Below are 72,089 nucleotides of genomic sequence, written 5' to 3' on the forward strand. Positions count from 1 at the left end.
ATATCATGTATATCGCTGTTCGAAATTCATAAATCGGTTGAAAGAAAAAACAAACCCAGGTTATTTACTAAACCTGACGGAAATGCATCACATATAAGAGGAGAACTACGACTAAGACAAGTCCATACATTCATGTACGTATTATATCTTTTATAAGCAGTGAAATGTTTGATTGATTTTTGTCAACTAATAAATAAATACACTTAACTTTATGTCCTAATCATTATTAGATGTTGTTTAAATATGGCGACGATCTGCAACAATATTCTGTTATATTACCATTATTATGGAAAATCCATAATTTCAAAGGTTTCAATTTGTATACACATACACACATTTTTGTTTACAGGAAGGGGCAAAGTATGACACACGGTGTTCTAGTCCTGGTATAGTGTTCTTAGTGTACGCACAGTTGGCGAAGGACTTTGGCTGGGGTACTTACAAATCTGTATTCATGATTTATGATAAAGCTCTTGTTTTAGTTTTATTGTAAGTATTTGTCGCAGTAGATACGCCCTGGATATAAATATATTTCAAATAAATTTTCTGTTTTAAATATATGTAATACAAGGGATTGCTGTCTCGTGAATATCCTCATTTGTCTAAATCATTAAAAAATAATGTCCTGGCTCTTGTTACATGTAGTCACTGCTAGTGGTTGAATATAGAAAATTACATTAAAAACAAAATATTCTGTTTTGACTATGAAGGTAAACAATGAATTGGTTTGATACTAAAACAAATTCATGATGTGTCAAGCCGTTGACGAAAAAAATCAAATAGCATAAAAACATACCCCCCTTGAAGTTTAATATATTATTTGGTTCTTCTTTTTATTCTCCATATATAATAAACTTACTTTCAAACAAAACAATATTTTAACTAAAGCTCTGTGTTTCTAACATTGTCTAATAAAACATAGCGAATATGGTGCTTGTGACAACAGAGAAATACGTTGTAAACCATGACCACTATAAAAACTTCAAAAACATCACGACCATGTTTGAAATACTTTTATACGTCAAACATGTTTGAAGTAAATGTTTGTTATCATTCTTAATTATACATTTAACTGCAGTCATACATCCATGGATCTGCGTATATATATATATATATATATATATATATATATATATATATATATATATATATATATATATATATATATATATATATATATATATATATATATATATATATATATATATATATGAGTCTGAAAGATTGTGTAACAATACCGATAAATAGATGGAAAACAAAACACTAAAAAGTGTTGAATATCATTGCACAAAGATGGAAAAACTGAACAGATGATATAAATTATAAATTTCAACACTTTTTAGTGTTTTGTTTTCCATCTATTTATCGGTATTGTTACACAATCTTTCAGACTCATATAATTTTTCCTGTTTGTGTAGTATTGTCAATTTTGATGATCCAATACCTATTAAGTTTACTGGTTGGTAGATTCGTATAGACTCTATATATATATATATATATATATATATATATGTCACTAATGTCGTAAACAGTATGGTGAACAGTATATGTTTTAATGGATGCTCTTGGCCAAAAATGTCACATGCGCTTTTATCATCACTTTGTGTCCGTCGTTGTCTATGTATGAACTCTCTTGGCCTAAAATGTCACATGAGCTTTTCTCATTACTTTGGGTCCGTCGTTGTCTATGAACTCTGTTGGCCTAAAATGCCACATGAGCTTTTCTCATCCCTTTTTTTCCGTCGTTGTCTATGAACTCTCTTGGCCTTAAATGTCACATGAGCTTTTCTCATCACTTTTTGTCCGTCGTTGTGTATATGAACACTCTTGGCCAACATGGTCACATGAGCTTTTCTCATTACTTTGGGTCCGTCGTTGTCTATGAACTCTGTTGGCCTAAAATGCCACATGAGCTTTTCTCATCCCTTTTTTTCCGTCGTTGTCTATGAACTCTCTTGGCCTTAAATGTCACATGAGCTTTTCTCATCACTTTTTGTCCGTCGTTGTGTATATGAACACTCTTGGCCCACATGGTCACATGAGCTTTTCTCATTACTTTGGGTCCGTCGTTGTCTATGAACTCTGTTGGCCTAAAATGCCACATGAGCTTTTCTCATCCCTTTTTTTCCGTCGTTGTCTATGAACTCTCTTGGCCTTAAATGTCACATGAGCTTTTCTCATCACTTTTTGTCCGTCGTTGTGTATATGAACACTCTTGGCCCACATGGTCACATGAGCTTTTCTCATTACTTTGGGTCCGTCGTTGTGTATATGAACACTCTTGGCCCACATGGTCACATGAGCTTTTCTCATTACTTTGGGTCCGTCGTTGTCTATGAACTCTGTTGGCCTAAAATGCCACATGAGCTTTTCTCATCCCTTTTTTTCCGTCGTTGTCTATGAACTCTCTTGGCCTTAAATGTCACATGAGCTTTTCTCATCACTTTTTGTCCGTCGTTGTGTATATGAACACTCTTGGCCCACATGGTCATATGAGCTTTTCTCATCATTTTTGGTATGTCGTTGTCTGTGAACTTTCGAATTAATGATCTCATCTGAAGCTACGTGTCTTATTAAATTAAACAAAACCACAATCATCCTGTGATATCGTGTTCAAAATTGTGTCTGATGATCGTGTCTTCCAAGGCAACATTTAAATCTGTTGATTTTTTGGGGTAAAGATTGCATGAAATTTAATCAAAACTATATAGCACATATCTTCCAAAGTTGATTACTACCTTTGATAGTTCAAACAAATAGTGCAGTGATGGAATCATTATTTGTATCCTATCAAGTCGATGTGATGCAATTTATTGATGATATGCAATACGTTAAATACCATCATGATAATTGCTTTGAAAAAAAACCACATAGGTAATGCATGGTGTATGAATCTGTTATAAAAATAGGTTGGACTACAAATGTAAAATCATAAACAAAGGAAGACAACTCCATTTCATATTTTGAGTCAACCTAGCAAAACAAAATTCAATATTTTAATTAAAACTTCACAAAACTGCAAAATGAAAGCAACCTTTATCATTCATTCAAAAATTTTAAATTGGATGTTTCCTTATCTACCAAAACTAAGTGAATTGGAGAATCGCGAAATTAAATCGCCGCGAAGCGGGCTAGAAAGGGCTTAACTCGAAAAAAAAGTTGGTTTACAGTATTACAAATAAACAAAATGCTTATTGCATATAAAATAGAATGACTTATTGGTCCTGTAGAGGACGAACCCAAGTTTTTTTTTCAGTATAAACACACAGGCTGTTTAAATAACGATTTTTAGATAATTCAAAGCAAAACAGTTAATAGCAGTCTATTTTTTCTTTTGTTTTTTTTTTTTTTAATGTCATTTAGACGGATCCTGTATTTCCTTTATCGTCATCACAATCATCAAAATCGTCTCCACCGTCATTAGGGTCATCATTAATGGCATGCCTGGTGACATTTGAGATGCAGCCATCGGCATTCCTTGTGACATTTGAGATGCAGCCATCGGCATTCCTTGTGACATTTGAGATGCAACCATTGGCATTCCTAAATATCATAAAAACGAGATATAATTATGAGTACTTATATTTTCATTTTAGTACAAATTCTTTCTATTTATTTACCTTCAATACACACCTTTTGAATTTAGCTATTCCTTAAGATTCTTTTTGGTGAAACAGGAAAAAAAACACCATGACGCTATGACGCAAAGGGGTTGAAAAGAAACCAAGAAGGCTATCAAAATCGTACCGTGTAAGATGATTGAAATACTATTAATATGAGGCAGGCATTACCTGTAAATGGGGACGAAATCTGTATAAATATTTTTTTTGTAACTTAAATATTTGTTAAAAAAAGAAACGGAAATACCGTAACGTTTTCGATTTTGGTTCTGTTGTTAGGGATTTTAGTTGTGACGTTATTTAAGTTATCATCAGGTAACGTTTTTTTTCCTATCAAGGAATCATTTTAAAAAATGAATTTTTTATTGCGTTCCTTCCTATTTATACTAGACTGATAAATATATACTTTACTCAAAGGTTCATATTAACGAGACTGGAAAAAGGAAGTGCATTGTAGATTTCTGCGCAAGGCCGGGATTTAAAAACATGACACAAAAAAATTGAACGATTTTGAGTTCATTAGTACAATGAAAAATTCGGGAAATTTTCCCGAATTTTTTAATTGAATTTTCTACTGTTTTTGGGGACTTCGTCCCCATATTAACTCATTTTTTTAATGACGATTTAAGTATTTTGGTTTATTTACTCTAGAGCAATGAATTATAGGTCGAAGCACACTCAACATCATCAAAATAGCAAGACAATCAAGGCAGTAGGATCGTACCTGATTTAGTTGGAGTCTTCCGGGGAAGACCTGCTGTATGGGAGAAAATCTCGAAAGGTTTGTTAAAAACTTAATTGAAAGAATATGGATTGAAAAATGAAATAATAAAGTATTTTTTCTAAACTATTCGAGTAACTGGTTGATTTGTACTTAATAGATAAAAGAATATATGATATTCAACGAGCAACTCCCCATCTAAGTCGCAATTTATAAAAAAAAAAAAAAATGATTGCCATATATTGCAGAGACTCCCCACTCATAATATAAATATTTTTCGTAGTGCTTATTCTTTAGTTTCTAAGTTACGTCATGTGTAATATTGTTTGTCTGTTTGTCTTTTTCATTTTTAGCCATGGCTTTGTCATTTTATTTTCGATTTATGAATTTGATTGTTCTTTGGTATCGTTCGTCCCTCTTTTATATGTCTTTTGGTTTTCAAACATAAACATAATTATTAGAAAAGGCATGGTCTTAACATTTGATCAAGTACAATATAATTCTAACAGAAAAAATACATTAATACAAAGAGAGTACTTAATAGGGACTGTCAAAACATTCAATTTGGTGTCTGAAGGACAGGGAATTTTGAAGTCTTGGTTGGGACCAAGAATACATACTTCCTACTTATACCAAGGATGTTGTTGAAGTGTAGTGGGACTTGTATTGTTGTTAATAGCGTAAACATGTCGAATTTCTTGTAATTTCTGTTCAGGAGGTATCAGTCGTCATACGATTTCAGAATCAATGCGAATACGAACCTTCCAAGCCTTTAAGGTAAAACCAATAAGGTGAATCATATTTTAAAATCTAATATCAAATGATTAGTTGCAGGTCTCATGATTTGCATATTTTTTACAGATGTCTATGTTTTATTATTCAATATATTGATCCCAATCGATTCAATAATTTAAATACAAATGAATATACATACCCATGGGAGTTCCAGCTGGAGATAGTACCACTAGACGACTCAGGCCTCCAAAATTTTCATTTTCAAATTGTCCACTACATTGATCAGTGCCGAATGCCAGTAGGTAAAACGAAATAAAACAGATTCTATATAAGGCCTTCTGAAAAATAAACACAAATGTCCTAAATTTGCCAATTTTGAATTCACTATGTTCCTTGTGAGCAGGAATCCTCTATCAATTAAATCATAAAAAAAATCGTTTAAAATTCTTGTTAGATTTGACCTCGAGGTCAATGCAGAAAAAGTTACTCGGAGCAGGAAGTTTATAATGTGTCATAGTCAGTAAGGAGTCTCCGCAAATCTAAGCAATGACTTAGTCAATCCTAATATTAAGTTGAAAATTGAAATCGGAGACTACTAGTGTTAGAGATAGGGAAGATGTTCTCAGTTCATACAATATAAATATCATATATCATAAATATTTTGATATGAGAGTCACTGATGAGTCTTGTGTAGACAAGACGCGCGTCTGGTGTACTAAATCATAATCTTGGTACCTTTGATAACTATTTACAACAACAAGATTATAATCAAATTAACATTCGAAATTGGTTTTAACTAATTGGTCGTTTCAGAGTCTAGAGCATCATGGGTAATGTCATTGTTCGTACCCCAAAGTGAAAACAACGTTACGTCATTGGTTGAATTTCCATTGTTTATAACGTTTTAAACCAATCAAAACGCTTTGGTGTACGCTTTTGAACATTTTACCCAGAATGCATTCGATTCTGAAACGGCAAATTATAAACGTAATAAAAGATGCTTTTCACCGTATGTTATTATTCCAGCAGACAAAATTTAAATTATTTTGTTTGTCTAAGCAAAAATAGTCATATAGATTAATCATAAGTTCTTCAAAATATAGATTAGAAAGCTTATATTTAATTGTTATGAAAGGATTTTAGTTTTTGTGAATATTAAAAAATTGAAAAATAATACATCATATTTAATTGGCACACTATTCATAAGTTATTTTAAGTAATATCGTATAGTAATACATGTGTATTACTCAAATGAAAATGTTATCTTTTGAACTATTTTAATCTGTTTAATTCATGTAAATATTTGTTGAGGGGACAAGCTAAAGGATGCCTCCGGGTGCGGGAATTTCTCGCTACATTGAAGACCTGTTAGTGACCTTCTGCTTTTGTTTTTTTCTATGGTATGGTTGTTGTCTCTTTGACACATTCTCCATTTCCATTCTCAATTTTGATTTTACTATAATAGTTCATGACTGCAAAGAAAAAAGGAACAATTTAAAACCACATATTCTATGGAATATTATCTGTCTAGTCGAAAGCAGATTTTACACCTGTTGTGATATATCACTTGCATTTAAGTAAGTTGTCAATACATGTACATTAAATTAAATACATGTAACAATTTTAGCTTGTGACGCATTGCCATTTTGCCCCTACCGAATTGTATCTGTGCTTTTCGTTACGATTTTTGAATATGAATATAATAAAGAAAAGAAAAGGGGAATATGTCAAAGAAACATCAGAAAAGTGATTTAGGCCACTAATGGGTCTTCAAATAAGCGAGAAAATTACATACCCGATTGGCAGTCTTCAGCGGCCAATCAACAATAATTTGTTATAGTTATTTTGTCCGATGACCTTTTCATTTTGAATTTAGTCATCAATCCAAACCCTCCTAAATGAAAGCTTTGAAGTTTTTCATACAGATTCAGTTCACCGAAGGTTGTTTAGTACAAATGTGTAGGATTAATGTTATGAATTTTATATTTCTACAACAGTGTAAAAGCATATTTTTTGGCACTAAATACTCCAAGATCAAACACATTTGCATCTTTAAAACTCATATAATTAAAACATGGAATGTTTAATCATTAAGTATTAGTTCACATACTGTTATCAACTTATTTTCGCGTGAATAGAAAAAGAACGCAAAAATTTCATTATTTGATGTTACTTTATCTACCTGCACCAAGTGAATTGGACAATCGCGAAATTAAATCGCCGCATAGTGGGCTAGAAATGGCTTAACGCGAGATAAAGTATCCGCGAAAAAAGTTGGTTTACAGTATTACAAATAAACAAAATGTTTATTACATATAAAATAGAATGATGACTTATTGGTCCTGTAGAGGACGAACCCAAGTTTATTTTTCCAGTATAAGCACACACGATTCTTTATATAATTCAATGCAAACTAGTTAACAGCAGTGTAATTTTTTTTAATGTTACCATGTAAACCTTTTTTTGTCATACGCTGTGATTCATAAAATAACAGGAACAAATAAGTTATTGCATTTAACACTGTTGATGTCCATTAAAATACCTGCAATCTGATTATAGAAGTTATTGGCGAATGTGTCATCTATGGGATACAAGTACAAATTTACGAATAAATGTGAGTCTTTCTAGTGCCTCCTGTTTGTGCCACATGTGGAGCAGGATCTATATACCCTTCCAGAGAACCTAAGTCCTAACCCAGTTTTTGGTGGTGTTCATATTCTTAGTCTTTAGTTTTCTATGTTGTGTTCTGTGTACCATGTTTGTCAGTTTGTCTTTTTCTTTTTGTAGTCATGACGTTGTTAGTTTATTTTCGATTTAAGAGTTTCAATGTCCCTCTCGTATCTTTCACCTCTCATTTACATTATGTGATCGGTTTATCTCAATTCCATGAGGTATATATACAAGTTTTACATTTGCATTACAGAAGCTGGCTTTGTATTAGTTTTATTTAATTTTATTTCGGAATTCACAATAAATAATATAAATAAAAGAAACAAGATAAACCCATGGCAGTAAATACAAATACAATAAAACAGAAGTCTTCAAAACGTAAATTTAAAACAACATGATTCTATATAAAACATCAATTCAAAACAACACATACATTAACAAACGGCCTTGATTCAAGAGGCTTCAATATTTAATACAACATGAATGTTTTCACTAAACTATGATTAAATTAAACCTACCATCATTTTATAATAGTGCTTCTATTAAAAGAACAGTTAGGCATTAATCTCCACCAATGCAATAAAGGTTTCCTTAACAGTGTTCGTCTATTTATGAGCCTTTTATTTAAAACAAGTAAAAATTACTTCAGACAGATTGCATAATGAAACAGGAATACATATTCTATTTAGTTAGTTTCTTGTCTGTGAGGTTGATGTATGATCGCTTTCTCCTTGAAATTGATAGGATCAGGTTTAAATTATATGTGTGAAATGTATTTATAGAGAGGTACACGTGAGTAATCTTTAATTCAGTCGTTATATTGCGTTATTATTATTGCGAATTAACAACTCTAGGCTTTTGTGTAGACTTTTACGCTCTGATCAACATAGAAACTAATAAGATACTAAAATGAACTTTAAGGTATAGAAAGGGCTGGGCTTTTCAATTGCACAAAACTGTTGATTTGCTAAATGTGAGAGATCTTGTGTACAATTAATCTGTATCTACAAAAACTGAAATGCGTTCAATTAGCGAAAAATGAACTGTATTATATAACACGGAATGGCACGAGGAAGCTTTTAATGACCGATATTTATCATAGAAAGGAAACAAATTACGAACTTATACATGTTATAGGCAATACAAACAAAGTGTGAAAACCGAACAATATGTCCGTCTGAACATTTTCAAAACTGAGCGACGTAAAATGGCTCTGTTTCGCTCTGGTTCACTTCCACTTGCCTGTGAGACGGAACGATACTACAGGCCGCCTACACCCATTGAACATGTTGAAGACCGAATATGTGTGCTGTGCGAAACTAACAGTTTTGGATATTTGCTAGTGATTTTTGATTTCCTTGGAGTTTTGTATATTGGTTGTTTTAGTTTTTATATAACTATTGCGTACCAATTTTATAAATTGCAGTACACTAGTAGCCCGATTTGAGTCTGAAACGGTCATTTTGGTCTGATCACATCTTGATGGACTGGATTTACCGCTAGAGAAATTCGTCACGATATTTAAGATCGTGAAGTCGCCGTTCAGATTGATAGCCTCATCAGGTAAATCAGTTCGTTAAGACATGTCAAGACGGAAAAGACTGAATCGTCTAGCGGGTTGTTTAGACCCGTTAAGACCGTGTCAGACCAAAACAGACCATGTACACCAAATTACATTCAAAATGTTCAGACCCTGTTTAGATCCGTTCAGTATACCGGTTTGATAACACGAGTTGTGCCCCTTCTACTCGATAATGCATTTTAGATTAATATGTATATATGTTTTTTTTAATATTAGGATTTGTTTGAAGTATATTTCTTTTCTTGTTTTGTCGATGAACTAACAAATTATTCGTCTATATATGTTGTTTATTTTTTAATAAATGTTAGTTTATATAAATATATATTGGTAATTAAATGCAAGGACGTATGTTAATTGTATACACACCAGAATGTATGCCATAAAGGTGTCTTCTCATTTATCCAACTTTTTAAAATAAGGTATTCTCATTTAGCCAACTTTTTTTTTATTTTTGTTAATTATTGGGTTGTTTGTTTAATAATAGTAAGGTGTCTTTCTAAAATTTGATAGTAAATTTGTTCCTGTATGTTTTTATACTATTTAAAAAATATACATGTATATAAAATAGGCATACATAAAATGTAAACTATTTTTAACTAAAATTTAGTATATTTAAAATAATAAATAAATGTTTCATCATTTATCATGTTTATACAGAAGAAACCCACATATCAGTAATATTTGTTCATTTGAGGTTCTGCGTTAATTAACAATTATACTAGTAACATGTGTATTTGGTATACCATTTTTACTTCACAATCTGGATAGCCTTTAGTAGTATCATATTGTTTCAATATTCATTAGTTAGCAACCAAGTAACATCATCGGACCTACATTTTGCCATCAACTTCAAGCACCATGTTAATTCATGTACCATATACCACCTATCGGAACTAGACATTGACATGATTGCTTTAATTTAAAAAAAGAGATATTTATCAGTCTAGCTTCTTCATAATTTGATGAAACCCAGGAGCTTCTAAGCTTCACCGTGTACTCTCTACCCGGGGAACCGTAATTACGCCTTTCGTTCTGACAATCCTGGCCTAGGAATATTGAAATGTTTAGTAATGGTTATACCGTATGAATTGGAATTTCTCGTTATTGGTATTCTGCTGTTAAGATCCATCCAACCATTTTAACAAACAATAGACAATATTTTAATGGAGGAAGTTTGGCATAAAAAAAAATGTCAGACCCTGACACTTTAACTATAAAATATACATGCTCCAAGTCAGGAGCTACATTAGTGCATTACATATTTATTTTATGTTTTTGGCAAAAATAAGGTCCAATTTTTGTTCTTTCTCCGGCCCTTCTTTAAAATATCCTTGAAACGCCCCTAAACCTACATAGACAACAGACTGACCCAACTTAAGGATAAACTACGGCAAGGACAATCCAACGTATATCACTACACTGATGCAGTATCCTACCTACTTAAACTAGGATGAAGATCTAGTACTGAGCATGCCTTTAGTGTGTGCTATGGATCTTTCTGTGCTATGTTTTTTAACCCTTGTGCTTTGTTGCTTTTGTTTATATATATAAGAAAAATTATTAGAATTATATATTATGTGATTTTGTTTTGTTCCAGTCTTTGTGTAGTGAAACGTATTCACTTATATTTTGTCTTATTTGGATCATTTGGTCAGAAGAACAGAAGAAAATGAACGAAGAGGATCTATTACACCAAAAAAAAGCTCCATCTCATTGACACATCTCTTCATGAATAAAAGTGCAACTGATATTTTTTCTATCCATGCAATTCACATTTTAATTAATGGTGAAAAAAACTTTAAAATACTTTCAAATGATTTACTTTACAATAACTAAATGTCAGTTGCACATTTTAATATGCTATGCTAAATAATACTACAGAAAATTTAATCCAGGTATATTTTTCAGTCTTATCTTTCACCTGTCATTCAACCCAAACTCTAATTGAAAAACCCTTTGTTCTTGATAACCTTTGATCTCATCTATCCAACTTTTGTTTTACCTATATTACTTATAATTTTAAAAAGTTGGATAAATGAGAATTAACCGCCATAAACCTTAAAATGTTGTGAACACCGGTGAAAATGTTTTTCGTATTTGAAGTTTAGTAACGGAAAATCCTAAACGTAACTTAAAAAAGTTAAGGATCCACAGAACTGCAGCGGAGGCAAATTAATTTGTTTTATGTATGACATTTGCTTTAATTCGTTTTATGTTGATATATGTCCTAGTTAACCGTTGAAGCTGTTGCATTTTGTTTGCATGTTTATTTTTTTAGTGCGATTTACTCTATTTAAGTTGGAAAAAAATATTCCCGACATCCGGAAATTCGAAAAAAGACTTCTCGGATCCCGAAACCTGATCATCATACTGCATTCATTCAGTCTCTGTCGGGACGGTGTTAAAGTATCACCGTATAGAAATTTTCAGTCAAACGATGTATCCTTATAGTCCGGCCGATCGGTGAAAAAATTGCTCAAATAATGAGGAAAGCACCAATTTTTGCATCATGGTACATTTTTGTGTACTGAGCAATATTAGCTATGGACCCATCCTCAAAATTCAATATGGCGGCCTATTTCAAGATGGCTGCCGTACGTTCTAAAATATTTTCCAGTATTGCACAAACCACAGTGGATTTGATGCTGGGTGCACAAAAATCAACATATTTGAATGACTTGGTGTACTTAGCAAGATTTTGTTTTGTTCTATTTTTAAAATACAAAATGGCGGCTATTTTCAAAATGGCCGCCTTGAAAAATAAGCAAATATTCATTATTGAGAATTGACCTGAATATAAGCATTTTATTGATGTATAGTGTCATTTGGTATCTGTCCCAGTTCTGTCCTTTCTGATTTTGCCTTGCTTGTCATTTCATACACAAAGTAGTAGCTGTCATAAAAAGCTGCAGTAGTAGCTTTCATTAAAAGCTGCACTATTTGTTGTCTTGGGTCACACATAAAAGCTGTAATTTGGGATTTATCTGCCTTAAGATATTATTCAGTGCCTATCTTATCTCTTGGTCGCAATATTTTGCAATTTGAGACATTAAACTGAATTGAGAATCAGTTAAACACATATCAGTGAAATGGCAGGAATTGGGGACAACAAGGACAAGAACATTGAAATGGCAGAAACTAAATCACTTGGTGATATTGAGAAACCCACAGCTGAAGACGCTTTAACAGAGGACAGCTCAGAAATGACTATTAAACAATTGTACCAAGAATATTTAACAGATAGAAATCAAATGCTAAAAGAACAGTTGATATTTACCGCAATATAAAACAGAGCGAAGCGCGAATATATAAAATATGTGTTGGTCTCATTACGTTTCAAGCTGAACAGAAAGAGGTAATGAATATCAATAACAAACAGGTGAAAGCAATATCTCAGCAACTTCAGCAGTCTGACGACAGGATAGACCACAAGGCTAGTAATAATTGCTTGACGGAATTGATGTTCAGACCAATAAGATATTCAATGTTGTGGTGAGAGGAATGGACAAGCTGACAACAACTGAGGAAGGAGACACAGTTCTATTTCAAAGTGCATTTGAACAGCAGGGTACCTTCCAACAACTGGCATCTGTTGTGAATGAATCAGTGGACAATCGAAATAAAGAAGTTAATATTTCTGCAATGGACACATCATCTAAGCCAAAATTTGACCTTATCCAGTACAACGCAAGTTTACCAAAAGTACACATCAAAATCCATGCGTGGGTCTTTCCACAATTGTGCCATAAACCGTGCCAACTCTGTTGAAGGTGTCTTCGCCTTAAGTCAAAAGTCCTATGTCAGGGCCCTTGGCCCTGCATGAGACAGTTCAAATTATTCAACAACAATCTCCATTTAAGAACATACTATAAACCTCTAGTACTAATCAAGGATACCAGCAAAAGGCTTATGTGTCTTCTTACGCACACTAACCATTTACTATGAGTCAATAATATTTGGTTTAGATCAGCACACCATTACAGAAACAATTAGCTGCAAATGAATTCTATCAAGTTTCTCCAATGTTGAATGCAGTGCCTACTTACGGTATCATCCCCGTCGAGTCAATGGCAAATTCCACATTTATCACTCCAATTATGACAACCTCGTCCGCTTCTGGAGCTCTAATATGCTTCCCATAACATCAAGTTGGCTCCATTGACCGATCCAGGAAAGGGCAGAGGAAAGAAAAAGAGTGTGACAACACCTCTTCTTCAGACTCTTCACTGGAGAGAGAATATACCATGTGGCAAGAAAATCTTTGAGCAAGGGACCGTAGCCGAAGCCCACAGCTGCCACAAATTTAAAAACTCAATTGAAGAGGATCCATCTCTTGGGAGACGCTCATTTACCAATTTGAACGAACTGCCGGTAGATGACAATGGGGAATCAGGAAAAATGTGTGTAGGCCCCAGATTGCCAGGCCGATGTTGGCTTTGAGTACGCTCGCATGGTAAACACAGATGATGATTCCAAGGCCTTAAAAAGCATTCATTTGGAGCAGCGCTTCAACAAGGAAGACGATCAAACCAGATTGCAACCATAACATTCCGTCGAGGATGTAAAGACAAAGAATCTTCAAGGCATGTAATAGAGAGGAACCTAGAAACATTCAACAAGGCGTTAAAACACGCGAAAACCTCAAAAGCAAACCAGATGGCGATATATGGATAAAAAAGTGCCAATTATGACCATCGACCACCGTTAAAGAAAATATGAGCAGTCCTTTGGATTATAAGTTGCATAACCTCACACAACTTGTCAAAAAACTAGCTGATGTTATGCTTTCAACTAATCAGCATAATTTTGGATTGGCCGATCAATATAATCTCGGTTCTTCTGATAAAAAATCATGGAAGATCACCAGTTCAATGGAAGATCACATGATCAATATAAACGTGGAAGATCTATTGAGCAATACAATCGCGGTAAATCGGCAGATAGAAGTACATCCAAGCTTAATGCCTATCGATCAGTAACACCCCCACTAAGCTAGAGATCATATAGTCCCTCAAGACAACGGTTAGCATCTCCACGGACAAACTCCAGAAATTCCGAATATTTCAGACAACGGTCACCTTCATCAGGATACGGAGCAAATCAAAGTGTAACCTCAACAATGGAGCAAAGGGTCGGGCCAGTAGGACAACTCAGATTCCAAAGTCTATTGGCAATGAAACATTATCTTATCACACAATCGAACAGAGGCCCACTGCCTCGTCCAATATTGTCATCAGACGAACCATTTGAAAGAGCTTAGTAGTACGAGGTACTACACATGACCAGAATGTGAGCATGATTGTGGACCCTGCTGCAATGATAACATTAGTAAATGAGAAATTAATTCCGGTAGAAAATTGAGATTTGGAGAACGTAACGCTACGTGATGAGGTTAACAGCTTGTTATTGAGAAGATTATAAGGAACGACTCTCGACATTAATAGAGTAAACATACAATGGGATGTGTGCAAAGAGCCATTAACAGACGATGTTATACGTAGGCTAGTTATTTTGGACACACTGATCGCAGTGATAAACCTGAGTAGTCCCACAATTACCATTAACAATAAAGAGATAAATGCTTCATTTGTTAATAGTGGAAACGAGATTTTAACTCAGCTAGTTTGCATAAAACGAACCATCACAGTTCCACCAAATTCAAACATGACTGTTACCATTAAGACTAATGAAAGTGCTGACCAGAAGTGCATTTTAGGACCATGCTCGCTGAAATGTTGCAAATTGGTTACGCACGTAGTTGGAAAAGGAAATAGTTGCCCCTTAACCATTTTAAATGATGGCAATCGTCTAATTCGCCTGCAGAAAGGTACACCTATTGATTACATAGAATAATTTGACGATGTAGTGGGTACGGCAGATGCAAACGCGATAAGTGACGTAAGACGTGGCATTGAAGAGACACGAGACAAGGTGCCCTCGGCACTGCCTCAAAGTTCAGATGAGTTACCTACTATTCCACCACATTTAACCGACCTATATTAACGTCAATCGACTCGTTTCAACCTATTTCATTCCAACCATTAAAACTGAAAGCGTTTAAAGAACAATTACAATAACATGTAACATTATGATATTGATTAACATTTTGAATTTCACTATTTGTTTTTGTATATGCAGCTATATTTGCAACTTATGTGTTATAGAAATACCCAAATTATTTGTTTTATACTTTTGAATTAATTGATAACAAATTCAAGAACATGAAGTCCATTTTTAAAGAATCATTACTTTAATTTCCGAAATTATATAGAATACTTTTAGGACAATCTTGAATTTTATACCGTTTTTCCGCCATCTTGAAAATGGCAGCCATATTGGATTTTTCAGAGTGGGTCCATAGCTGAAATCAAAGGGTATATAACCAAGAACTACTATGCAAAGTTTCATGCTTTCCTCATCAAGTGAGCAATTCTGCTCTATATCTGCACCAATCGGCCGGACTATTATAATATTTATTTTCTAATCCATATGATAGGTATATTGTACTTAGTATATATACATATGGCGTTAATTCAAACAAAATCTGTTTTAGTTAAAATGGTCGAGTTCGATGGCACGTGCTAGTAATCAACCGGGTCAACAGGTAACAAAATCAATGATCCGTAACGTAAGAAAGTACATGCCTATTATATATATTTATATAATGTTGCTTATATTTATGTCAATCAATATGTGACCCTTTAATAAACTATTTACTTACTTTTACTTACTTACTATATATTACAATTACTCCCATCATCATTCTTAATAGAATGGTGCCGTAGGGCTAAACGTTAATAAAGAATTAATGAATTTGTGTATACACGTATTAGTGATGTCTGGTCGTTAGTTTTTAATGTACATGCTTATGTTTTCAAGTTTTTGAATTGAGCAAAACAACATGAACTGTTCGGAAGTCGTTTGTTTTTAGTATTCAAAAGAAACTTTTCGCTTCTCTACTTATATAGTTTAGAGAGTATTCCTTTAAATTGTGTCAGTTAAATAAAGTAGTGTGTATTTGTATTCTATTTATTTTGCTAATTGTATCATTATAATATACATTTTGTATTTCACTACTATATATACTATAAGTTGTAGTGTGATTGATTGTTGGTTGTTTAAAGTCCAGTGGCAAATATTTCATTTATTTTCAGGACCAGCTGTAAGTTAAAGACATATATGGAACTCACCGGTGTATTTTTCACGTATTATAATAGATAAAAGAATAATTAATTTCTAAAATATCGAAACCTAAAGGAGGCAAGACGAATGGATTACCCGCACTTATCAGTTCTTTTTTCTGTTTTGTCTTAAAAAAATAATGTTTTTTTTTTTTTTTATATGTTTATATAATTTACGATAACTGCGGTGTATACGTGCTGTCAGACGAAAGATAAATATGTGCCCTTTGATATTCGTCACCAATTTGTCAATTTTTACATAGATGACAAACACGGTTTTCTCTCAGTACATTTTGCCATCTTCTTGTTTCAATAGGCAATTTGTTATTGGTCGTTCGAAATCGACAAAGAACAACGGCGTCTTTAAAGTTCAAAATGTTAAAATATTCCTCAAATTCCCAGTGTTTCTTAAAAATTTTGTAGTTAATAGCTTTTGGCGAATTTTGAATTCATGAATTTCAATTCTGAAGAAACTGGTCTAACAGTCTTTGCTTTATTACAGTTTTTAACCAATCTTCTATAAAATTTTGTAGAGAATGAAGGATGCAAGTCCAGGCTTTGAATTAAAATGGTCTTTAAATAGACACACAAATAAAAGAACAAGTGTAAGTGTTGGAATGACATATACAATATATCACAATGTGCATTGTCGAAGAAGTTAAATTTGATTTTACTTTGGTAACTGGACAAAATTGAAGAGAGGCAGCCCAATCTTTTCTCCTTTTTATTACGAGTACAAATAAACTGTTCTTAGTTATTTCGTAAAGCATTTCCTTAAAAAAATATAATCGCGCGTGATCTAACAAATACTCACATTGCAGTGTACTATACTGCTTTCGATACAAATTATATCAAATTATAGAGCAGTCTAACGGCTCCAACTCAACATTTGAACCCTTCTATGTTGGGGGTTGGGTCTACCATTTAGTTTGAAAGCTCCAATCATACAAGCTGTTTCACCCTTTTTATTGTGATGATTGGGAATTTGCATTAAGCTGTTGTTCACGTGCCGAGTGGCACACGCTGATTTAAAAGTCATTTAACTTCACAATTACTATAGCTATATATTGATACCATATATATGAATTATATACTAATATTCTCTTATATCCATGTTCCCTGGGGCCTTAAAACGTCGTTTTAGTGAGAGCCATTAGTGCTGAAACTTTCTTCTTAGTGTACTAAGAAATCCTTTGCGGTATATATGTTCCGGACCATATCATGAGTATTTGGACCATACGCGTATGGTCATGACCATATGCGCATACTCATATGGTCCGACCGTACGCGTATGGTCGGACCATATGAGTATTATACTCGTTTGGTTATTAACGGGCCGGACCATATGAGTATTTGGACCATATGGGTATTTTTCAAATATACAATAGAAATAAAACAATAAACTTTATCTAAAAAACAAATTTGTTTACAAAAAAATGTATTAGTTTTATATTTCAAAAGCTACATAAACATTAAATATAGATGCCACAGTCAGTTGATCTTAGTTTTCATCGCTATATACTAGTGTTGTCAACGGTTAACCGGTTAACCGTTCGAACGACCGAATACCGAATACCAAAATCGCTAACCGGTTAACCGGACTTTTTCCAATTTTGGTAGATTTGATATATTTGTATAGAAATCATTAAATATAGTTATGTTTTATTTAAAAATTGTCGTCGTGTTAATTAATTAGACAGATCAATTATCCAGTATATTGGTTGTTATTGTTAATCCTAAAAACATAAAATTAATTAGAACTTGTCTCTCAGCTTTGGGCAGGATCTTAAAGAAACATAATTAGTTTACATGTTTTTTTAACAGTAACTTTAAATAGTAATGCGATTAAATTTTATGATTTACTTCATAAGTTCGTTTTTCATCTATTTTGGTGTAGACCTACATCTAAATGTGCAACCTCCGTCGTGCAAGGCGTAGTCTTACTTGAAACGAATTGCTTACTAAAAATTGTGAAATGCAAACCAATGTGAATTTTCTCAATGAATACGTGATAGTACGAGTAACATGCTTAAAGAAACAAGCAAACAAAGCAAAGAAACAGGTCGTACGGTGACTTATAGTTGTTAATTTCTGTGTCATTTTGGTCTCTTGTGGAAAATTGTCTCATTGGCAATCATACCACATCTTCTTTTTTATAATTAATCATTTCAAATTGAAACACTCCACATTATTTTCGGAGACAACAAGAGAAAAGAAAAGGATAATCGGTTTCAGACATATTCAATCCTACGAGATATAGAAGTTTTATTTTATTTTTCAATCTTAAGTTGGTACAGACGCTATAGTTGATACGGTGCATCTGATTATTAAAAAGATCAAACTCGCCAGAAATTATCAAAGCAAGCCGTATAATGCCAAAAGGACAATATTAAATTTTAAAAGCGTAAATTTATGACTTGGATGAAAGGTTGTCAAATTGACACTCATACTACATCTTATATCTATGTGTAGGGTACTATTGATAAGGCTTTCAAACCCCAATCTGAACTATACCGGTTAACCGGTTAATCGGTCGAACGATTGTCCGAGTAACCGGTTAGGCAAAATTGTACGATTTGACAACACTACTATATACGCGTATGGTCCAGATACTCATATGGTTCGGAACATATACACAACGGACTCGTTGGTCTTAATCACTACTTTACCTTTGATTTTATCACCTTAATTTTCACATGACTTTGTATAATACTACTTTTTATTTGATGCATGACATATATAGGAAGAAATTTGAAAGATTAAAGCCTGTATTAAACACTAACAACTACCAAAGGCTGATAATTATGGCATCGAATCATTTGTCACTCATACACAAAATATTCACACTGTCGTTTGCTAAATATGGACTATGGTATATAAAAGCGACGTAATCGTAAAGATAGATATAAGAAGATGTGCATTGCATATGTGGTATGCATGCCAATGAGTCAAAAATATTATTTAGTTGTACAATAATTGGCTGTTTGGCAACAAAATAGTTCCATGTTTTTAAAATCAAAGGTTTTGGCATCTTCGCTAGCCAAAGGTTACGATCCACACTGGAGAGCGGGCGTTGATCGTGACCCTTAGCTAACGAAGATGAGGTTTTGGATGTCTTCGATTTCACCGTACCTGGTGTAAAATTGTCCCTGACTATACCGAAAGTTGACTTATTATACGAGCTAACCACTATCACACGTACAGTTCTTACAAGCATGGCCCGTGTTATTACTTATAATGACATACAGCTAGTTTTGTTTTATCTACAATTATGTATCTTGTATTCGTTATTTTTTTTTTTATCTATTTAGTTATTGCTTGACCCACTCAGAGTTCTATGTCGCGAACAAGCTTTCCCTGAACTAATCTATTGGGAAAACTTTTAGGTATGTTGGTACTTAATGCTCTTCAACTTCGTACTTTATTTGGCCTTCTTTGAATTTTTGATTCGGGCGCCGTGACTAATGAGTCTTTCTTTTTAAGACGAAACGCACGTCTTCCGCGCGAAAATATATGATGAGTTTATATACCATTGTGTCAATAGAGAGAAAATTCTTTGATTAAAACACACTCGGGAATAGCAAGACAATTTACCAAAAGAGTAGTGGGAACTTCACTGATTTTTCTTATCATATACTAGTATATTTCTGATAGTTTTCCCGACCTCTCCACCAATTTCAAACTTGAAAGGAGACCTCTTTCAGCGGCACGAGTCTGGAACATGTACACATGGCAGTTGCAAGTAATAGCTATATAAATATAAAGAGAAGATGTGGTATGATTGCGAATGAGACAACTGTCCACAAGAAACCAAAATTACACAGACATTAACAACTATATGTCACCGTACGGCCGTCAACAATGAGCAAAGCCCATACCGCATAGTCAGCTATAAAATGCATTTCAAAGATACTATAATTAGAATAAAAGGTTATAGAGTATAACGTACTTACAAAATATGTCATCTTGTAGAATGTGATTTCACAAATATACTTTTTTCAAATTCGCAGTCCAAGTCAACGTAAAATCGGTTACACACATTTTTCATGCTATAAATCCATTTCAACAATATCATTTCAAACACACACTAGCTTGCCTTTTCATTAATTTAAATAATACAAATTCAGCTAAATTTTGTTTATTCCCATCAACAGAGAAATCTCACACTTATCCTAGACGTTAATAATACTCATGCACTTCAATTTTATTAAACAATTTATTGATACGGATGACAACGCTTTAAAAATACGGTTACATCAGGATGTAAAAAATGTGAATTTGTTTTAATTTGAATTCAAAGATAGATTAAACGGTAGCTTTAATAGTTAAATGTACTATTTTTGAAGACTCGCCTAAATGTATGTTGCATAGATGTATTTGACCCCAACAATTTTATTTAGATCATGCTGTAAATTATATTTATAAAACCATTCATTTGTAAATACCGCATATATCTGCTCACTGTTTGAATATAGAAACTTGTCGATTTTATAATATTGAGACATATCCGAGATTTTGTAATATGTGTGATAAACAAGTAATTGAAAATGAATATCATTTTATTTTAGTATGTGAAAAGTATAATGAATTTCGAAAGAAATTTATCAAACCATATTGTTGGAGGAAACCGTCGAATCATAAACTTTTAAGACGATCAATGCATTTGAATGGGGACATATATTTTGAACTCGCCCCTTTTTGTTGTGCTCGGTTGGGACCCAAATACAGGCTCATAGTATTTTAAAGCATTTTTGAAGTCTGTCCGAAAAGTGATTGTCCATTTGCTATTTAAAAGGAAAATGTATAACTATAGTGTGTTCATTGTAAACTTAAAACCATAATGCATGTTTATAACAGTCACAAGTCACTTCTAGAAATAAAGGTCAGCGATCGATTAAAAATTCGTGCAATTATATTTTGTCAAAAGTGATCGAGATGCCTTTATCAGGTAATTCAAATAATCGCACCCATATATTTTTTTTCCAGAACACGTTAAAGTTAATATCAGAGCCATATAATTCTATAAGCTGTATTGCTTCTGAATAAAAGACTATTATTATTATTAATACATGTTTTATATCTTTGACTATTATCCTAGTAGACTAGTATAGTTTTCTCAGGTTATATTCTCCGTTGATATGTATCTTTCCTTTAACGTCTTGGTTTTTTCTCTAACACTTTAGAATAGTAAATAGGGACCATTTCCGAAAATAATCTTTTAAAATGCAAATTTAAGTTTTAGCCTTTAAAACTTGTATGTCAAATAATTTGACCAAATGACAAAAATTTCTACAATAAACATTAGTCACGCTCGACAGATTTCGATGTGAGACAGTCGAGGAGACAGTCACACGTGCCGTTACAATAGCCCGTGTACACGCATCAGCGCACACATGTATGTCAAATAGGTCAGTTGATTGGAGGAATGTTTCCGAAAACACGCCTACCTCAAACTAATACCCAATCAAACGCCTTTACCAGAAACATAAATACTTGGAGATTTGGTTGCGTATTCAACAGCCGACCGTGCAAGGGCTGTATAGCCAGTCAATGTCGTTAAAAACTTCCATTTGTTGCGTATTCAACATTTGAAAAAGTTTATAAACTCTTTAATTCGAGCTAAGAAGCAAAGAATATGCCCCGAAATGCAAGTTTCCCCAATAAATTTCAGCTATCTAGTGATGAAATAAAAAAAAAATACAAAAAATACAAATTAAACGTTTTTCGAATTTTATAACTATAAGTCTTTTATCTGGCAAGAACACCCCTATTTAGCGGACAAGCAGTCAAGTTATTCTTTTTGCTGTTACTGAATATACCAAGAAAGACAATAAATCCCGATATTAATTTGAAACTTTGTTACTGAATACTTTTCCAAGAAAATATTCACATCTCTTGGTAACATGCATGTCGGAACAGAAAATTTGGCATACAGTACTTCAGAACGATGTTCACATTATAATACATTATACCCAACAATTGTGATGACGAATTCCTTCCTTTTTTCGAGAACAATTTTATTTAAATAGAAATCTGTGAATTTACTTTGTCCATTACTTCGACGAACCAGAGCAGGTTAAATATCAACCTGTTTTTAATTCAAATTGGTTCTCTTCTTCTTCTTTTGGTATACAATAGTCCCTCGACATCCCATGATAACATACTCAGTGGCGGATCCAGGAATTTTCGTAAGTGGGGGCCCACTGACTGACCTAAGAGGGGCCCGCTCCAGTCACGGTTCAGTGATTCCCTATATAAGCAACCAAGTTTTTCCCAAAAAGGGAGGGGGCAAAATGCATGTTTATTTATGTATAATTGTTATTTTGCTTATTTTCTTTGGTTACATCTTTTGACATCAGACTCGGACTTTTCTTGAATTGAATTTTAAATGTACGTATTGTTGTGCGTTTACTTTTCTACATTGGCTAGAGGTATAGGAGAGGGTTTAGATCTCATAAACATGTTTAACCCCGCCGCATTTTTTGCCCCTGTCCCAAGTCCAGAAGCCTCTGGTCTTTGTTAGTCTTGTATCATTAAATTTTAGTTTCTTGTGTACAATTTGGAAATTAGTATGGTGTTCATTATCACTGAACTTGTATATATTTGTTTAGGGGCCAGCTAAAGGACACCGCCAGGAGCGGGAATTTCTCGTTACATTGAAGACCTGTTAGTGACCTTCCGCTGTTGTTTTTTCTATGGTCGGGTTGATGTCTCTTCGATACATTCCCCATTTCCATTCTCAATTTTATTCTTTCTTATGTTCAATGTAAAAATGTATACAACTTTAAATTGCAACAGAGACATATATACACATTGCAACTATCTATAGTTCCGTAACTTTCTATCAAGGCGTATAAAAGAATGGTCGTAAAGTGCGTATATTTTTGTTAAATCAATTTTTCTTGTATGTTTCAAACTGTCCTTCACTTTTGACAACGAGTACTTACATTTCCCCAAATTTACCATTGGAAAAAATGTGTAAGCAAATTTTTATTTTATCAAATCTCTTTTTTGGAATTATTTAAATTTTTATGAATAATATTCTTTACACCAGAAATGTTATTTATAAACAGTAATGACTATAGTGTATCACTATCGGACACGCAGGACAGAGATGTATATATTATCAAATGATTACCTATGCACCTGAAAGTTGAAAATGGAAAGATTGAAGTTTTCGGTCGTGTACACTGACAGAAGTGAAATGATGCATGAACTTGCAAGTCCGACAGGAAATCGCTTGGATACCTGGAGGTGTCACCTGCCAATACACCTGGGAGTAATACCTTTAGCCATGCTGGTGATCAGACAAGGGAAGGTCTGAATTTATTTAAATAAGTTTACTACATAAAAGAATGGGCGTATGACATTTGCGCTGATTTTGAAAATTTTCATTCTTTCATTTGCGCCGATTTCATTTTTTCATTTGCGCCGATTTTTTATTTGCGCCTAATTAGATTTACAGGTAAATTAATACTTGTACATGTACTATACCAGTGGTAAAATTTGGTTCTAAATGTTTTTCATTTATGTTTAAGATCATTTTGATTCATATTTTTATGCAACTTCATTGTAACATGATATACATATTGCGCACTGAAACGAGACGAGGAGACAATTCTTTAATCATCAAGGACCATACATATCGGAAGATAAGTGTCCTGAAATATAACAACATATCTTACTAATGTACTATAAAACTGTGTAAAGCCAGAGTCACCAAGGATTTTATTGTCAAAACACAGATCGAGCATAAATATGTGGCAGATGTCCGAAAGACAGAGGCTAAAGAACTACGGTTACGTTCAGGGAAAATGTCTGTATGTATCTTGTAGGCCTTCTTCCGCCTCCCCACTGTGAGCAGGGGACAACAGTTATATACATGTTATGATTGACAATTCATACATTTGTACAAGTGGCTAATGGGAGAGGTCTATAATGTTAAATGATAAATAACATGACTTGGATGGAGAGTTCTCTCATTGGCACTCATATCACATCTTCTTATATCTATTCACCTGTAATTTATCTGTAAATCAAAGCGCTGTAAGCACTGTAGGCAGTTAACCAAAAACCAAGGCAAACATAACAAGAGGCTCAGTGTCACAACGACAGCAAACCGGATTTATTAACATTTATTTGTCTCCTGGCAATATCACAAGAACCATAACTGATGAACGGTGAAAGTGAAAATCGTCAATATCAAATTTGACCTGCATTTTATCATCAGTATCAACATATTAAAATTTGAAAGAGCTTAGGTTGAAAGATTCATGTGTAAATGCAACAACATGAATGGAAACGCCATTTTTTTATCTTTCAAGAACCATAACTCCTGAACGGTAAAAGTCAAAATCGACATTATTGAACTTGACCTCCATTTTGTCAATAGTAACAACATATTAAAATTTGAAAAGCTTTGGTTGAACAGTTCATGAGTAAATGCACGGACACGACTGGAAACGCCATTTTTCAATCTTTCAAGAACCATAACTCCTGAAAGGTAAAAGTCAAAATCGTCATTCTTGAACTTCATCTTCATTTTGTCATCAGTAACAACATATTAAAATTTAAGAAGTTTTGATTGAACAGTTCATGCGTAAATGCACAGACACCACTGGAAACGCCATTTTTCAATCTTTCAAGAACCATAACTCCTGAACGGTAAAAGTCAAAATCGTCATTCTTGAACTTGACCTCCATTTTTTCGTCAGTAACAACATATTAAAATTTGGGAAGCTTTGGTTGAACAGTTCATGCGTAAATGCACGGACACGACTGGAAACGCCATTTTTCAATCTTTCAAGAACCATAACTCCTTAACGTTAAAAGTCAAAATCGTCATTCTTAAACTTGACCTTCATTTTGTTGTCAGTAACAACATATTAAAATTTTAAAAGCTTTGGATGCACGGTTTATGAGAAAATGCACGGACAACATTTGGTGCCGCCCGGCCGCCCCCGACCACCCGCCGTACATCCCCAAATCAATAACCGACATTTTTTGTCACAAAAATCCGGTTAATTATGAAAACTGTGGCAATGTTGATTCAACTTTTTTTTTAAAGATTTAAAAGAACAAACATTAAACATTCATATATAATTGTACATTTATGTTCATTTAATGAATTAATCATTAAGGCAAATAATTCATATTTTATCAAGGTTTTCAATAGCAACGCACATGACCACGAATGGTCATGAGTCTTTCATGAGTCAGCAGTGGTACAAATTTGCAATGATTGCAGTTCTTCTAGTTGATCGTAATTGTTCGTATTAGTTGACTGTTAGTAGTTCAAGTTGACTTTAGTACGAGCTTGTAAAAGTATGAATGGACTTGCTTCCCTGGAAAGAAAACTGAGTTTGTGTTGTACAGTACAAAAGTTATGAGACACAAATCAGACAAATGTTTACTACTACAGGGATCAATGGTGAGGTCTGACTGACCTGTCCATAGTAAATGTAAATGACTCCCACCTTCACCCCAAGTCCATGATGTCTCAGTTTGGAATAAAATGACAGGTGTTAGGGTCTAGCAAAGTGATATGCATATGTGTCGCCTATGAGATTGACCTTGTATGTCATTCAATCTTTTTTGAAATGACAAACAGGAATGAATATGGTTTAGGTGTTGGTATCTCAATCTTTTACAAGTTCTCAAAACACACACAAGAGGGTGTGGGGTGACCCTAGGGACTACCCCTATTTTTCATTTGATTTTTATACGACCGCAAAATTTGAAAAATTTTTCGTCGTATATTGCTATCACGTTGGCGTCGTCGGCGTCGTCGTCGTCGTCGTCCGAATACTTTTAGTTTTCGCACTCTAACTTTAGTAAAAGTGAATGGAAATCTATGAAATTTTAACACAAGGTTTATGACCACAAAAGGAAGGTTGGTATTGATTTTGGGAGTTTTGGTCCCAACATTTTAGGAATTACGGGCCAAAAAGGGCCCAAATAAGCATTTTCTTGGTTTTCGCACTATAACTTTAGTTTAAGTGAATAGAAATCTATGAAATTTTGACACAAGGTTTATGACCACAAAAGAACGGTTGGGATTGATTTTGGGAGTTTTGGTTTCAACAGTTTAGGAATTAGGGGCCAAAAAAGGGCCCAAATAAGCATTATTTTTGGTTTTCGCACAATAACTTTAGTTTAAGTAAATAGAAATCAATGAAATTTAAACACAATGTTAATGACTACAAAAGGAAGGTTGGTATTGATTTTGGGAGTTTAGGTCCCAACAGTTTAGGAATTAGGGGCCAAAAAGGGACCCAAATAAGCATTTTTCTTGGTTTTCGCACCATAACGTTAGTATAAGTAAATAGAAATCTATGAAATTTAAACACAAGGTTTATGACCATAAAAGGAAGGTTGGTATTGAATGGGAGTTTTGGTCCCAACAGAATAAGGGGCCCAAAGGGTCCAAAATTAAACTTTGTTTGATTTCATCAAAATTGAATAATTGGGGTTCTTTGATATGCCGAATCTAACTGTCATGACTGTGTATGTAGATTCTTAACTTTTGGTCCCGTTTTCAAATTGGTCTACATTAAAGTCCAAAGGGTCCAAAATTAAACTTAGTTTGATTTTGACAAAAAAATGAATCAGTTAGGTTCTTTGATATGCTGAATCTAAAAATGTACTTTGATTCTTGATTATTGGCCCAGTTTTCAAGTTGGTCCAAATCGGGGTCCAAAATTAAACTTTGTTTGATTTCATCAAAAATTGAATAAATGGGGTTCTTTGATATACCAAATCTAACTGTGTATGTAGATTCTTCATTTTTGGTCCTGTTTTCAAATTGGTCTACACTAAAGTCCAAAGGGTCCAAAATTAAACTTAGTCTGATTTTAACAAAAATTGAAATCTTGGGGTTCTTCGATATGCTGAATCCAAAAATGTACTTAGATTTTTTATTATGGGCCCAGTTTTCAAGTTGGTCCAAATCAGGATCTAAAATTATTATATTAAGTATTGTGCAATAGCAAGTCTTTTCAATTGCACAGTATTGCGCAATGGCAAGAAATATCTAATTGCACAATATTGTGAAATAGCAAATTTTTTTTTAATTAGAGTTATCTTTCTTTGTCCAGAATAGTAAGCAAGAAATATCTAATTGCAAAATATTGTGCAATAGCAAGATTTTTTTTTAATTGGAGTTATCTTTCTTTGTCCAGAATCAACTTAAATCTTTGTTATATACAATATACAATGTATATTCACTTTTTACTACCAACTGATAAATTAAAATAATCTTTACCATTCAGTGATAACAAGCAGTTTTTTTTACATCTTATTTCCTTATCTTATCTAAAATGTTTTTAGATAATGTATGTTGGACATTTGCCAGACATGACTATGATGTCATTTTCTATTTTTATTTGCCAATAACTTTATGTAAATAACTTCATTGGAAATTTGCCAATATAAAATGTTGCTGATGAAGTTTTTTTTATTGTTTTATACAATAAACAATGTATATTCACTTTTACTACCAACCAATCTTTACCATTCAGTGATAACAAGCACTTTATTTTACATTTTAATATTTTATGATGTATTTAAAAGAGTAGTTATTGTTGCAAACTCCATTAGAAATTTGAATTGATATCAGTTTTGGAAAAAGGGAAACGGGGATGTGAAAAAAGGGGGGGGGTTAAATTTTTCTCATTTCAGATTTCATAAATAAAAAGAAAATTTCTTCAAACATTTTTTTGAGAGGATTAATATTCAACAGCATAGTGAATTGCTAAAAGGCAAAAACAAACTTTTAAGTTCATTAGACCACATTCATTCTGTGTCAGAAACCTATGCTGTGTCAACTATTTAATTTTAGATTTAAAAAGTTTGAAGAAGAAATCTTTAATTGTAAAATTTGTAAAATCTTGACATTTGTTTTATGTAAAAAAAAACCATGTAATGTCAAAAATTTGATCACAATCCAAATTCAGAGCTGTATCACGCTAGAATGTTTTGTCCATACTTGCCCCAACTGTTCAGGGTTCGACCTCTGCGGTCGTATAAAGCTGCGCCCTGCGGAGCACCTGGTTTATATTGTCCCATACATGAATATATATGGTTTATGGGTGGGGATCTCGACCGTTATCAAGTTTTCAAACAGGAGGGGGTGGGAGACCCAAGTGACTTCCCCTATATTTCATTTGATTTGTTATGTTGTCCAATACATGAATATGTATGGTTGAGGGGTGGGGATCTCATCTGTTTCTAAGTTATCAAACAGGAGTGGGTAGGGTGACCCTAAGGACTCTCCCTATATTTCATTTGATTAGTTCTCATACATGAATATATATGGTTTAATTTAAAGGTGGGGATCTCGACTGTTTCCAATTTCTCAATCAGGTGACTGCAGGGACTCCCCTTTATTTCATTTAATTCAGAGTTGGGGATCCCAACTGTTTCAAAGTTCTTAAACATGAGGGGTAGGGTGACCACAGGGACTTCCCCTATATTTCATTTGATTTGTTATATAGTCTTATACATGAGCATATATCATTTATATGGTTAAGGGGTGATGATCTCGAATTTTTCCAAGTTCTCAAACAGGAGGGTGTACAGTGACCATAGGGACCCCCTTATAATTCATTTGATTTGTAATATTGTCCCATACATAAATATATATTGTTTAAGGTTGTGGATCTCAACCGTTATAAATTCTCAAACAGAAAGGGGTGTCAGAGTGGCCCAACGAACTCCACCTATATTTCATATGATTTGTTATATTGTCCCATACATGAATATATATGGTTTAGGGGTGGGGATCTTGATCATTACCAAGTTTTGGTCATTTTGGTCTCTTGTGGATAGTTGTCTCATTGGCAATCATACCACATCTTTTTTTTTATATAAGAAACTTCCAGCTATTTTAACTGACCTATCAAAATTGAGAAGAAAAAAATACCCCATGAAATTGCAGTAATATGTTTAACTTGAAAAGCATTTAACATTCATTACCAACATTCATCACTGATAAAAAAAAAATTATACTGTTACTAGGAACATATATATTGTTAGATAAACTGTTCCCAGCTGTCACATTGTATTGGATTTTGACATTAAAATTGGTGTACAAAATATTTTCTACTTTTTCTTTCTTTTACATATATCTTTTGGTTTTAAATTCTAGTGTTTATATTTATTTACCCATAGATGTATTTTGTCACCTGTCTGGATTTTTTTAGTTGATAGCCAAAACCCAGGATTACCCTTATCCGCTTCCGGAATCGGATCCGATATTGTAATCTCTCGGCAGCCATTTTGTTTTCAATGTTGTTTTTTGACAGGTAGTGAGATACGATTTTACTCGGATTTACACATTATTTATCGGCGATTTTCTGTATAAAGCTAGCGGTTGAACAAATTGAACATCGCTGTCATGAATGGTAATGATGAAAATAAGTTTGAGATCGTTTATTAGGAAACTTCGGTAAAATTGTTTGCAAAGTTATTTTTTTAATTTTCTTTCAAGGTCCGTCGAGCGTAGCTAGTAACCAAGTAGAAAGTCCGACTGCAAAAGTGGAAGGTCGCAGACCTCGGACCACCGCTAATTTGAACCCCTGCGTCCAAATTGAAAAGATACGAAAATTTTGTCTTCTATTTCAAAATTGCCGCCAACAGCGTGATCAGTTGAACTTATATTAATAGACTACTGACGTATAAATACGTAGTTGACTACGTATTGACGACAAACAATATTCCTACGACTTTTGTAATTTGGGAAATCTTAACTACTTGTCTTTAGAGATTTTCGGCGATTAAATATTTCATACATTTGTTCTTTGACATCTTAGCCAAAAGCTCAGGGGATAATAAACTACATAAGGATTCCTAATGTGCTCTACTTCCTATGTGCAACTTCAAAACTTTTGGGAAAATCGACGATCATTTAAGGTTTTTCTGGTCATATTTTTTGTAATCCAGAATGAAAAGTATGAAAAAACTGTCCAATAAGTTATAAATAATATAGTAGCCAGCTAGATGATAACAATGTCACGTATTTCAGCATTTATTGGGTAGCACACAAATCCAGGGCGCTCGCATAAGGCAGCTTAACTGCCTAAAAATCGGCGCAAATGAAAGAAAATATCGGGGCAAATGAAAGAAAAAATCGGCGCAAATGAAGTGCAGATCGGCGCAAATGCAAAACGCCGAAAAGGGGCATGGACAAATTAGATTTTTGAAAACAATTTTCACGTAACGTCAGGGGTAATACTTGTACAAGACATTAGTTAATTTTATTAACTTTACATTAAAGTAAATAAACCCAATTTAGGAGCCTGTTATTCAGTGGTTGTCGTTTGTTTTATGTGTTACATATTTGTTTTTATTTATTTATTTTCATAAATAAGGCCGTCAGTTTTCTCGTTTGAAACGTTTTACTTTGTCTTATCGGGGCCTTTTATAGCTGACTAGGCGGTATGGGCTTTGCTCATTGTTGAAAGCTGTACGGTGACCTATAATTGTTAATGTTTGTGTCATTTTGGTCTTTTGTGGAGAGTTGTCTCATTGGCAATCATACCACATCTTCTTTTTTATATTTAAATAGTCTCCCCTTAATTTTTTGTCTGTAGTGTTTTTGTTGATTGCTGTTTATCACATATTTGTTTGTTTGTAGCTCATGTATACTAGTATAAATCAAGTTGTCATCACTGTTGGGTTTCTCGTCTGAATTTTGTACATTAACTCTGTTAGATGCCTAGCTCTTTCCAAGCAGAGCCATGTCTGTACAGTGACCTATGATATAGTGACTAAAAAGAAAATCACTTGGTCTACATGGTTTATGGTTTATAGTTTAAGTTATGAAAGTCGTCTCATCAAAATTCACACCCAGTGGTGGATCCAGGGGAAGGGTTCAGGGGTTGGAATCCCCCTTCTTTTGGACGATCATGGAATGGGGACATATAGTTGGAACCCTCCTTTTTTAAATGGCTGGATTCACCCCTGATACCATATCTCCTTAGGCAAAAATAAAAATTATGTTTGTTTCCAACATGTACAATTTAGCTTACAGCTTCTTAGAAACAATTCAAACATTGATGACCTTCTGCTGTTGTCTGCTCTGTAGTCGGGTTGTTGTCTTGTTGGCACATTCCCTATTTCCATTCTCTGATTTCATTACGAAGTATCTGAGAAACAAACCTAACCATTTTAACATTGTATTAAACTGAAATAACCTAAATCACTTAAATTATCCATGAAATAAAATTAAGGTCAGGTCAACCTAACCTGATAGACAAGAAGACCTTGCAAGGTACTCATATACAATAAAATGTATCCAATTTCAAGTAATTAAATGTAACAGTATATTTTACACTCAGTCACTGAAACACACACAGCTCTTTTAGCTTTTATAAATGTAAAGCTCTATTAAAAATAGCTTACATCATCACCCAAAGACTGTAATACATATTTCTTGCATATATACAACCAACTTTCATGACTTTCATGTAAGGCGAGACAAAATAAAATGATACTTTGAAGTACATGTATTGTTTAATATGTTCGACTACTACATGTACAAGTATAAAATGCCAGTTTCAGAATGAACAGTAATTTAGAAGATTGTCAAAATACATGTAGACTACAGTATTTGAACTACAAATGTATACAGCAAGCTGTCATTTGACTCTAAGTCCAACCAACAACTGTGCCAGGGCTGTAAAGCTCGTCTAGGTTGGCGAAACTTCCATCATCATGCATATATGACACTAACCAATAGTGACGGACCGTGCCAGACCTTCATGAAAGGTCAAAAAGGTTTAACACTCCCTGGTGGTACATGAAGCCAACAGTAGCAACGCCAGCATAGAAATTCTTATTATATCCAAATTCTTATTTTAAATGAATAATTATCCAAGGTGAATTCAGATATATATGATCATGATGATGCACTTGTAGTATTGTAAGGTAATCACTGAAACTATGAATTTTCATTATTCCAATTTCCTACTTTTTTTCCTCAGAATTGTAAGTTGGCTTTTTGTTCAATTCACAATTTCCTTTTTGTCCAATCAGAACATCCCATCAACATCATGGCATAATGCTGTTAGCTTTATCAACGTTATTTCCAATTGCAATTAAAGAACCTTAGTGAGCACGCTCACATACCCCACGTCCCCAAATTGTCATTGGAGAAATTAAATAAGTATAAGAAAAAAAAATTGTATAAGAAAAAATATTGAATAATAATTTCCTGTCAATATACACATCTACATAGTATGTCCTTATTATCTACAAAATTTCATGAAATTCTGTTGTGTGTTTTCAGAGGAGTTGAGATGACAAACTGTTGCAGAAGTACATTGAAGCAAATAAGTTCAAAGGGTCGTAACTCCTAGAAATAAAATTGAATCGTAATTTCCCGTCGATATGCACAACTACATAGTATGTCCTTATTATCTGAAAAGGTTTCATGAAATTCTGTTGTGTAGTTTCAGAGGAGTTGCAATGACAAACTGTTGCAGTAGTACATTGAAGCAAATAAGTTCAAAGGGGCGTAACTCCTAGAAATAAAATTGAATCGTAATTTCCCGTCGATATGCACAACTACATAATATGTCCTTTTCATATAAAAAGATTTCGTGAAATTCTGTTGTGTGGTTCGAGAGGAGTTGCTGTGACAAACTGTTGCAGTAGTACATTAAGTAAATAAGTTCAAAGGGGCGTAACTGCTAGAAAAAAAATTGAATCGCAATTTCCCGTCGATATGCACAACTACATAGTATGTCCTTATTATCTGAAAAGGTTTCATGAAATTCTGTTGTGTGGTTTGAGAGGAGTTGCGATGACAAACTGTTGCAGTAGTACATTAAAGTAAATAAGTTCAAAGGTGCGTAACTCCTAGAAAAAAAATTGAATTGCAATTTCCCGTCGATATGCACAACTACATAGTATGTCCTTATTATCTGAAAAGGTTTCGTGAAATTCTGTTGTGTGGTTTGAGAGGAGTTGCGATGACAAACTGTTGCAGTAGTACATTAAAGTAAATAAGTTCAAAGGGGCGTAACTCCTAGAAAAAAAATTGAATCGCAATTTCCCGTCGATATGCACAACTACATAGTATGTCCTTATTATCTGAAAAGGTTTCGTGAAATTCTGTTGTGTGGTTTGAGAGGAGTTGCGATGACAAGAAACAGGACTGACGGACTGACGGACGGACGGACAGACGGACTGACGGACGGACGGGTCAAAAACATTATACCCTCCGCAACTTCGTTGCGTGGGGTATAATAAGTAACTCCACATGAATGAATCCACCGTTTCACAATTTACAGCTACAGGGACAAATGAGGTACCGTATGAGAGTAATTTGGTGACACTATATATTTCCTATGTATATATGATATATGTGCCCCTTCATATGATAATCTTGCTGGGAATCATGCTCAAACCAATGTGATATCTTATCTACAAAAATATATACATTAAGAATTAAGTATTTATAATATGTATTATATAACATGTATAAAATTAAATAAGTCAATAGCATTTATACTATTTTATATACTACTGTCAATTCAGAAATTAATGTGAGGTTTTTATTATTGCGAAAAATGCGACTGAGTTGTAAACGCAATACTTTAAACGCGCATTTTGTGATATTTTATATGAATTAAACAGGATTTTTCACAAAATCGTAAAAATTAAAATCGCATTTAAGTCTAAAATGACAAATTCGCAATAATAAATGCAAGCAATAATTTCTGAATTTACAGTAACTACATGTATTTTATTTGTCATATTTGTAGTAATAATAATTCAACAAATTCTTTTAATAATACTTTTTTTATTTCAAAATAGAATTTGTAGAATATTACTACATACATGACAAAGCAATGGTATGTATAGATTATAACATGTTATAATATATGTATATATTTAAGTTCTACAAAATTTAGAGCAAAACAAATCATTGATAACAATTCAGAGGCGGGTCCAGCCATTTTGAAAACCAGGACAAAGGGGGGTTCCAATTACATGTCCCCATTCAAATGCATTGATCCTCAAAAAGAGAAAGGGTTCCAATCCCTGGAACCCCCCTCTGGATCCGCGCCTGCAATTAAATGAAACATGCCTGGAAAATTATCTTAAATTTCTTATCACAAAAGTGTAAAAAAGTTTCGTTAAGGACGCAATGCTGTCACATCATTTGGAATCAGGGCGCAATATCAATAAACTCTTTTTTTTTTTGCCCCAGGCAATTTTGAGGTTATTGCATATGCAAACCCCAGCCTTGAAGGTATTCATAACAAGTATGTGATAAATTATAATTATTGTACATCACCCATCAGTGGCTATATAAATAGGTACATCATCAGTGTAACATACATGTGAAGATTGGTTGGTTATGAGTTATAAAAAATCCAGTGACAAATATTTCATGCAAATTTTAGGACGTGACAGTTATCAATACATTATTAAACATACAATACATATGAATATGTAGGGTTTCTCCATCAGGGGGTTAGGTCTGGTAATAGCCCCCCCCCCCCCCCCCCCCCCCACCCCCCACCTTCCACAACCAAACCATTGTGAATACACACAATGGTTTAGGCAATAAACAGGTGTTTATCCAGCCCTTTTTAAAAGGGGGGATTTAAATTTTTATGTTTATATGTACCTTTTTCAAATCATGCATTGATCTTCCAAAAAAAGGGGGGGTCCAATCACAGGAACATTTTTTTTAACAAGCCCAAATTCTTACTTTGCCTTTGAACAAGTTACTGTGTAAGAATGTTGTGTATTAGAACGTCGATTCATACCTGTATGCACACATGTAACAAATGTAAACATTTTTCCTTCAAACTCTTGGCCGGATCAATGATTATTCTCATGTCTGATATGCATGTTTTAAAAGATTATTCATTTCTACTCACCAATTGTAATTACCAGCTCAGCTTATATTGTGCTGTAGTGTCCATCTACCATGTCAACGATTTTGTGTAAAATAAATTTGCCATTTGAAGATGCCGACATGCGACAATCACGTACCACGAAAATAACCCTCTACCACTCTCCATGAAAGTTAATGATTTTGCATCGTTTTTTAAGATAGTTTTACATGTTAAGAAAATTCTATTTTTAGCATTAGTATTTTCCGAATCGTTTAAAAATAGCCTATAAATAGAATATGCATAATTCATGAATCGTGACGTAGGGCGGTCTACGGGATCCCTTCTTCCGCTTACCCGACAAGTAGGGTACGGTAACGTTAAATCGTTTACGGGCGTATTTTCCGTTTTTAATCAAGCTTGTCAGATTTGATTAATTATCGTCGGAAAATGTCCCTATTGGATATAGTAATTCAAATTAAACCAGCTTTACTATGCTGTATTTATGTAATATATATAACCTGATCTTTGAATGTACTTCAGGTACACTGGCCTTTTTCTGCTATAATATTCAAACTTTATCTTTTAACGAAGTCTTCTGGTATGTAATATTTTTTTTATAAAAGGCTCTCGAATTATAGACGATCATAGACAAATTAAAAATGAAGATGGAAAGTCAAACGCATGAGTCTGGCAAAAATGAACGGACAATGGCATGACAGTAAACGGAAAACGAGAAAAGACATAGATTCTATTTATATATATATATATATATATATATATATATATATATATATATATATATATATATATATATATATATATATATATATATATATTTTCCCTGCCTCAAATTTACTCAAATGCAATTTATAGAGCCAACACTAAAAGTTAAATGAGAATGCATTCATTTACAATATTAAAAAATGTTACATCTTAAATTTAATTAAACATAATTATTAAGATCACGCGTTTTTAAGTGTTCACGGTCGACATCCGTAATTATTTAATAAGGGTGTAAAATGATCTGTATTGCAATCACTTGTAAACCTTTAATATAAAGGTTCAGGTGCTTACATTCAATGAATAAATGTTATTTCGGCAATCTGTTGAATTTTTTTTAGTCAATTCGCGGCGGTTTGTTCAGCAGTATGACTTTGAGCTACTTTTTAAAATATACAAAACATGTTAAATAGGATGAAGTAAGAATTCAAATTGAATATTTTTTTTATTCAATTAACATGATTAAAGGGACGTGGTAGACTTTCAGTTAACATAAACCGTCTTCTTTCTAATTTTTATTTTATTTTTAAAAGGGGAGCAACCCCTGATAAACAATAGGAAAGTTTCACTCGTTTTGTGTCCAAATGATTAAAATCTGAACACGACTGGACACGGTCTGACAACATCTTGACGTTACTTTGTATCCATGGTCTGTTTTGGTCTGACATGGTCTTAACGGGTCCAAACAACCCGCTAGACGATTCAGTCTTTTCCGTCTTGACACGCCTTAACGAACTGATTTACCCGATGAGGCTATCGATCTGAACGGCGACTTAACGATCTTAAATATCGTGACGAATTTCTCTAGCGGTAAATCCAGTCAATCAAGATGTGATCAGACCAAAATGACCGTTTCAGACTGAAATCGGGCTACTAGTGGTATGTACATGCATTTATGATGACTTCGTGTTTTTAATTATTTGATCTTTAACTGATCTCGGAAATTAAAAAAAAACAATTCATTGTTGTTGCTAATCTAATTAATATATAATGAACTTTTTTAAAAATTCATTTTTCTCAATCTTTAATATTTTTTTTTTCTATTATAATTTTAACCTCAGTTGATTAACCTCACGAGTGTTATTTTCATTTTCCTTTACTAGCAAAGAACTTGGTTTTTTCTGCAATGTTATGAAGACAGGACAACATTTTTTTAAAAACCTGTATTTTTTTAATTAGATATAAGAGAAGAACTTTTTTAGTTATATTAATGTAATGAACATTACTTTTAATGGACTTAACTCTGATGAAAAAATGTATTTCATCAACATTTGTACTGTGATCATGTTCAGGTTTTATTAGTCACGACATTGCATCTTATGTTTATAAACGTAGGAAGATAACTCTGTAAATTTCTAATCTTTATTGATTCTATAAATGATTTTTTTAGAATTTTTAGTATCATGAAAAGTTTTATTATTTAAATATTTATGTTACCTAAAAGTATATATATTTTTAGGTTGAAAAGGATATAAGTGCCTCATATGTCTAAAAGGCAGGGATCTTATATGGTCTAAAAGATTTTTATATTGTATATGACGATGTATATTCGATCGTGACACTTTAATAAACTATTTACTTACTTACTAGTAATACAAGTTTTCAGGTTATATACATTTCTCATTTTAATTACATTTTGTTATTATGCACGAAGTTAGAAATGTCTATCTACCACAAAATACTTCAAATCCTTCAGGGCAAAACATATACATTTTCATCATGTATGATATATTGTCTGACGATATTTCTCTCTTTATCGTTATTCATTATGTAATGAAGGTGTGATTTTAGAAATAAATAAAATTGAGAATGAAAATGGGGAATGTAACAAAGAGACAGAAACCCGACCAAAGAGCAAAAACAGCTGAAGGCTAAAAATGGGTCTTCAACACAGCGTGCCAGGAGGTGTGCTTCAGCTGGCCACTAAACAAAGATATTTACTAGTTACGTGAAAAAGGACGTCATGCATACTTAACTCCGAAACATATATAAGAACTAAATTAAAAATCATGCAAGACTAACAAAGACAAAAGGCTCCTGACTTGGGATAGGCACAAAATGCAGCGGGATTGAACATGTTTGTGAGATCTCAACTCTCCCCTATACCTCAATGTGGACTATCCAACAGTCAAACAACGTAAACCAAATCCAACACTGACTATTACATGTAATACCGGTGTACGGTTAGATACATATATATATATATATATATATATATACACAACTCGTCTAAACATCAATCCAGCAATGTTAGATCTGTAAATTTGCTTTCGCAAATTTTTGGTTCTTCCCTCGCCGGGATTCGAACCCATGCTACTGTGATATCGTGACACCAAATCGCCTGCACTGCAGCCGTCCCGCTAGACCACACAACCACCTGGGCTCTCATTAAAAGAGCTTTCGGTGGGCAAGTGTTACATTTCCACGTCAGTTATAATCTAGCAGCGTACTACAGTACATGATATATAAGGCATGAAGATGTTATTGTTACAGATCAGCTAAATTATCTATAGTAAAGGATCCTACAAATTAATGTAAGATACAGTCACAGAAAATAATTATATTCATAAGTACGTCTGAGTCAGTGACAACCCTACAACAGATGTATCCATCGGATCGCCATCAATGATGGTGATACATGGCTGTGTACATAATGTTTATACAACTCGTCTAAACATCAACCCAACAATGTTAGATCTGTTAATTTGCTTTCACAAATTTTTGGTTCTTCCCTCGCCGGGATTCGAACCCATACTACTATGATATCGTGACACCAAATCGCCTGCACTGCAGCCGTCCCGCTAGACCACACGACCACCTAGGCTCTCAAAAAAAGAGCTTTCGGTGGGCATGTGTTACCTTTCCACGTCAGTTATAATCTAGCGGCGTACTACAGTACATGATATATAAGGCATGCAGATGTTATTGTTACAGATCAGCTAAATTATCTATAGTAAAGGATCCTACAAATTAATGTAAGATACAGTCACAGAAAATAATTATATTCATAAGTACGTCTGATATATATATATAACAAGTTCTAGTGCAACCTTAATATAGTGAACTAAACTCATTTCGCTTAGGATTTTTATGTTTTAAAATTTTGGAATGTATCTTTAGAATGCAGTCCATATTATGATTTAAATCATCGTGAATGGGACAAAATAAAAAAAATACTTACTGTAATTTTTTAACTCTTCCAACGAAACACAAAGATAATCCTATCATTTACATAACAGTATTTATACTGCACTCGTTCTATTTGAGCAGTCAAAATGCGTTGACTGTATATTTCTATGTCACTGACCCGATATCACTTTTCCTCATGAATATTTAAATAGAGAATGCCGAAATAATATTTAAATATTCATACGACCTCTTCAACCTCTTCTTGTTTCCAATGCATACAACGATGTGTGGATCGACTCAACCTTGTTTTCTTTGCAATTATTGGGAAAACATATTTCATTTGTTAATTTTTTTTGTTTTGCAACCTATAAATTATTATGTTTCATGCTTATGGTTGATATTTAAGTCCAGTTTCAAACGATTTCGATTACCACCAAGTGTGAGTTTCAACAGGTAAATATGTACATTTCATTGTGTTGTATATTTCACCGCGATCATGATATGAGGCCTTTCTATAGAGAATTTTCCCCAAAATTTAAATCAAATAACCTTAACGCATTACACAACCATTAAAAATATTGTTTTAGATTGCAGTATAAAGACAATAATAGTGCATTGACTTGACATATCAACGATATAAGGATTCTGCTCGAAACGGGGAAATAGCTCTGCAAAGCCTCGCATTTCCCCGTTTCTAAGCCTCATCCTTATATCGTTGATATGTCAAGTCAATGCACAATTTTTGCCGCATGACTGCTAGTATATACTTGTTTAAAAGTAATGCAACACTAGCATTTCTAGTAAATAAAGTCATCATAGATACCAGGATTAAAGTTTGTATTGACGCAAGACGCCCATTTCGTGTACAAAAGACCCATCAGTGACGCAGTCGCTCTAATTCAAACGGTTAAAAAGGATAAATAATGTTCGAAGTTGAAGAGCAATGAGGACCAAATTCCTAACATTTTGCCAAATACAGCTAAGGTAATATATTCCCAAAGTAAAAAAGCCTTAGTATTTCAAAAAATCAAAAGTTTTGCAAACATTCAAGTGATATATATGATCATAGTAATGATAATTCGTGTCAGGAACTGCTACCCGGTTTTCCCTAATTAGATTTTATGGATTTATTAAACATATATTTTGTGACAGACAAGTTGTAATTTGGTTCCAAATCATCAAACTTCAATCTGAATTGTCGTTGAAATCTGCATCAAGGTTTTACAACTTCGATCCAATCAGGCGGGGACATGTTTAAAAAAAATGTCATCGTCTAACTCGTTTTCGAAAATTCACTGAACATTCTTAATCGCAGATCAGAAAATAACCATTACTGGAATCGTACAAATCAAATATGTAACTTTTTTTCCCCTATGTAGTACTAGAATTAGTTCACTTGACTGGGCGGGGATTAATAAGTTCGTTTATTGAATACCAGACCATCTGGCAGGAGTTTTGAGATATAGTCAAACTCATCAATGAAGTGTCCAGTTTTTCGTTCCATATCAAACATTCAGTTCTTTTGTATATGCTTTTGGTGACACTGGTAGGTGATAGGAATTCAATAATCATAATAACGGCAATCATCCACATCTTCAAATATCCTATCCTTGTAAAAATTGAACATAAGCTCCGCCCGACCAGTTGAAATAACATTGGAAATATTAGCTTTGGTAACCATGTAACCTCAAGTTTCCAAACTATTCTATAGAAATATCAAATAAAAAAGATATGATGTTTGAAACACAAAAACAAACATATTTTGTTCGACCCTTTTCGTATGCAACCAGATGTGACGTACTATGATTTAGGTGTATTACACATTCATATGAACCTTTTATTGTTTGTATCTGGTTTATTTCATATACGTTTTCGTCGTCTTGGATAATTTCGGAAATAGGAGATGAGATTATCTCAAATGAAAAATGACAGCCGAAAAAGCTGTTACGAAAATACCAAACTTCAAAGCAAATTCAAAAAGGGGTAAGACTATAGAACATGACAAAATCAAATGTTGTACACAACGGAACGAGTGGAAAACAACTTACTAGTTCTCGAGTTGATACAGTTATTTTATTTTAAGACAATAGTGGGTTAACCCGCATGTATAGTTAGTTATTCCTCCAACGATGGTTGTGTGAACCTTTATTAGTATCCTGACATACATTGTCACGGGGCAAACAAATGTAAATTTCACCAGATTTTTAACTTTAAAGACTTATACCTCCTACAAAAGAAAACAAGTAAACATTTATTTAGGATATGCACAACAAACTACCTTTTATGTCCTCATTAACTAAAAAGTTTAATGACATTCTATTGTGTGGTTTCGGAGGGGCTGTGATAGTAGTATATAATTAAGTGAAATACTTATTTAACTGCAACCTGTATATATATATACAACAACAACAGCATTTGGATGAATTGCTTAAGTTATTAGAAATTCAAAAGTTAAAGTAAAATAATTTAAAAGAAAAATAACAAAATTACCGAGAAAATTCACCAATACAGAAAATCTCTAATCAAATGGCAAAATCAAAACCTCAAACACATCAAGCGAATGCATGGATAACAACTGACATATTACTGATTTAGTACAAATATTAGCTTATGTAGAAAACGGTATAGTTAGATAAACCTCTCATTGCTATGACCGTGACCTATTGACACATGTATGAACAAAACAAACAGACACACTAGGTAAACATGTCAAAAGTTGGGGTACAGCAGTTTAAAATTGAGAAAGGAAATGGTGAATATGTCAAAGCGACAACCACCAGACCATAGAGCAGACAACAGCCGAAGGCAACCAATGGGTCTTCAATGTAGCGAGAATTCCCGCACCCTTAGGTGTCCTTCAGCTGGCCCCTAAAAATATGCATAATAGTACAGTGATAATGGACGTCATACTAAACTCCGAATTATACACAAGAAACTAAAATTTAAAATCATACAAGACTAACAAAGGCCAGGGGCTCCTGACTTGGGACAGGCGGAAAATTGCGGCGGGGTTAAACATGTTTATGAGATCTCAACCCTCCCCCTATACCTCTAGCCAATGTAGAAAAGTAAAAGAATAACAATACGTACATTAAAATTCAGTTCAAGAGAAGTCCGAGTCCGATGTCAAAAGATGTAACAAAAGAAAATAAATAAAATGACAATAATACATAAATAACAACAGACTACTAGTTACATTGTTTCAATATAAATCATTATAAAACAAACAAATCTGTAACAAAGCGGATTCGATTGCAATCCAAGGTAAATTTGGTTATGCATTTTTTTTTTAAACCCATTGAAAACAAAATATTCTGTTTCGATTAGGTAGGTAAACAATGAATTGGTTTGATACTAAAAAAAAAATGTGTATAGCCGTTGAAGAAAAAAAAATAAATAGCATAAAAAAACATACCCCCCTTGAAGTTTAATATATTATTTGGTTCTACTTGTTATTCTCCACATATAATAAGTTTACTTTCAAACAAAACAATATTTTTTAACTAAAGCTCTGTGTTTGACATTAAACATAGCGCATTTGGTGCTTGTAATTACAGAGAAATAAGTTGTAAACCATGACCACAATAAAAACTTCATAAAAGAGGGACGAAAGATACCAAAGGGACCGTCAAACTTTATATCTAAAACAAACTGTCAACGCCATGGCTAAAAATGAAAAAAAACCAGAAAAAACAAAAGTACACATGACACAACATAGAAAGCTAAAGAATAAACAACACGAACCCAACCAAACACTAGTGGTGATCTCAGGTGCTCCGGACGGGTAAGCAGATCCTACTCCACATCTGGCACCCGTCGTGTTGCTTATGTGATTACATATCCGGTAAATAGTCTAATTCGGTAGATCACATTCATGAAAGGGAAAGGGATTGTAGTTACGACGTAAGGAACATATCCGATATCATTTTTGAAACGGTTATTCTATAACGGTCAACCAAATTGTGATGGCGTTCGTAAAATTTATGAAGGGATGATTTCAACTTCACCATTTGGAACTCTTGGTTTAATAGCTTCCTTGTGAGCAGCAAACCTATATCAAGAAAAAAATCATGATAGGAAATGCAAGCACGGGAATATCGAATCAATTGGGAGATATATACCCCGTATGCAGGTGCTGCTGGAATGTTGCTACTTAGAAATGGCAAGTTCACAATTGGAAAGCTGAAATCATCTTTTTTGTCGTAAAGTTTTGTTTTCAACCGACCCTCATTGTCAATTTCTAGACGTAAGTGAAGCATAAACATCACGACTATGTTTAAAATACTTTTATACCTGACACAAGTCTGAAGTGAACGTTTGTTATCATTCTCAATTAAACATTTAAATACAGTCATACGATGGATCTGCGTATATCAATATATGTCACAAATGTTGTAAACAGTTTGGTGAACAGTATAACTTTTATGAACTTTCTAGGCCTAAAATATCACATGAGCTTTTCTCATCACTTTTTTGTCCGTCGTTTCATGTCAACTCTCTTGGCCTAAAATGTCACATGAGCTTTTTTCATCACTTTGGTTCCGTCGTAGTCTGTGAACTCTCTTGGCCTAAAAGGTCACATGAGCTTATCTCCTCATTTGTTTTGTCCGTCGTTGTCTATGAACACTCTTGGCCTAAAGGGTCATTTGAGGGTGTCTTATTACTTTGGGTCCGTCGTTGTTTATGAACACTCTTGGCCCAAAGGGTCACATGAGCTTTTCTCGTCACTTTGGGTTTGTCGTTGTCTGTGAATTTTCAAATCAATTATCTCATCGGAAGCTACGTGTCTAATTAAATTAAACAAAACAACAATCATCCTTGTGATATCATTGTCACCATTGAATGTCATTGAAATTAATGATGATATGCTGTATACGTTAATATGTATGTTACAATATTATGTTTATTTGGAATACCATCATGGTACTTGTTTTGAAAAAAAAATTGAAATTAAAAATTACAAATGGTATGATGGTGTTTGTAGGGAAAACGGTACTATCCATTCTACAATAGGCGACAATACTGTCATTTTCAAAATTTACAACGATGAATAATAAAAACCTGGATAAAACAGTTATGAGTGGTGTCAGTACTTTATTATTCTGTTACAAAAATTGAAGAGCCAAATAGTACCATGATTAACTTCCAACGGAATTTGTTTATGTTATCCCTGCCCACCGCCATTGAGGTCTTTTCGAATAATTCTCTAGAAATTATTTCAATAGGTTTCAAAATGTATATTGTAACTTACCTTAATACATCATGTTGGAGAGATGCGTGGTTCCTTCTTCGGCTGTTTCAGCGCTGTCCACTACAACCTCCAGAGGTGCGCCGACTGGGGTGATCAAGTCCCAACCAGAAACTACATGGCTATCTATCCCTGCCTCTACACTTTACTGCTTCAACTGTTCTGACCTTTTTCCCCATAACCATACTGATGCTGTCTCCGACTCTTTACACAAGTTCCCAATCCGCTTACTTCTTTCCCCTTCAACAATACCAAGTGCTCTCAATGCTCGCCACATAGACTGTCCAACAAACCCTCTGCTTCCCACTTCCACTGGAAATAACCTAACCTTTGATCCACTGTTGAGGCGGAACAAATGACGATGTCAGGTCTCTGGTTTGTTACTGCAATCTGTGGCGGGAATTGTAACTTCTGCTTCAGATCCACCAACATTAACCAATCAGTTGCTGTTACAAGTAAACCACTTCCTTCTACCTTCTTCTTCTGTCCTTTCTCTCTCCTTCATTAACAAAATTGACAAACGTTAGTTCTTTCTTGTTTTCTTTGGCTTCCTGATGTTTCTCTCTAGGTTTTCTGCTTGTGTCCCTAATACCTTGTTGTGTCGCCATGTGGTATATACCTCCGTCTTTCAATGCACTCGAGTATGAAGATAATATGCTCCAAGTGTGCTGGGTTACTACAAAGAACACACTTTGGGTCATCTATCATACCCCATGGTGCTAGATTTGTTAGGCTAGGCAATACATCATATACTGACTTCAGCTTGAAGAGCAACCTATGTTGCTCCATCTTCCAGATCTCATTCCAGCCTAACTTCTGTTGTCTTTCTCCTTCCCAGTTTAATCAGCTTCCTTGTTTCTTCATACTCATCGCCTTTACCCTTTTACCTTCTTCTTCCATTGATCGTGCCTCTACGATGTACCAGGTGTCTTTTTTTCGTCCACTGTTGCTGTTTTCCATTTTGCTGTAGGTGTAACATCCAGCACCTGTCTTCTAACTGCCACTCTGCCAACTATCTCACAGTTTTTTAATCGTGATTCAGCATCTTCTATTTTCTTCTTTGCCGACCACTTCCTTCCAGTTCTTACTTTCACTTTTGCTGACCGTACTTTCTCATCCCTGCTGTTTTTTAACGTCAGATGTTGAATATCTCAGTGATTGACTTGAGTGGTAGCTGTAACTTTCTTCCTAAACTGTATAGGTCCACACTGTTCAAACTGCCTGGTACTCTAAGCCATCTACGTCAGTAATTGGTAAAAATATTTTAAATATACACACTGCGATTATTCTTAGATAAATACAAAATATAAGGTACTTTTACATCCAATCACAGCGCTCCTAATTTGACTTCCTTCACCTGGCTTGGGTTCACAAAAGGACAACTTAATGCTAGGACCATGTAATAGTACCGTTTTCCTTAAATTTGTTATAAAAATAGGTTGAACTACAAATATGCAAATCATAAACAAAGGAAGACAAGTCATACTCATATTTTGAACTCGCCTATCAAAACAACCTAGCAAACTGAAACCGGAAACACAGCGGTCGTTTAGGCCATTAAAATAGGGCAGAACAATTCGACTCAACCAGAAAAAGGTTCAACGGATGGAGAATGGATGAATATCCTTCCATGTCCGTTCTATTGTTTTGTTTAATGTTTTCTGCTTTGTATCAAATTGAATTAAACCTTTTTGAAATAGTCTTTATAGCTTGTTTTCACTGCTACACCAAAGTCCAAAGTTAGTGGAAAGTTAGGCACTCACAAACATATTTAGTATTTTCCCAAATTCAAAAGCATGAAGTTCACTGGTTGTCGGTGGTTCATGTTTGTCATATTTCATGTTCGTTTATTTGTTAAGAATAAACCATACGTTTTTCAATTTGAAAATAAAATCAATTCTCAGCCCTTTAAATCGACCATATGGTATGGGATTTTATCATTGTTCATGTTCGAACAGTTGTCTATAATTTTCTCACGTCCATTGTCATCATACCACATCCACCTGTTTTTATAATAACAACAACAATTACGAAAATGAAATGAATTATATTATCACAACAACAGCCTTTTGAAAAATATATGGTCCATTAGTTTCAACGTGATTTGCATATTGCATACACTGTTTGTTGCAATAGTTCGTGTGTGCATTCGTCACGAAATTTTAATATTATTGTTGGACAATGATTTCTTGTGTTTATTTCCAAATTTGTTACTATGTTTTATTTTACATTCTTAACGGTCAAAGGAAGTATTGAAACCTTAACCAATATTAAACTTTGATGTGATATATAGAACTAGGAATCCTTCTTAATTTTTCGACGGTACCTCATCTAGATAATGCATATTGCAAGGTTTCTCTGGTTTTAAAAAATACCGTTGGGTGCAGGGTTGTCCAAAAGGAAGACACACATACAGTCTGTTTTTCTTTTTATAAATCGGGATAACCCCTGATATGTAAAACTATTACAAAACCTAAATATGTATATCTTTAACACAATTAACATTATTTCTTGCACGAAAGCATTGCTTAAATACTCATTAACTGTTTTGAATTACGAAGGCTTTTCTACCTCAGGAATAGATTACATTAGCTGTATTTCGCAAAACATTTTGGAAATTGTGGTCCTCAATGCTCTTCAACTTCGTACTTTGTTTAGTGTTTTAAACATAACTTTTGTCTTTTGTAGACGAAACGCGCGCCTGGCGTAAGTGTTAAATGTTAGTCCTGGTATCAATGATGAGCTTGTTTACAACCATTGGGTCGATGTCACTGCTGGTGGAGATTTATTACCTCGAGAGTATCACCAGCCTAGTAATCAGCTCTTCTATGTTGACATGAGTTATCATTGATATGTTTATAATAATAAATTAACTGTTAACAAAACTTTTTTGAAAAAAAACTTAGACTTTACTACCTCAGGAATATATATATATTACCTTAGCTGTATTTGGAAATACTTTTAAGATTCTAGACGAAACGCAAAAATTATGTAAAATTTTAGTCCTGGTATCAATGATGAGCTTGTTTACAACCATTGGGTCGAGGTCACTGCTGGTGGTGATTTATTTCCCCGAGGGTATCACCAACCTTGTAGTTAGCTCTTCTGTGCTGACTTGAGATTTCTACCAATTGCAAATAAATTGCTGTACCAGGAGACCCTGATGTGTCAGACTTAACATAACTGCGGGCACATTTACAACATTGTAATGAAATAACAAACCATATACAATGCGTAGTGAGATAAAATAATTATAGACATGGGACCTTTGATAACTATATAATTATATTGTAACATTTTAAGACCTTGGGGCGTTTGTCTGTAATTTAGTGAATATTAAATAAAGTAAAATGTAAAATCACAAAAATAAACTCCAATGAAAATTTGAAACAAAAAGTCCCTTCTCACATGGCGAAATCAAAACCTCAAACACATGCATCAAACGAATGGATAAGAACTGCCATATTCCTGAATAAACCACTAATGAGTAGGTATACAATTCGACAAAAAATAGTTCATAAATTCCAATCAAGATGTTAATGAATTTGTGTTCCGACACCAATACCATTCGCCGTAACAACATCGAGTTTGAAGTATGTATAAGGAACAACCGAGTAGAAATATTAGACCACCATTCTCAATCAATTTAGAAAATTGAAGTATGCTTCATACGTGTAGATGAATTACAATTAATGAGCATCATGTAAAACTTAAGAAACAAATGGGAATTCTCAAAATACTATTCATATCACAACTATTATCAATATCTGTTGTAAATGAGGGGGCGAAACATGCTAGAGGGACATTTGAACTCATCGAGCAAAACAAACCCAACTTCATGAGAAAAACAAAATAATAGACATAAAATAGGACACACGACACCACATAGAAAACTAAAGGCTGAGCAACTACCACCCCATTAGAAACTGAGAGTATATAAATGTGCGCCGGAAAGGTAAGCATATCCCGTTTAAGTTAATAACTTGGGAATTTGTCTATTGATATTTCGTATTCGTCTGCATCTTTTAAAAACTTGCCGTTTCAAACAACAAAACCCATTTCATAGACATTCTGAATTGCAGAAAAATATTGCAAGACCAAAAACTGTACTCCAAAATTCGGATCTAATACGATAACATGTTCAACCGGACATAACCTAATATAAACATATGTGGTTCGCCATACTTGGCATCTTTGTATGTCTTTATTGGTTTTATAGTTTTTTTCATAGAGATGGATTTATACATCCCTAGTTTTTGAAAGTTTTGATTTAAAAGTTGCTGATGGGGGTTGATGTAGAAGTAAAAATTGGCTTAAACTAAGATTTTGTCTTTGATGACTTCATGAATTTTAAAGATTTATTGCACTAGGGCAATATTGAAATTTACTGCGCACTAACTTTTGGTTACCTTCTGTCGGAAATGTTAAATTGCTATGCAATAATATTGATACTTTATGAATAGAGATGAATGAACAAAATAATCAATACATGGTCGTTTAAGACACAATGGTGTTTCTGTATACCAATACTATTCTAATCAGTATATTAAACACGTACACTATATATCTATGATCGAAAGTTGGAATCTATTTTCTGGTTTCCATATTTAGTTGAAAAAAAATGTAAGCTAAAGGTCGAAAGCATTTCCAATAACTACTATTTATGGATAACTTAATAAAAAAATTGACCAGTTGTGTTATGAAAACGTCATAGGATCGTTACAGGGAAAATAAAAGGTGAAAGTAGTTTACAAATGTTAAAATCCATCATAAAATAACTAAACATTGAGACGGGCTTCAAAGTTATTGTGAAAATGCCTGTTCTAGAGGTGGCGTAAATCAGATGTGGATACTTTAAGATTCCAAAGATCTTTTAGAGTACATACAATCTAACTCTCTTTCATCTTGTAATAGTATTAAAACATTTGACTTTTCTACACTTCATACAAGTATTCCACATTCAAAACTAAAAGACAAATTGAAAGAGTTGGTATTGCTTTGTTTCATAAAAAGAATGGCCAACGAAGATACAAGTACCTTCTCTTGGGAAGGGATAAATCCTACTTTGTAAAGGATCACTCTGATTCAAACAAAAAAATCTCTGAAACTGATACTATCAAGATGCTTGATTTCTTGATTGACAACATAGTTGTTTCGCCTGAGGATGTGTTTTTCAACTACTATCGCATTCTAATGGAAACGAATTGTGCCCCCCTTCTTGCCGACTAGTTTCTTTATTATTATGAGGCTGACTTCATACGGGAACTTCTTAGGAAGAAAGATAAGAAGTTAGCAATATCCTTCAGCTCTACTTTTCGCTTTCCAAATGATGTTCTTTTACTGAATAATTCAAAATTTGGTGACTATGTCGAATGCATCTATCCCATTGAACTAGAAATAAGGGCTACAACAAATTCAGTTAAGTCTGCCTCATATCTTGACAAATTGACAATGAGGGTTGATGATTTCTGCTTTTCAATTGTGAACTTTCAATTTCTAAGTAGCAATATTCCAGCAGCACCTTCATACAGTGTATATATCTCCCAATTGATATGATATTCCCGTGCTTGTATTTCCTATCATGATTTTCTTGATAGAGGGTTGTTGCTCACCAGGAAGCTATTAAAGCAAGAGTTCCAAATGGTGAACTTGAATTCATCTCTTCGTAAATTTTACGGACGCCATCGCGAGTTGGTTGACCGTTATAGAATAACCGTTTAACAAATGATATCGTTCCTTACGTCGTAACAACGATCTTCTTTCCATTCATAAATTTGCCCTCCCGAATTAGACTATTTACCGGATTTGATATCTCATAAGCAACACGATGAGTGCCAATTGTGGAGCACCTAAGATCACCCCTAGAATTTGGGGGGGTTGCTGTTGTTTATTTTTTATTTTCTATGTTGTGTCATGTGTACTATTGTTTGTTTGTTTGTCTTTTTCATTGTCCATGTCGTTGTCTGTTTATTTTCGATTATTGAGTGTGACTGTCCCTTTGGTATCTTTCGTCTCTCTTTTTGAAGCCTTTTTCAACTGATTTTTATATTAAGTTCCGATGTTTTGCTGTCATCTATGTTATACTGTTACACTACTGTTCCAGCTTAGGGGAGAGTTGGGATCCACCCCGCCTCTTTCTGTATGTATGTGTATGTCCCAAGTCAGGAGCCTGTAATGCAGTGGTTATCTTTCGTTTATGTGTAACATATTTGTTTTTTATTTATCTTTTTTACATATATTAGGCCGTCAATTTTCTAACTTGAATTGTCAATATTTGTCATTTCTGGACCTTTTATAGCTGACTATGCGGTATCGGCTTTGCTCGTTGTTGTAGACTATACGGTGACAGAAAAGTTCTTAATTTCTGTTTCATTTGATCTTATTTCGAGAGTTGTCTCCTTGGCAATCGAACCACATCTTCTTTTTCATACTGTGGTACATATATTAAACTTAGGTGCAAAGAGAGTGAAAATGTGTCTGTCAACAGGAAATAAAAACAATACAAAAATTTGGAACTCTAATGAAAATTCAAATCAGAAAGTCCTTCGTCAAATGGCAAAATCAAAAGCTCAAATACAACAAACGAATGGATAACAGGCATTTTCTTAAAAGTGGATGAAACCTGTCTAAAGTTAGCAAAACCTCTAACTCGAATGACAGTCGCACAAAATTCAAACCATATTGAATACAATGTGCGGGTAAAATAAACAGACACAACAGGTACAACTGTCAAAACTAAAGGTACAGAAGGTAACATTATCTCACATTCCCAGAAACTATAAAAAAAGAAAAAAACACCAAAGGCATACAGACAAATCACACAAAGCGTGTTTCGCGCGTATGGTGCAAATACAAAATTTCAATCATGGTAACAATGATGATTTTTTTTACTCAATATGATCCAACAAAACGTTAAAATCTTTCACCATTCGATATTTTATAAAAGTTTGGAATTTTCTTATTTCCTTTTTTTTTTTTCTTTTTCTTTTCTTTTTTTCTAAAAGAAGTAGTTGTATAATATGTTTCCCATGTTTAGATTTTTAATGTTTAGCCATGGAAAATGTAGGTTCAATTCTTCTTAGCGAATTTCACAAACGGACGATGAAAATACTTTGCTACAAGATTCGTCAGCCCACCTAAAAGAATCATCTTTAACTATCAAAACACAGTGTGCACCTGTCGAACCATCGGAATTGATATTATCTGGTTGCTGTGGTGGTCCTTGATCCCAGTTACTGTAGTTGAGTGGTTCGCCAGACAACCATTTATATGACATTTCAGCGTTATTGTCTGTAAGGCCAATCCAGAAATATGCTAAAATAATGATATCAAAATAGTAAGAAAGAATGCTATCTTGAAATTTAAAATAATAAAAACCTGAAAATTAGAGTTTTAAACTGCAAAAATTTCTTTAAAAATATTAACAAAATAATGTCATCAAGAATATAACCTCTGTTATGAATGTAAAGACATAGATGTCTAGTTTACACCATAAATATATAAATCAGGAACTATGGTATGTTTGATTATGGCTCGAGAACACAGTTATTTCGTAGTGCATTTCTTTATGACAATATATTCAAATGAAAAAATCGAACTTGCTCTATCTCAAAAACATTTTTTTGTCAGAGTACTGTACTACTAGTAAGACAAATGATCAAAATCATAGAAACTTCTACCAGCTCTAACTCAAAATATTGACAATTATGTGTTTTGGGATCTAAACTTCAGTTTGACAGCTTCGAACGTAATAAAATTTGTTCTACAGTTCTAATAAAGTGGATATTAGCAACTATATGACACCGTATGGCACTTAAACAATGAGAAAACGCCATACTTTATACTAGGTTATTAAGGCTCCCCACATAAAAATATAAAACTAGTCAATTGAGAAGACGCAATACCTTATAGTTGGTAATAATGGGTCTCCACATGAACAATCTGAAACTAGTCAATTGAGAAGACGCAATAGTTGGTATATAGGGTCCCCACATGCTTTTCATTATATTATTGGATAAACCATAGACAAATCCTTATTTTGTTGAATTTAAAATAAACTATCGGAGGAAATATGATTTATCTTAAAATGTTAATAATCCGATTATGCCGATGTTGTGCTGTCTTTGTTTCATCGACGATATACATGATATGCAATGCAATGTATATCTACAGAGTCAGATAGATATATTTGATGTTATGAATGTCTACATACATATAACTGAATTTAAATATTTGTTTCAAACCAGAAATTTCTTAGATTATATCTTTATTTTGAACGTTATAAAATAAAAGAGTAGAAAATCATCATGAATTACCTTGCTAGATTAAAGTCCGTTTTTTTAAATGCTAATCATGGCATTACAAGCGGGAAATGTAATGGTATATAGTATGAAAGCAAGCTAAGCACAAACTTTAAAAGAATCAAGAATACACGATCTTTGTCAAACCACTTAATCATTGTAATATTCAATAATTTTTTTTCAAACATTCAACATATTGATAATTCGTTTAAACAAACCGTATAAATTCGTTGTATTTCATACATCAAACATATAAAAGTTATGTAGATACATAACATATCAATACAATGAAACATACATAATAAGAGATCTGGAAACAAGGTTTCCCTCATATTAATCTGTCTTGCTGTCAAAAAGGAAAAGAAAAATAACTTCAAATAAAAAGTAGTTTTTTTTCGTCTGATCTTTCGTATGTATATGTAGCGTCGGCGGTGTTTGTTTTCAAGACTTTGTCTCACCCATACACGATTCTATTCATAATGACGATGTATGCAAAATTGCTTTGAATCTTCTTATAATTGGTGAACTTGTTAAACACGAGTAGATTTTTTTCATTTCCTATTGTTAACTGTCCATTTTTATATGTTGACGTTTCCTTGTCGCCATCAGATGGTGTTTATATATCTCAAATTGTACGATTCGTTCGTGTATGTAAAAATGTATTATATTTTAGCGAGTGAAATTTATGTATTACTGAAAAATTGTTATACCAGGGATTTTGATATTACAAAGTAGTCAAAATATTTACTTAATTTTATCATTGGTATAAGTAAATCATTCGTAAATATTACTCAACATCAAACATCGTATACGTTCAGGTATTGCACATCCAATCTTTTATGGTAATGTTCTTTACAAAGCACAAACATGTCAGTATACACATCAAACGCTAACAAAACATTCAAACATACTTATCAAGAAGGAATATAGTTACGATACTTTTGTCAGGTCTTTAAAGATTGCATATTTGGGAGGATTGTGCCTAATATGTATATGATGATAACATAATCTTTTAATCAGTTTAATTGAGGTATGGAGCTGGCACGTCATTTACTGCTATAAGTCTGTTGTTATGTATGTATTATTGTCATTTTGTTTATTTTCTTTCTAACATCGGACTCGGACTTCTCTTAAACCGGGTTTTACTGTGAGTATTGTTGCGCGTTTGTTTTTTCTACATTGACTAGCAGTATTAGGAGAGGGTTGAGATCTCAAAAAAAATGTGTTAACACGGCCGCAATTTTTCGCTTGTCCCAAGACAGGAGCATCTGGCCGTTGTCTGTTCTATGGTCGGGTTGTTGTCTTTTTGGCTCATTCTTAATTTCCATTCTCAATGTTATTTCTATTTAATTGAGGTTATTGTTGCCAAACATGAGTGTTTTTATATTGTATAGGAACGTATATCGTACGTTTTCGAACAAAAGGGTACTTTTTAAACTCAAGAAGAAAATGTTTACTGCTCGCGTTTCTATCGTAGAGGCAAATCTAATTTGTTCACATTAATTAGAAGTTTACTTTTTTGAATTGCTTGATTCCCCATGTTCCAGGACGTCATTCGCCGACATTTTTTTCGTATTGAAATTGACCTTAGTGTGACCCGTCTCGTAAAATTTCCGTTGATCGCAATACGTATGGATCTGTCACTGAAATAACTAATATTATATGATTGTTCATGCTATACACGTGATCAATAGCAATGCTTCTTTGTTAATTGTTTACTATTAGGTGACAATCTACAAACTACGGATTCAAAACACGACAATTAACAAGCTGCCATATTTTCACTTCATAACAGGCAAAGAGAACAGACAAAATGACGATTGAACTTTATTTGGCGTAAACATAATAAAATCATAACGACTAAGTTTATGATATATGCATGCATTGGTTCAATAAATTTTTTCACCAGTCACTCGTTTCGTATGACTTTAATGTAATCTCTTGATGTTATTGTAATAACATAATATATTATAACCAAAATTAATTGCGCCTGCTCCATCTTTGTTATTTCTTATTTGTGTTAAATCAATAGCCGCTCGTTTCTTCATCAGATAGACGTTCGTCGATCAAAACTTGAACATCTTAGAAAATTGAAGCATTTCATACCAAATATCAACTATAATTTAAAATTGGACAGTTTTCGGTAGAGAATACCACTTAAACTGTGTAGGGGCAAGAACAAAAATATCCCGCTGATGATCTATTTTTCGCCATGAACCACAAATGCAGATTTTCTGATATACAAATGTGCACACGATCCGCGTTCATAAAAACGTATAGACTATTATTGTAATCAGACAGCATAGTTTAAATGTCGATAGTTCATCGATCAATTTCATAACAAAATAAGAGTCTATCTTTCAATACAAATACATGTATCGTCTTAGTGTTTAAAAGTGTTCCAAAAACGTGATATAATGAAAATCGGTAGATTTCATTATTTTCTGTGTCAATTGATGCAGAAAAAAACGAACAAAATCAAAACAATTTCTAATTTTCTTACCAGGTACTCCAAGTATGTTCTGCATCAATACAATAACGTCTAATATAAAAGTGTTTTCTTCAGCAGTTTCAATAGAAGCCAAATGTCCACCATCGGCATTGCAGTTAGCCTACAACAATTGATATCAGTTTAACATTCACCGACCATACAATGTTTATCATTGTGTACACAAGACGAGCATCCAATCAAAACAAGGCTCGTTAATGAATCAAATTGGTAAACAAACATCATATACGAAGCTAAAGTAAATTTCGGTACCAGCTTTCAGATACGTTTTATCAATTATTCCTCGGATAAATAATCCTTTTATTCGATTTTTTCACCTTGAACAACTTCTACATTACACCCGTACAATTTATCGGATGATGTCTGTCAGCATACTTGATATCAAGCCAGGTACATATTTGTCATCCTCGCGTAATAATATAAACATATTTTTTTCCTGTAATTTGTAGCGATAATATAAAAAGACCACACTAAATCTGGTGATGGAAGTGGTGTATTTCAATTCTGCTACTGATTAATGTCCAAAAAGCTTTTTAATTTCCAGTGTAACATCACGAGTCCTTTCCATATACCTAGGGTCATTTTCGGTGATCTGGAAAGTAAGTGGTTCCTCCCTTTCATGTTTATTTTGTAGCATCACGAGACCTTTCCAAATACCGAAGGTGATTTTCGTCATATGGAAAGGTAAGTGGTTCCTACCTTTCATGTTTATTTGGTAGAATCACAAGACCTTTCAAATACCAAGAGTGATATTTGGTGACCTTTCAAATAACGATGATGATTTCCGCTAATCTGGAAAGAAAGGTGGTTCCTCCTTTTCATGATTATTTTGTAGAATCATGAGACCTTTTTATATACAGAAGGTGATATCCGGTGATCTGTAAAGGTAAGTGGTTTCTCCATTTCATGTTTGTTTTGTATAATCACGTGACCTGTCAAATACCGATGTCATATCTGGTGATCTGGAAAGGCAATTGCTTCCTCCCTTTCATGTTTATTTTGTAGTATCACGAGACCTTTCACATACCGTAGGTGATTTCCGGTGATCTGGAAAGGTATATTGTTTCTCCCTTTCATATGTTTTTGTATAATCAGGAGACTTTTCAAATACCGAAGGTGATTTTCGGTGATTTTGAAATGTACGTGGTTCCTCCCTCTCATGTTTATTTTGTAGAATCACGAGACCTTTCAAATACAGAAGTAGATTTTCGGTGACCTGGAAAGGTAAGCGGTTCCTTCCTTCCATGTGTCACGGTACTTTTCTATTCCAAATTCATGTATTTAGTTTTGATGTTATATATGTATTCTCATCGGATTTTGTTTAATGCTTAGTTTGTGTATGTGTGTGTTACATTTAAATACTGTGTCGTTGTTCTCCTCTTATATTTAATGCGGTTCTCTCAGATTTAGTTTGCAACCCTAATTTTTTTTTTTCTTCCGATTAATGAGGAGTTTCGAACAGCGGTATACTACTGTTGCCTTTATTTTTGTAGAATCAAGAGATCTTTCCATATAACGCCGGTGATTTTAGGTGATTTTGAGCGTTAAGTAGGCTCTTCGTTTAATGTTTATTTTGTAGAATCATGAGAACTTTCAAAAACCGATGGTAGTATCCGGTGATCTGTAAAGTTAAGTGGCTCCTCCCCTTCATGTTTATTTTGTAAAATTACGAGACCTTTCAAATATCGAAGGTGATTTACTGTGATCTGGAAAAGTAAGTAGTTCCTCCTTTTCATATGTTTATTTTGTCGAATCACGAGGCCTTTCAAACACCGAAGATGATATCCAGTTATCATAAAAAATAAGTGGTTTTTCTTTTTCATATGTTTATTTTGTAGAATCAAGAGACCTTTCAAATACTGAAGGTGATATCCGGTGATCTGGAAAGGTAAGTGGTTCCTCCCTTTCATGTTATTTTGTAGAATCACTAGACCTTTCAAATACTGAAGGTGATATCCGGTAATCTGGACAGGTAAGTGGTTCTTTCCTTTCATGTTTATTTTGTAAAATCACAAGACCTTTCAAATACCGAAGGTGATTTCCTGTGATCTTGAAAAGTCAGTTGTTCCTCTTTTTCATATGTTTATTTTGTAGAATCACGAGAGATTTCAAATACCGAAGGTGATATCCGCTGATCTGGAAGGGTAAGTGATTCCGCCCTTTCATACGTTTATTTTGTAGAATCACGACATTTCAAATACCGAAGGTGATATCCGCTGATCTGGAAATGTAAGAGATTCCGCCCTTTCATACGTTTATTTTGTAGAATCATGAGACATTTCAAATACCGAAGGTGATATCCGGTGATCTGGAAAAGTAACTGGTTCCTCCTTTTCATATGTTCTTTTTGTCGAATCACGAGACCTTTCAAACACCGAAGATGATATCCGGTGATCATTAAAAATAAGTGGTTTCTCTTTTTTCATACGTTTATTTTGTAGAATCAAGAGACCTTTCAAATACCAAAGGTAATATCCGGTGATCTGGAAAGGTAAGTGGTTCCCTTCTTTCATGTTTATGTTGTAGAATCACGAGACCTATCATCTATGCTCCCTTCGGAGCGCGATTTTTCTCCTTATTTTAAAGTTTCTAGTTTTTGAATTTGTCGGATAATGCAGATTAACAATTTCATAATTTAGATATGTTTTACTTAAAACAGCACTCTAGGAATGTAGAGAACTAGTTACCAGGACGTCAGACGTGCGTTTCGTCTACACGAGACTCCTCAGTGACGCTCGGATCAAAATAGCAAGAAACCAAAACAAGCACAATTTTAAAAAATTTGGAGAGCATTGAGGACCAAAAATTCCAAAAATTTGTGTCAAATACGGTTAGGTAATCTATTCCTTGGATACGAAAATCCTTAGAATTCGAAAAATTCATTTTTTCTAACAGAAAATTTATAAAAATGATCATATAATCTATATTCATGTCAACACAAAGGTGCTGACTACTGTGCTGGTGATGCCCTTTGGGACCAAACCTTCAACAGCAGTTTCATCGACCCTGTAGTGAAAAAAGCTATCAAAGGTACCAGGATTATAAATTCAATACGCCAGACGCGCGTTTCGTCTTCATAATATCCATCGACGACGCTCAGAACAAATAGGTACAAAGTGGATGAGCATTGATGATCAAAAATTCAAAAAAGTTATGCCAAATACCGGTAAGGTAATCTATTCCTGGGATAAGAAAATCCTTAGTCTTAAAATACATTTCACGGTACATTGCAAAATAGAAGGATTTGTATCATAATATTATATTGCATACCTCAGAATTGATCCAAGTTGCCGAGCCACATTTGAATATGTACTTTGACCCACCAAAGAATGCCACCGTCTCAGGACACAACATTTTTACTAAAAATATCAAAACAACATTAAATGTTTTAATAACCTTTCCTAACTATCTTGCAATACAGTTTGTTTAAGGTTATTCGATTTTAAAGCTTATTTTGTCCTGCCATATTTCTATTTTTCGTAGATAACAAACATAAAGATTTATTTTTGGGATAAGCATGATATGACATGTACAGCCACATTCTTGTGGTTCTTACAGTTTTTATTATTCGTATCATACACCCCACTAGAAGTAAAACAAACAAGTATCAACATGGACACAAGCCATAAACCAATTCAAAATTACCAATGGTTTCACTTATGATATGTTCTCTTGTGCAACTCGATAGCTGTATGTAGTGTCCAGGAGCTAATAGTATATCCGTTTCGAAGCAACTAAATACTTTTCAGTCTGTTGATCAAAGCCTATCATTAAAAAATGTTGCTTTGCATTGCTCTGTATCTTTTAATCGCGGAAAACAATCCTTACTGTGTTTAGCGTTTTATTGGATTTCTGTACCTACATCTACATTTTTGAAAATATTATAATACAAGTTGTATTTGATCATTTTCCCAAAACGTAACATTAAGTTTCATTTAGCAAAAGATGTATATTGCATAACAGATTAATTTATCGTTCAGCGTTTTGTTGGGTTCGTGTTAGCGTTATCTTGTATTTTGACGGTGATGCCATGGTTCATAAAACGTTGGATAGTATTAACTGCTCTTGATATAACTTCCACTGTTCTTGATACGATGCCGACATTAAGTGTTTTGGAATATGACAGTTGTTATCTTATAGTTCAATTTATATTGCATTGTGTTTGCATTTGTTACGTATTCCGCTAGTTGTTTTCTTCTCATAGTTGATGTAGTCGGTTTTAGTTTGAAACCAACATTTTTTTTATTTTTTTCTGAATCGATTTATCGACTTTTGAACAAGGGTATACTACTGTTGCCTGCATTTGTTTCGATCATTGCCAGTATGCAATGATACCACATGCTATTTGCAAATAGTTGCGACTGGTTGCTAAGTGTTTATTTTGCCTTTATGGGAATAAGTCAGCGTGGGTCTCTTTCAGTGATCATCCTTTTCTGCTCGAGAAGAGTATCCCTCCACTTACGTCAAAATTTAATATTATGATTATAACTATTAGATTAAAATTATATTTACTTATTTTGTGTAGTTAAGATAGTTAAGAATTGTAATAGTATTGTTACATATATAACAACCAATCAAAAGAAAAGTTAGTGGTCATACTACATTGTGGGATTTTCCCTTTCCAGCCTGATGATGTGCATATATTAGATTTTCTGCCGACCAGTGAAAGTCCCGCGTCACAGGAAAATTTTGCCGTGGAGCCGATATTTCTTTCCTTTACAGTAACAGTACCATTTGTTAGACTGTCGGGTGGAATATCTTCACACTGAACTACAAGAATATCTGCAGTTTACAAGTTATTACCAAAAAACAAAAGTACAAACAATACAACTACACTGTTGAGTTACTTTTTCATCAAATGTAAAGCCTTGGTCACACCTTACCGTATAGCTCGAACGGACGCCTAACGGATGGAGAAAAAATTATCCGTTGGGAGTCCGTGGGTGTACTAACGGACATGTAACGAATGCCTAACGGACACACAACGGACACTGAACGTACGTAAAACGAATACGTACCGGACAGAACGGACGTCGAGCGTACATCAAACGCACGAGTACCGGATAAAACGGACACCTAACGAAACAAAATAATCTGAAAATTAAAGGCAATAAACTATCTAGAAATTAAAGGCAACAAATCATCTGAAAATTAAAAGCAATAAACCATCTGAAAATTAAAGGCAATACGCCATCTAAATATTAAAGGCAATAAACCACATACACGTGAACTTAAAATGATTAAAAAGTTTCCTTGTGACTGGTTTTAGTTTATTCTTCAAAATGCCACAACGAGGGAGATAAGGTTTATATTTGCTACATCTAAGTTGAGTCTGGCCTGAATAAGAGCTGTTTGGTAGCGAAGACGTGCTCTTACTCCAAGATCAATCACGAATAATAAATATTCCTGACACTCAGGAAAATCTGACATACCAATTATTTCCATTTCTGACGCGAAAGGAGTAGGTCCGGTAAGGACCGATTTTGGCCTCAAATTTCAGTTTCATCTGACGAAAGATTTTGACCGCTTTTTAAACACTTAAGTGTATATTTCATATGATTCAATTAATTTATGTGAACTATTTTAACTTATGTCGTCATTAAAAACAATCCGATTCAAGCTCAAATATATCAAAATATACACATTATGCGAAAACATGTCACTTTTCAGATGGTTTTTTTTCAAAAACGAAAGTGGCCGCATCCGTGTGCATCCTCAATCTTTATATATGTTATGTATTATCATCAAATACAACTTCCATTTCAATATTTTGGATGAACACGAATGCGGCCACTTTCGTGTTTACACGGAAACCGTCTAAAATGTAAGTAAAATGTTGGAATTGTTAAAATTTAACATGACTTAATGGTGCTAGTACCCAATAAGTGTGCATTGTATTGTCAAAAATAGCCCATATTTATGTAGCAGAACCATTCTACTATCCATTTTTTTGTTTTTTGTTTTTTATGTATATTATTTTTCTCTGTAACCTTTTTACTTGCATGGTTTTATGAGAATAAACTATATATTTATATATCTATCTATCTATTAATAAATAACTAAAAGTTTACATTTTAACAATTTTGTAAAACTGCCTTAATTTGGGGCCAAATAGGGGTCTTACTGGACCTACTCCTTTCAATTGGCATTTGTCCATTTTACATCCGGTAGGCACCCATTTTATCCGTTATCCTTCCTTTTATGTCCTTTTCACATCCGTTTTATCCGTTAGGCGTCCGTTAGGCGTCCGGTAGTCGTCCGGTACATTTAGACGTCCGTTGGTGAATTGGTATACCGGATCTCCAACGGATGCATAACGGACACGTAACGGATACAAAACGGACGAGTACAGTACAAAACGGACGCCTAACGGACGCCTAACGGACGCCTAACGGACGTCAACTGGACATTTCATCCGTTGGACGTCCGTTCAAAGTTTTGAACATGCCCAAAATTTTCAACCGGACAGAACGGACGTCAACGAATAAAACGGACGCTTAACGGACGTTCAACGGATATGGACGGACGCCTAACGGATAAGAACGGCTGTCTAACGAACATGAACGGATTGAAAAAAAGATATCCGTTAGGCGTCCGTTCGATCTATCCGGTAAGGTGTGACCGAGGCTTAAAAGAAATATACAAGAGACATACATGCGTTACGTCTGTTGATTGAAGACTATTATTGTAAGATTTTCAAATATAAATTATTCTATGATTTGTTATAGTGGAAAGGAAGTCTATTACTTTCCTGTAACACTAAAATATTTTTTTGTTAATATTCTGACAGTTTTTTATCGTCACCTTTTTTTTCAATCAATTGGTCAAAAGATGTGTCAAGCATAAACGAAAACTCTTTTAGATTTTTGAAGGGTTCTTGGTAGCAATTATTTTCTTTTGATAGGATTCATCTAACTTTAAATAGATTGATTTTTTTTCAAGCTGAACTAAAACAAAGACCTCAAGATGATAGAATAAAATCCAAAATGTGTCTAAGATAACATTAGATAGAGATTGAATATTTTTCATACTGAAATAAAATGTATCTTAAGATTATGAAAAGAAAATGAGAATTGCAATGGGGAATGTGTCAAAGGGATAACAACCCGACCAAAGAGAAAAAAAACAGCCGGATACTTCCAATGTGTCTTCAATACAGCCAGTCAATCAATTACGCAGCCGAACCCAAAACAAAATAGTGTTTAAGTTCAGTGATAAATAACGTCAAACTTACAAAATAAAATGTAACTCCGTACGATATAAATAACTTAAGTTAAATACATACGAGACTAATAAAGGATAGAATCTCCGGACTTGAGACAGGCGCAAACATGCAGCGGTGTTAAACATGATTTGTGAAATCTCAACATTAAACTCAATTATTCCTCTAGCCAACAAACGCACAGCAATACGCACATTAAAATGCAGTTGAAAAGAAGTTTGAGTACGAAAGTCCAGAACAAAATGAACATTATAGAAACTAAACAAATTGAAAGATAGATAGATTAATAGATTAACAAAGCATTACTAAATGTTACTCCAATCCTATCATATGATGTCTTATTCATATACATATCAAACATTATCCTGTATTGGGTGTTCTACTATACAGATACAGCCCTATCGATATCACTATGCTGTATCTGTATACTATACGGATATCACTTTAAAGCTCCGCCCACTGCCGGACCGATAATTGTATAAACCTGTGTGACCTCAGAATGTGTATTGAAGATGCATTCCAATGACGTATTATTTGCGAATTAGCGATTACTATTTCACGTTAAAAATCACATCAATTTTTTTATAACATACACACATGAACAGCAGTCTTTTCTACGATGACTACTATCGATTTCAAAACTTGAATTTTTATGATTGTGTAACAAAAACAACCATGTCTATTTTAGCATGCATGATTAGTGAATGTCGAGTCTGAAGCGGAGGACAACTTGTACAAGTTGAAATTAGTTGTTATGTTTAAATAGAAAAGTATTCAGCTTGAGTGATGTATTATTGTTGACCATTCGAGATTCCTTTTTTGCGAACCTGTCTTCAGCTGATTGTGTGATTACTGTATCATAGTTTAAACATATTTTATTGTTCCAAGAGACAAATGGATTAGACACAAGTTTTCCAACTTAGTAACGTCTTCTCCAATATATACATAAATATACACATGAATGAACATTACATAAATCTGACTTTAACCAATTATTATTTTAGCATGAAGATATAAAAAAAATTACATATAAATTTTTAGAATCGAAACAATGGATATTTAACACTTAATATAACCAATCGAATTCGCCTATTTTCAGAAGAAATAAATGCAAACACACCGAACTGTAAATTAAATATGTTAGTGTACATGACCAGTGACTTTAGTCACGTGTGTGTGAATTTGTTTAAATGTAAATTACACACTCATAGTTTATAGTTACGGATTAACAGAAAAACGGAATAAATCTACACGTAATTGTAAGTATCAATTTTGTTTTTTACTTAAATCCATTGAAACGTTTCACAATACAAAAGTCAATCATAAAGATCATTCGATTATCGTTCCCAAAAGAGCATACATACATTGATCATGTTCTAGTAAGATCTGTTACAGAATAAGGTTGTCAAAGTTGAGAAAAACGCTTGGTACTTTTTATATACTTTTGTACAGATAGAAAACACTATCATTTTCTTCAGAACTCAAAGACTCATCACCAGAGAGCAATAACTCAATTGTAATATTGATAGCAAAAACATTGATTTCATTAATCATTAAAAGTCTTTCTGATGAAAAATTGTTACAATATAATGAATAATGTTTAGCATCTTCCTTGATGAAGCCACATAAACAATTGGCATCTTGTACTAAGTTTGCATTAAACAAATCAGATTGAAGAGTGCTACAATGCTTTCGCAACCTTGCATGTAATACAGATAGTAAGCGGTCTCCAGAGCAAAAATGACTCGGAGGTTTTTTATTCTTATAGTATAACATGTGCAATTTGCTTTTAAATGATGAAAATGTAGGACTCTGTCTAATAATAATATCTAAAGTGTTCCACAATGTTATGGATGCTGGGAAATAAGAATGTTGATAAACCGACAAACGATTCACTGGAATAGTGATATTGTGTCTGTTTCGTAAATTGTAATTACTAATATCTGACACAAATTCTTGAACCAAGTCATGTAAATAATCTGGAGCCTGATTGTTAATAATTTTATAAAACATGGCTAACTTTTTTACCTCCCGCCTTACGATTAATTTTTCCCATCCCGTCTCCCTGTAAATAGTGTTTCGGCCAGCATAACTTGGTAATCCAGTAACTATGCGAGCAGCCTCGATTTGAATATTTTCTATCCGATCAGAATTTGTGTTCCCACAATTATCCCAAACTTCTGGTGAATACTCAAGTATCGGACGAATAAAAATCATATAAATTTTTTCCAAATATTCCCTTTTTAGTCGATATTTTAGTTTGCGTAAAACATTAAGCTGCTTCGTAGTTTTCTCAATCAGTTTATTAACATGCTTATTCCATTTACAATCATTACTAAATATGACACCTAGGTGTTTATGCGCACTAACTGGTTTCAATGTAGCACCACCAAAATCAAAAGTAATATCACTGTAAATATTTTTCAAACTGAATATCATAATATCAGTTTTATTAGGATTAAACTTCACTAGCCATTTTTCTGACCACTTACTTAAATAAACAAGATCTCTGCTGATTGAATTTTTCAAAGTGGATTCATCAGGTGCAGTATGACCTATTGAAGTATCATCTGCAAAAAGCCTTCCGAATCCAGACATACCATCAGCTATATCATTTTCGTATATTAAAAACAACAAGGGTCCTAATACTGACACCTGAGGCACACCAGCGTTAAGTTTTCCAATGTTTGATAATGACAACTCTCTGAGATCGTCTAGACAAGTAACTTTTCAACCAGCATAGCAAGTCTCCTTTTATACCATATTTTTCAAGTTTATGTAATAAAACCTTAATCCAAACAGTATCAAATGCTTTGCTTATATCAGCAAATGTAATGCTTGTTAAAAGCTTTTCATTTAGTGCACTCAAAATTTTGTTATACAATTCTATCAACTGATGCAAAGTTGAGTATCCTGGAATAAATCCGGATTGATACTTGTATAATAATTTATTTCCATGAAAATGGTTAAAAATATTTTTAAAAACAATCTTTTCTAAGACTTTACCCACACATGACAATAAGGAGACTGGCCTGTAGTTAGACGGTAATGACTTGTCACCACTTTTGAATAAGGGAATAACATGTGCAATCTTCCATTGGTCCGGAAATATTTTATCATTTCAAGATTTGTTAAAAAGTAGACATAATGGTTTGGAAATATCATTTCGAACGGCAAGTTACATTCTATTGCTAACGATATCTCGCCCAACAGCTTTATTAACATCTAGCGTTGAAAGAATATCAAGTACATCTTGTTCACTTACTACAATTTGTGAAATAAATTCAAGACATCGGTCGTCAAATTCCGGCAAATCTTTACTAGCGCCATCTAAATTAGAAATTGAACAAAAATATTTATTTAAAATGTCGGACTTTTCGGTTCCCTCATACGCAAGTTTAAAGTTGTGATCAGGGTCCGTCATGGGTGGTAAATCATGAGGAGGTGTGTCACTTTTAATTAACATGTTAACCGTTTTCCAGTATTGTTTACAGTTTGTAACTTTTAGTTCATCTAAATTTTCATTAATACTGGTAAAAAAATATTCTTTAGCTTGCTTTTTCAAATTATTTACTTTGTTTCTTTGTTGTTTAAATTTCTTTTCTGCGGATGTACTATTTGAGCGAATAAAAATATTATGAAGCCTGTCGCGTTTTCTCGTTTCACATCAAAGCCAGAGTCGAGGAACAGGAACAGTATTCGCGAACACATCTTATAGTTACTTCCCTTGTAGGTATGCACTCGGAGGCTATATTAAGAAATGAGTTCGTGAAATTAGTCGCAGCAGCATGAACATTACTTGCATCAGAAATCAAATATTCCCAATTTGTTTCAACTACTTTTTGTTTCATAAGGTCATAATCGCCTTTTTTATAATCCCATATCGATCTATTATAAGTTCATCTTTTACTAAAACCACAATTAATTGTGACGTATGTTCCATCATGATCACTAATACCTCTATCTAAAGGTATTGTGTCTTTATCTAAAACCGGTATCGAATCAGTGACTAAAATAGGATCAAGTAAAGACGTGCTACCTGTTCGTGTGTCAAAATGAGTAGCTTTGTCAATTATGTTAACAAGGCCACTGATATAAAAAAATATCTCTTATATTTGACGGTAGATCTGACATAAAGTTTATTTCAGGTCACCTAAGCAAATTATGTTATTATTTTCATCAAGGGCATTTTTCAACATTTGATCAAAATACTGCCAGAAATGAACTGAAGATTGCTGTTCCGACCTATAATTGATGTTTATCAATATTGATCGCAATTTAGTTTTTAACTCAAACCACATACTCTCAAGTTGGCAATTCTCCAAATCATGTCGACGAATTATGCGAACATAACTTTTATAATCCATAATAATGCCACCCCCATGAGAATTTCTATCTTTTCGAACTGGTATTTCAAAACCGGATATATATAAATCAGAATCTGTAATATTTGAGTCTAAATGAGTTTCTGTCAAGAAAACGACATCGTAATCTTCAATAATATCGACAATATAATTCAGTTTATTTCTAAGGCTTCTTATATTACCATGGAAAATTGACAATGTTTTCTCAGATATTTCTGGTGTGCGCTCAGGACCCGGGTTCGGTTCGATGTCACCACATATTAGCAACAACCATAATAACAATATGTACAATGAAATCATATTAGCAGAAGATCTGTTTAAATTTAAAATACATAGTTTGAGTCTTGAAATATTCGTAAATAAAACGGCAAGTAATTCATACACTGAGAAAGATACAAATGTTTTTCTCAAACAACCCAGACTTATCTTGTGATAAAACAGTCCTATTGTCATTCTATATGCTACGATGTCATTACCCATTGTCAAATACAAGAGGATACATGTAAATGACAATTAGAAAATAGGACTGCTTTGTAAAACATGATGCAAGATATAAACACATATAAATCGAATGATCATTCATGAAATTCAGGCAAATAAAAAATAAGGGAAAACAAAAATTTATGTACAAAAGGCAAAATTGGAATATCATAGGAATGTTCGATGCAGTTGTAATGAAATCAGAGAGATCAATTTAGTTAAGATGAATTTAGTTTCGATGTCATTTGAGGGGGAGGAAACAATAATCAAATAAATCAGAAAACAAAATGTGAAGTTTTTAAAAACGGAAGCTCTTTAGTGAAGTGTAAATATAAGGTAAATAGATCAATCTATCTATTCATTTAATCAATACAGGTAAGCTATAAAAACGTTTTAAGAACGATCATTATTAAAGTTACAGGAGCGTAACAAGTTCACGTGTATCTAAGTAATTTTAAATCACTCAAGTGTAATAGAGTTGATTATAATTTCAGGTAACATGTTTTAAATTGCAAATAAATGAAATATAAATAAACAAACACAGACACGTGATGCTTAACACGTGAAGCGAGAAAAGAAATATCTAGTACAGCAATACAGAAAAAACGAGTATAATTATCTATACAAGACTAGCGTATATAATTAAATTGATAAAACAATTTAAGAATTGTGTTATTTATGCAAAAACAAGTCAACGGACATAAGACTATGATGTAAACGGAATGTCTAATCCTCTTTCTGGTCATCACCATCAAGGACTTCCACACCAAGCTTATATATGTCCTGCCTAGAAATTACCACTTTCGGACGAGAATTCTCAGATTGTTTAATCAATATGGACCCGTCATGTGTCCAAAACGAATTTATTTTACCTTTCTCACGCAATGTGTTAAGTCTGTGCAGAAGATTGTATTCTGTGTTTTGTAAGGTTTTCAGCCATGAAAGTTTTGTTTGTGTTTCCTTTCAATTTGCGTTTATTGCTGAAAACCAACTGCCTTTGACGATACGACAGGAACCGTACAATGATGGAAATTTTCCCGTCTTTAATCTCACCTATGGGATGGGATCTGCCAATATCTCTCGTGTCTAATTTCAATTTCAATTGCTTATAGCAAATACCAAGGATAAGGGAATCTGTGTCTATAGGCTTGATAATATCGCCTTTGTCGTCAGTCGGTGCAGGAACATTATGGAATCGTAAACTGGTTCTTCGCGAATACTGTTCCTGTTCCTCGACTCTGGCTTCGATCTTGTCTAATTTGCGGTTTAAATAGTTTATTTGCTCTTTTTGATTGTTAAGTTCAACATCTTTCAAAATAAGTGCTTCAATATTGTGTTTGATAGTAAGTAAATGAGGCTGAATACATTCATCAACGATCAGTGCAATTTTAGGTTTGACCATTTCAATTACCTTTTCAGTGATGAGAGGAATGATGGAGTCCAAAAACTCTTGATTTTTTAGCGTAGCACAAACAACATCAGATAGCTTGAATACAGTTTCATTTTCAATGGATGATATTATCTGTTCAGAACTGTCATGTTCAGAAACGATAGAGCCACTGAGAGATGAATCAAGGTTGGCTGTTCTTGCTACCTTTTCAACTTGTTGCATAGATGGAGATAAGTTGTCAGGACTACTGGATGGTTGTAACCTTTTACCACTATGTTTTGGTGTATTTTTAAAATAACTATCATAGTATTACACGGGCCTCAAAGGATTTCAAATCGAAAATAAATGCAAAAAGTGTAATAGCTCTCTAAAAGCTCGCAAAAACCTTGTTTCCTAGCCTCGTACAAATACAACTGATATGTAAAGACACTAAACAGTTATTTATTAAATCTTCCCCTTATAAGTTTATTATCATACAATTATACAATTAATTGGGAAATTGAAATCCGTATAAGCCCGTTGGTTATCCCATTTAATTGGTTTTACACTAGAAATTTTGGGGCCCTTTATAACTTGTTGGTCGGTGTAAGCCAACGCTCCGTTTTGAAGGTCGTACCTTTACATATAATGGCTTACTTTATAAATTGTTATTTGGATAAAAAGTTGTTTCATAGGCACTCATACCAAATCTTCCCAGGGTATATAAAATGTAAGCAGGTAATATGACAACTTATATTATGATTTAATATAATATATGATGAGGTTAGTATACACACCAACAGTCAGAGGAATGAAAGGTTATTTAACACACCATATATAATATTATATAGCATAGCATCTTTATAGAATAAGTCAAATCAATTCACTCGTCGAAATGTTGAAGTAAGACAAAATATGCTTCTGCTAAATGGAGCTAAGGCTACCCTCTAAATAATCTAGCTAATATTTACGCGATTAACTGCACATAAATGTTAGTTTACAACGACCTGCATAGTTGTATACTCACACACGCAACACGGTATCCTTCTGCAACAGCTGCCTTTCACTGTCCATTCTGAACCAAAACTAGTTTCATAGTTGGATTTTTTTGTTTGGGCGCATCTTCCCTGTGAGGCCGTACATTGACGTGTTAACTCTTTGAAAACGAAGGTATTATATTTTAAGACGTTCCTACATAATGCGATTTGTAAGTTCCCAAGAGTAAATTATGCATTATAAGAAGATAAAATGTGACAAATATAGAAGATAAACACGATTGTTTCCAAAATTAATTCTGAAATTGAACCTCATGTTTGCAGTCAAAGTGGTGAAGAAATTGATTCTCAGGTCAAGCAATTGCATTATATTTTACATTTTATTTATTTAGATCAAATTAATATAACTTCCTTGCATTTAGATGACCATTAATAGAAATACATTCAGTTTGACAAATTTTTAAATGAAATTCTTTGCATTCATGTTTTTACACCTTATGTATTGAGCTCGTGCGATTTATTTACAACAACGAACAAAGCACTATTAGAAATTCAAATGGCTTTTGGTAATTATTATTTGTTGTGATCCTGTATTACAGTGTAGGCATTTATATAAAATAAAGCTTACTTTCAACTGCATTCGTCTTATGGCATATGCTGAACACAATTACAATCACGTACCAAAAGTTCAACATGGTCCTGGAATATTTACATTATTCATATTTCATTAAACATATATAATACTTGCATTATTCATATTTCATGATGTATTATATTTAAAATGTGTATTTATCATAAAATATAACATTTAGTATTCATTTGACATGAGTTATTTAATGATATTGAGCAAAGCAGCCCTGTGAAATACTGATGATGACCTACTGTCGATAAAAATCAAGAGTTTATATATATTGCATTTCAAACAGTGCCAATACGGAAAAAACATATATTGGTCCATCAGCTTATACAGGACGCCCACTTCCGCTTTAAAAATTTTTACGCCTTTAATTCACTTAACGTTAGACGGATCGTTATACATTAAACATTTGTAATATCTTGTTAATTAAAGTCATAGAATAAAAAGTGTGAAATCTTGACACGAAAAATTTTACAGCCTTTTTGAGTAAGACTTTCGATTATTTTCATGTTTCAATGTTTTACGTATGTATCGAAGATCATCAAACAAAACGCATTCCAATAGAAAGTTGTGGTTTTATTTCTGTTTGAACGCTGTTTGAATCCCACAATACGAATCCTATCTTGTGTTGATACAAATAAATTATACACAAGATCCCTCACATTTAACAAATCAACAGTTTTATACACTTAGAAATCCCATATAAAAAAGAACATGCGGTATGATTGCTCTTAAGACAACGCTCCACAAGAAACCAAATGACACACAAACAAACAGCTTTAAACCATCAAATTCCACAAACCTATACAATTAGGCACTTTGAGAAACAGAAAAGAAAAGCAAGATTAAACCTTAAAAAGCTGACATTCGAAGGCTCAGTAAACGGTTTTAGTATCTTTCCGAAAAGATTGCAACTTGGACATACCATTCCGTTTAATTAAACACTACAAACATTTATACAATTAAAAAAATAAATTGCAACGACTAACGATGTACTTAAAAACATGTACAGTATTGCATTTAAAAAAATTTTTGTTAAGACAAAAACATATATACTTACATTTAAAACTGTCCAAAATTTGTTGATGCAAACTAAGCAAATGCTATCAATTTCCTACACATTCACAAAAAGATACATTAAAGATTAAATGAAAAGATTTATATGAGCTTGAGGAAAATGATGCAATAGCGCTTTGATTTCATTGGCTATACACGATTGATGCAATTGCTTTTTTATTCCACTGGCTTGATAAGAAGTACACGTAGGAACACAATTGATTACAAACAATCAAAATTAAATCAATAAAAATATATAAGCATCATTTGCAACTACCACAAAACGTAAATGTATGTACAAAAGAACTTTCAATTAAACAAAATAACATTAATTAACATGTTAAGTTACATTGAAAATCGATTGAGATTGCGTAATAAGTAAGTTAGTTTGTACACGAGATTGTTTTGTATTGAAAGAAAAAGAGTAAAACAAATAAAACTATACAGTTATAACGTGCAATTTACCAACCTGTAAAATTATAGCCCGAGTTGTGTTGAACAGATAAGTTAACATAGTATGACATACCGTCTAGCGCCACTGATGACTTTTGTCTAGACGAAACGCTAAGCTATAGATATGATATATCTTTATATTTTCTTCCCAAACATGTTTTAGTTTAAAAATATTTATTTATAG

The sequence above is a fragment of the Mytilus galloprovincialis genome, chromosome 14 (assembly GCF_965363235.1).
Source record: "Mytilus galloprovincialis chromosome 14, xbMytGall1.hap1.1, whole genome shotgun sequence".
Taxonomy (NCBI): domain Eukaryota; kingdom Metazoa; phylum Mollusca; class Bivalvia; order Mytilida; family Mytilidae; genus Mytilus; species Mytilus galloprovincialis.